General features: G+C 35.5%; 1 protein-coding gene across 1 annotated transcript; it reads right to left on the minus strand.

Moving 5' to 3' along the window:
• Nucleotides 1-24434: 24434 nt before the first annotated feature.
• LOC137234514 (putative odorant receptor 85e) lies at nt 24435-29696 on the minus strand. The gene is made up of 4 exons (XM_067758008.1): nt 29665-29696; nt 28335-28623; nt 27949-28209; nt 24435-24749 (listed from the first exon to the last, which is right to left on the minus strand). Exons 1-4 carry the CDS (start codon nt 29694-29696, stop codon nt 24684-24686), a joined length of 648 nt encoding a protein of 215 aa, XP_067614109.1. The 3' UTR covers nt 24435-24683.
• Nucleotides 29697-72089: the final 42393 nt, after the last annotated feature.

The following is a 72089-nucleotide window of genomic DNA, read 5'->3' on the forward strand; positions in this document are numbered from 1 at the left end:
CCATTTTTGCACGATTAGATTTTGCATACGCCGACAAGAGGCCAGCTCACATCATTGAACAAGAGATGAGCATTATGAGACAGAGCTCTAGTTCAATAATTGATTATTACAATAGGGTTAACGAGAAATTAACGTTGTTAATAAATAAAATGATCATGACCTACGGTACTGACAGTTCAGTCACTAGGGAACTTAATGCCAAGAATAGGCGAGATGCTTTACGCATATTTATAACCGCACTGAATGGGAATTTATCAAATAACTTGTTTTCATTGTCGCCAAGTGAGATGCCAAACGCTTTGGCAGAGGATCAGGAATTAAAGTCGAATAATATGCGAGCAAATTTTGCTTTACAGTTAGATAGGCCAACCCAGTTTTCGTCCTCAGCAAATAACGGGCAAAATAACTATAACCATAAAAGGAACTTGAATAATAATCTGAGGTTTGCACAAGCACAGCCTCAAAGAAATTTAAACCAAAGAATTGAAAGAGCGCAACCCCGACCGACCCCAATGGATGTTGATCCCAGCATCAGGGTACAAAATCGGCCGCAGCTAAAACCTGCTTATAATTATCAAAATAATAACAATCAAGGTGGTAATATAGAAAAAAGACCACATGGAAGCACGCGGCAGACCGTGCAACCGCCCAATAAAACATTACGTGTTAACAATATAAATGGGGACCCTTTTTTTAGACCGAAATTAGCTTTGCCATACATTTTCTTGTATGACGGGGCAATAGGTAAAAATTTTAAAATCTTAGTTGACACAGAAGCAACTAGCTGCTATATAAAGTCAAATATTTACAAGAATAGAAATAAATTGGCTGTACAAAAAAGAGTTAGAACAATTAATGGCTATTCAGTAATACGTTACTATCTTTTTATAACGTTGTTCTGTAAAAAGCAAATTTTGTATGAAATTGAAAATTTAGAAGCAGAATTTTTAAGTTCTTGAGAGATATAAAAGCGGTAATTAATCTTGAAAAGAAGAGGTTGATAATAAATAATGATAAAGAAGAAGAAATATTTAGCTTGGGAAGTGAATCCGAGCGACAAGAAACTTTAGAAAATGAAAATACTTTGGGAGCAAGGACTTCTAAAGTGCCAGCCGATGGTAATGCCGGCAAAATAAAGAAAGGAAAAACGGAAAACATTAGGGACAAAGAAATCCTGAGACGCCAGCCGAAGGGAATTCCGGCAAGTTATAAAGTAAAACACGTTAATAGAAATAATTTAAATACAAAAATTTCGGGAGAAGATCCTGAAATGCCAGTCGTTGAATTATCATACAAGATAAATAGTGGAAAAGGGGTGTTGAATGCAATTACTTTGGAGGAAGAATCCTTTGAAGCACCAGCCGATGTATGTTCCGGCAATACAAAAGATAACTACAAACCTTGTAGTAAGAAAGAGTCAAATAAATTTATTTTATGGAAAAGGAAATACTAGCGGAAATTAAGAAAATTCATTCTGAAATAGATATGAATTTACCGTTTAGGACAGATGTTAGAGCAGAGATTCGTACTACGACTAATACTCCGGTTTGGAGTAAGCAGGATCAACATCCGCTAGCTGCAAATAGCTTTGTTAATGAGATCAAGATGGTGTGGTTGGTACAAGTAAAAACCCATTCAATTCACCAATCGGGGTTGTACCAAAAAAAGCCATCAATGAAGATGGTACATAAAAGTTGAGGATGGTTGCGGACTTTAAAAAATTAAACGAAGTAACAATTTCGGATAAATATCCAATTCCAGACAGCAATGTCATACTGTCGAATCTGGGAGGTTCTAAATATTTTTCTACAATTGAGATTGAGTCGGGATTTCAACAAATTTTGATGAAGGATAATGATGTGGAAAAGACAGCATTTTCAGTTAATAACGGCAAGTATGAATTTCTAAGAATGCCTTTTGGACTGAAAAACGCACCCAGTATTTTTCAAAGAGCTATGGATAACGCTCTTAGGGATTACATTAGCAAATTTTGTCACGTATATATATATGATATCATTGTATTTTCCAAAACATTTACGGAGCACACGGAGCATTTAAAGACGGTTGTTGATACGTTGAAGAAAGCAAATATGAAAATTTCATTGGAAAAATCGAAATTTTACAGAAAGGAAGTAGAATTTTTGGCGTATATTGTAGCAAACAATATTATTATAACTGTTGCGTAAAAGATTCAAGCGATTTCGAGGTATCCATTACCTAAAACAGTGAGACAACTTCGTAGTTTTGTGGGGATGACAAGTTATTATAGAAAATTTATTAAAGATGATGCAGCGATAGCGAAACCATTGACGAAGCATTTATCAAGGAAAAATGGACATTTGTCACAGCACATGTCTCATAAAATTTAGGCTAGACTAGAACAAGACGCAATTATGGCTTTTGAAAGATTAAAGAAATTACTTGCAAATCATGTCGAACTAACTCAGCCGGATTTTACAAAAAAAATTTATATTGGCAACAGATGCCTCAAATGACGTATTGGGAGGAGAATTAAGTCAGGAAGGAAAGCCCATTACTTTTATAGCAAAAACATTAAACAGAAAGAAATTATGCAGCAAACGAAAATGAGCTTTATGCTATAGTTTGGGCATTAAAAACTTTAAGAAATTACCTTTATGGGGTACCATATCTGGAGATTCACACAGAACATCTGCCATTATCTTTTTCGGTACTCTAAGAAACCCTAGTGTTAAAATGAAAAGATGGCACACTATAATCAAAGAATATGCTCCGAAAATAATTTATAAGCCAGGTAAAGCGAATATAGTAGCGGTTGCTTTATCTAGGCAATATTTGAATCAGGTATATCATGACTCATCAGATCGTGCTACGCAGCATTCTGCGGAAAGCTCAGATAATGTAGAAATTGCGGAGACAAAAAAACCGCTGAATCAGTTTAAACAGCAGATATTGCTAATTAAAGGCCGTTTTACCATACATGAGTCAGTGATAAATTTTGGTAGGACAAGACATCTTATTGAATACGATACGGTGGAAAATTTGATAACAATTTTAAAAGAATTTATACAACCAAATATTGTGACTGCAATTCACTGTACACCAGAAGATCTCTTTGAGATTAAAACTAAATTAAAGGAAACGTTTACAAATACATTTTTGTATGCCAGGAATTTTTCTATAGATTTAATAAACAGGGAGGACCAAGGTGCGATAATAGAACAAACACATAACAGAGCACACAGAAGTTTTAGAGAAAATATAAAACAAATTTGTAAGATGTACTGTTGGCCTGAAATGCATAATCAATTCAGAGAATATATTAGAAACTGCGATATTTGTAATAGAAATAAATATGATAGGCACCCGAAGAAAATACCGATTGGAGAGGCTCATATACCTAACGAGGAAGGAATACAGGTTCATATGGATATATTTTAAATCCAATCTTTGAAATTTAATACATGTGTTGACGCACATTCATCGTTTTTGGTGATTAAACGAATTGAATATAAAATTGAGTTGGACGATAAAGTATTAGAGATATTACAGGGTTTCCCTAATGTAAAGATGATAACACTAGATAATGAACCAGGATTTACTACTGTGCAATTTAAAACTTTGATTCAGAGACTTCTTATTGAGGTTTATTTTTGTAACCCAAATCACAGTACACAAATTGAACAGGTTGAAAGATCTCGTTCAAAGATAATTGAGATTGCGGGATGTATGAAGCAGGAATTTGATTTGATCAGTTTTTCTGAATCAGTATATAGAGCGATTCATCAATATAATAATTGAAAATAAACTTTTGGGGTATTTTACAATAAGATTAAACATGATACTGTTCAACAAAAATTAATATTGGCGCAATAAAAGATGTTAGATAGACAAAACAAAAACAGCAAAATGAAAACTTATACATGTGGCGATGTTATATACGAGAAAATCATAGGAGAGAAATAAATTAAGACTCAAGTATAAGAAACAGATAGTAGAGGAGGATTTAGGCAATAGGGTTAAAATTAATCAAAGAAACATAATAGTGCACAAAGATAATATAAAATCTTAATTATAAATTTTTTTAGATGATACCAGTAATAATTTTATTTATCATTAATTGTTCTAGCGATATCAGCCATAGTAGTCTATACACGGGAGGATTATAAACTAATACAAGATGGCGATGTTGCCTTATACTGCAGCTTTGGAACAATTGTTCACATAACTAATTTAACTTATTTTGAAAGTCTCTTAATGGCAGATAAAAAATTGTATAATGAAAAATTCGGATATAATAATTTACAGGAAACGTCTGAAGTACCAGATATTAAGAATTCGGACTTTGAAACTGGTTTAATAGAAACCTTATTGGAGCAACTACAAAGAAAGGGTAAAAGAAATAAAAGGGATATTAATGAATTAGGGACAATATGGAAATAGATAGCGGGGTCACCAGACCATGATGATTTGGTGTTAGTAAATTACAAATTGAACGAATTAGCTGATAATAATAATAAACAGCACACTACAAACTCGGAAGTTTTTAAAGGAATTTACAGACTAACCGAAACAATAAGAAGTTTAAACGGAAATGAATAGATTAAATTACTTTTAAAACGAATAAATGAATTTTTAATGTCCGAATTATAAAATCTCGTTAATACTAAAGCAATGGCAAAAGTAGGAGTTTTAAATCCAGTAATTTTACATTTTGATGAAATAAAGAATATCTATATCAGATTTAATAACATATCTAATTTTAAAAAATTTCAAAATGAAGATGTAATAGTTATTTACATAAAATTTTAAAAAATTATATTTTATTGTAAATTTTTTGAAGTAAGGCCAATTACCCAAATAAATGGTAAGCTATTAATTGCAGAATGTAATGACAAATACGTTAATGTTGAAAATTGTAAAAAACAATTGATAAATACCTATTGTAAAATTAATAATACAAATAGTTGCTTGTCAGATAGTTTAACTGGAAATAAAGCTAAATGTAAAAAAATTTAAGAAACAAATAGATGAAATAAAACTGGGTGCTATATTAGTTTCAGGGAAGCATGTTATTGATAATCAGAAAGTGGACGGAATTTACTTAGTTAAATTTGAAAATCAAACAAATATTGATAATGTTACATATGAAAATATAGATTAAAAAAATTGGCATTATATCAGGAAAGTAAAGTAAGTAATTTTGAAATTATAGATTACATTGAGTCAAAAGACTATAGTTTGATATTTGAAAACATTAATTTGATCAACTATGTAGGAAATTACATACAATCACGCCTTGTATATTGGATTGTTAGTGTATTAACATGTATTATAATCATAGTATATATATTTTTGAAGATCAACAAAGTGGTTGAGAGATAGGAAATAAAAAGACAATCGATAAAACAAGAAGAAATTTTTAATGAATTAACCATTAAAAGTAATCAACTTACAAACAAAATTACAGAATCGGGGCGATTCTCTTAAAGAAACGGGGGAGTTAACAGTACACTTCCCACGGTGCCCTTATGACAATTATAAACAAATTAAACAAGTATTATATTTCTCAAGCCACTGGTATTTCATTAAATAAATACTCCATTTCTCACGCATCGGTTTTCATTAGCAAATCCGATGCAATGCTTTTATTGTAAATATTAAATTAAGTTATAAATAAGAGCAATTGAGGAAAATAAAGGCATTTTGGTTTCTGAGTTTGGTGTCAATGTTACATTCTGTAACTAACCATACACATTTTTTATTATTTTTTAAAAACACCTCCTGAAGTGGGAGGTCGATAATTTGTATACCTTTGATCCAGTTTCCTTTGTTCGTGTTTATGTAACAAATTTAAATCCACAAAGAGACAGCTTAGATAAGACTGTACGGAAATCTCACCTTATGGCATATGATGGAAAATCTTCAGGGATATTTTAGCGATTTTTTACGCCGCTGAAGCCTTCTGGTTTGTTAATTTTTTTACCATATTTTATCATCGCCATATGTGACAGAGACAAAGTTATCTATGCTTGTGTGAAAAAATCGCACCTAAAGTAGCAACGGCAACAAGGCTTAAGGCCTCGGGGCAGCTTGAGTGCAGGCCTTATGGCCACAGTAGTAAAGCGCCATCTAATATCGTACAAACGTAATATATGGTCCCGTGCCTTAGCTTCCAAAGAGATATTGGGGCCACAATTGAGCCGGACGGTTGTTGACGGGGGGCAGAAATGGCAGAACATTGTTTACTGTGTCGTCCCAGAAATAAGTAGATCCTACAAGCTGCCAGATTACTGCAGTGTTTTTCAAGCAGAAACTATAGCAGTGAAAAAAGCTGCAGAAATTCTGAAGAAAGCGTGCTTAAGCTGCGGTCGCGTCAATATATATATTGATAGTCAGGCTGCGATTAAGGCAATAATCTCACAGAGTACTTCATCAGGAAGTGTTCTGGAATGCAAATAAGCATTGGAAAAACTCGCTCAGGCCGGACCATACATCTTTACGGGGTTCTTGGTCATAAAGGGATAGAAAGTAACGAAAATGCCGATGAGTTGGCTGAGGAGGGTGCAACACTCGCTGAGTCGGCGATAGACGTCCCAATCCGTTTTGAGAGAAATCAAAAGGAGACAGGAGTTGCATATGATCCATCAAGCAGGAAATGCGTGGACAAAAGCGCGGGTCTACAAAATTTCTAATATCATGCGCAAAACCTAGGATATTAGTGGGTCTAATCTCTGAAGAGAGAAGACCTAAGGCTCACAATGGCCATACTGACTGGGCACTGCCTTCTGGCATCACATGCTTAGGTCGCGTCAGTAACAGCTAGTATAGGAAGTGTGAACTGCATGAAGAAACGGTTGAGTACGTTCTGTGTTCATGTCCTGCGATCTTCAGCGATATGGTGGAACATAGTACAGATAAAAAATAACGCAACCAATCATGGGATTTTTTATGCATTTCATTTCATTATTTTAACTGAAGTATATCTTCACTGTTCAGCACGTCTGAGTTAAATTTTATAAGCCCTTGAAGATTATGTGGTCCAAATTGGCATCTGGCTAAGCTGTACACACTATGGGTGACTTACAGCTTTGGTGTTGTTAGAGATATTGCTACATTTCACCCTAAGCTTTAGTCTTTTATCGGAGAAATACAAATACTCTAAGGGATTGAATGTCATTTTTTAAGTCCAATAAGCTCTGAAAAGTAAGATATGATCCGATGGATCCATAGATACCCAACGAAAGTACCGAACTCAAACGAAACATTGATGCTTTATTAGGGAAGTCGGAGGCAGATGGTTCCCTGGATTGGCACTTTGACAACTACCTGATGAAAAAAATGTCCCTGTTGTAATGCGGAGTGAAATACCTTTCGTTTGATACCCATATCGGCATATCTCACGCAATTTTTTCTTAATTTCGAAAAGATGGCAACCCTAAATGGCAACCCTGCTCAAGCATGTCCCTATTGTAATGCGGAGTGAAATACCTTTCGTTTGATACCCATATGGGCATATCTCATGCAATTTTTTTTTTTTAATTTCGAAAAGATGGCAACCCTAAATGGCAACCCTGCTCACACATGTCCCTGTTGTAATGCGGAGAGAAATACCTTTCGTTTGATACCCATATCGACATATCTCATCCATTTTTTTTTAATTTCGAATAGGTGGTAACCTTGTGAAACATTCTGAGTGGCAACACCTAGGTAGAAAGTCTTAGAAGGTGATACGTTATCTATGTGCCAAATTTGATTTAAATCGGTTGAGCCGTTCCCGAGATCGTTCGGCTATACAAACAAACAAGAATTGCTCGTTTAAAGTTATAAAATATATCTCCTTTTGTCAAAATAATTCGCAATTCTCGCCGCATCTGTTTTAAATCTAAATAAAAAACAGAATAAAGGAAAAACGGCGCCGCAGAGAACATCCCCCTGATTATGCTATTAATTTTGCGACATACGCAGATTGTTATTTTGCTGAAATTTAACACACACAGCTACAGCAGCGAACAGAAAAATTGCAGTGGCAATTTTCATATAACTTCGTAAAATCTACTTTTTGATTTTCGATATTTAAAAAAATTTTCTTTGAATTGTGTAATTAAACAATGAAAAGCTATCTCAAAATGGTTTTCGAAAAAAATCTAAAATTCGAAAAAGTTAAGTTCGAAAAAAATTAAATCTTTTGAATATGCCAGTGAAAAGTGAACATTTTTGTTTTTTTTTTTTTTTTGATATGGTAGAAAATTTTAAAAACCCTTCGAAAATGATGTCATATTGAGAGACCTACATGTGTACTTTGTTAGACTAAAATTATTGGGCTACAAAACAGCATACTGCAAAAAAATTAAAGCGCTCCAAATAAAACTTCGCGAATTCCTAATTTTTGCGAAAATGTTGTTGAGTATTTTTTGCATAGTTTGATTTGGCTGTGGTGGTAGCGTGCTCCGCCTACCAAACCAAAGATTCTGGGTTAACGCCCCGGGTAAAATAACATCAAAAATTTTAGAAACAAGTTTTTTCAGTTAGAAGAAAACTTTGCTAAGCGGAATTGCAAATCGGTGGTGTTAGGCAAGCGTTCTGAGTGTATTTCTGCCATGAAAAGCTTTCAGTTAAAACTCATCTGCTTTTCAGATGCGTTTCGTGGTCGGTATAAAACAAGTAGCCACGGTCTCGCCAATTTGTAGGAAAAATTAAAAGGAGCATGACGCAAATTCGAAAAGAAGCTCGGCCTAAATCTCTTCGAAGGTTTTAGCGACTTACATTTATTTATTTAATGATTTGGCTAAAAAACTGCATATTCAAAAAAATCCTGAGAACTCGAAATCAGAAGTTCTAATTTTCGTAAAATTTTCTCGAATTTTCGAATTGTTTCGAAAATTTTTTCGAGATTGATTAATATAATTTCAGTTACAAAATTCATAGAAATTTTTCTTAAAATATCAAAAATAACAGAAGAAGATTTGGATTGATGAAATTTGAAAAAAAAAACAATTTTCACTGCTATTTTTCTGTTCGCTTCTGTGCATATATTAACCTCGGTCGATTTGTATGGACGAAAGTTAACCTATATCGCGCCATCGATTTTTCGATAGGATTTGGGCACAGGAAAAAAAGTTCCACTACGCATACCCAAAAAAATAATTTTTGAGCCTGCAAAAAAAATCGATTTTTCGACCAAAATTCTTCTAAATCTCCATAAAAGAATTTTTTTTTTTTTTTTTCAAAAAACTGCGTTTACCAATTTTGCATTTGCCAATTGACACGAAAAAAAAATACATAAAAAATGATTTGGAGCCTTGAAAATAAAAAATGCATAAAAAATCGGAAAAAATCGTTGAAATTTTGCAGACTCAAAAATAATTTTTTTGGGTATGCGTATTGGAAGTTTTTTTCCTGAGCCCAAATCCTATCGAAAAATCGATGGCGCCATATAGGTTAATAAATCGACCCAGTCTAGCATATATACCTAATCATTAGGGCGGGTCGATTTAAAAGTCGCTCATTGCTCTGTGAAAATCGTATTCTAGGGATCAAAATAAGAAACTTTGCCGAAGGAACCATACCTCTAAAACGAATTCTGATGTCCCCCCCCCCCCCCCCCCTTTGGGTCGAACTTTTGGGTAGGGGCAATTTCAATTCTACCTGCTGTGTCTTGTTGTGGCTTAAAAAAAACAACACAAGCAATTTTACTATCTGCAATTGTGTCACAGTGATACCTTCATTTTTTAAAACGTTGAATAAAAAACCCACACAACTATGTTTACGACATGCAAATGCATCACATTGATGCCTTGGGTTTAAAAGGGGGTTGTAAAAACGCTAATTTCTAATAATTTTTTTTAATTTCTTTTCTATTACTAAGTTAAATTCATTTTTTCATTTACATATGTTCTGACTAAATAAATTTCTAAAGAGAAAAATTAACTCCAAAAAGAAAAAAACATAGGCATTTCAAAGTGGGATTTTTCAAAATTTGTCCCTACGACCCAAAGGGGGGACAACCAGAATTCGTTTTAGAGGTATGGTTCCTTCGGCAAAGTTTCTTATTTTGATACTTAGAATATGATTTTCACAGAGCAATGGGTGATTTTTTTGCCTCCTCACAAATCGACCCGGCCTACTAATCATGTATGTTTATAATTTTCACACATGCTTTGGCTTTAAATTGTTGCACGCAATCTATAACACTTGGTCTATTGAATATTATATTGCTAAAATCGGTTCCGTAAACAATTGTATGCTTGATGATTTAATTTTTGTAACTTGCAAGCTTTTAAAACAATGTTTCACTGAAATATGCGGTAAACGTAATGTGTTTGCTTATATATATATTCATAGAAAAAAATCCACTGGCCATAACGAAAGCATATTTTCATGCCATGAAACATTTCAGAAAAAATGTAAATTTTTAACAAAACCCATTAAAATAACTTAAGTATCAAAGTTTTTCAACAACCGTAATATGTACAATTGCCCAGTAACCAAAAGCGGCCAACTGTGTTTGCAACATGAACTTTTAGCTTTTTATAGTGCGGAGAAAACCAAGTGAGGAAAGTTCTTTTTCAGGTCAGGTCAAAAGAAAATTTTGATTGATTTCGATTAACTGACATGTTGTAGTACAAGGCGCTGTATGGAAAATTATCAGGAAGAAGCAATCAGCTGATGGGATAACGCCACCTGTAATGAATTCGCCTTGCTTAATGGTGACTTATCCATCACAAATCACCTACCCAGATTGCTCATTCACGAGTTCAAAATTGCTTCGTTCTGCGCATCTACGTCACACTTGAGTGCTTGAGTGAATGAAAGAAAGAGAGAAAAAAACATGAGCTAAAGGAAAATGACGTAAAAATTGCACATAAAAAACAGCTGATCTAATGTTCACATGCACAATGCGCAATCTTCCCTTGTGATTTGTGCTTATCCATAACCAGATAAAACAGCTGATCGAACCAACCTTATGGAAATCAATGTAATCGATTAATGGTGCCATACCATAACGCTAAAGCTATAACCATACCATAGCGAACTAATTTTTTTTTTGTTTTTTCGCCATATCCATAACCTAAAACTATTTGAGTGGGAGAATTTATAAACTTTTTGTAAGTTTTATTTATCGTACTGGATACGTTTTGACTAAGAGACTTAATTTTTGTGGTATACGTTTGAAGTTTTTTGCGTTTTCTTAATTTTTATGAAATTTTCACGGTTTTTAGGTTAAGGCACCAAGGATAGGTTAGGTTGAACTGGCCGGTCCATGAAGACTTCACATAGACTGATTGAGTCCGTAGTGTTACCAGAGGTTTGTTTTAACGATCAAACTGAAAACCCCTATCAAAAGCCAGGACCTATGTTATAAAATAACTCCGCCCTCTTGGCAAATACTAGAAGCTTCCTAGGACTTAAGCCACTCGCTGCTTCTAGATCTGACAGCTGTATCACTCCTATTAGCTGGAGTCTTAGCCTGGCAAGTCCAGGCCACGAGCACAGAACGTGCTCGATCGTTTCCTCATCCAACCCGCACTTCCTACATCTGCTATCACTGACCAAGCCTAATTTAAAGGCATGTGACGCCAGAAGGCAGTGTCTAATCAGAATACCCGTCATGAGTCTACAGTCCTATCTTTTTAATGATAGAAGCAACTTTGTTAGTCTAAGGTTGTAAGACCTACACATAATCTTCGACACTTTACAGCCACGCGCTTGAACCCACACCCCCGTCAATATAAACGTTAACACGGTAGTAGCTTAAGCTATTCTCTTCCAGGGTTTCTACTTCTTTGGTTACGGCTACTATTTCCGCTAGGAAAACGCTACTGTAATCCGGAAGCCTGTAGGATCTGTTTATTTCCGGGTCAGCACAGTATACCGCAGACCCTGATACTGCTTCCACTACTTTGGAACCATCTGTGTACACATGTATCGCCTCGTCCGCCATTTGAGCACTTTCCACTTATGACAACGTAAGTTTTACGGCTCCCTCATCGAATCGCCTGAGCAGTTGCCCCTGTCCACTGATTTCGTGGCCTCGTACAATCCCCGTTTAACATGCAGCCTATCCATCTCGTTAAGGCTGGATGTACTTTAATATAATTAAGACCATCCATAATCGCCCTTTTAGAAACATTATTTAAAGCCCCGGCAATGTCGAAGAAGACTCCTGGAGCATATTCCTTATACTCCAGGGCCTTCTCCATGCTTATTACTACCCTATGCAATACGGTGTCTACCGACTTGCCTTTGGTGTACGCCTGTTGTGTTGTGGAGAGCAGCTTTTCATCCACGTTGACCTTAAACTTTGACAACGTCTTTACTGCCCATTCGATCTTGGTATCGGGGATTCCTCACTATTACGTGACCATTTCCCGTTCTTCTCTTTCTTTATTAGTCCATGGACTATGGTTCCCCTTGCTAGGACTTTTCTCAACCGTGCTGTTTCGGTGGACACTCTATGTCCTTACAGAAACTTTTCCATGATATTCTCTTCGCCCTGGAGATTTCACGCTTGTAGATCCTCAGTAGATCCCTGTATTCATCCCGACACGCTTCGCTTTCCGCGGTATTTGCTAGCTTAAAGATTTCTTTTACCTGTCTTCTTAGAAGTCTCAGCTCATTGCTCCACCATGGCGGCTTTGCTTTTCTCTGAATCTTCTTAAAGGGCAAGCTTTGTTATACGCAGTCATAAGCGTCCTTGTTAGGAATTCATTAGACTCATCCAGTTTCTCCACATTGGCAACCTCTTTGGGTTGCCCCAGTTTTTTGTTTGTACCTTTTTCTGGAATTTAGTTCAGTTCGTTGACCTGGGTTTCTAAAGGTTGCTCTCTTCTCTACCCTCTTTAGGGGGATGCTAAAGCTGATATACGCATGGTCGGAGAAGAATGGTCTCTCAAGAACCATCCAATCATACCTTGATATATCACGTTCGGAGCTCAGTGTAATATCCAAAGCATTGCTGGATGTTGAACCAAAGTATGTAGGGACATTTCCCTTGTTGGCTATCTGCAAATTGGTTTGCAGGATGTAACAAAATAGAGATTCACCTCTCTCGTTCGTAGCTGCTCGTCCCCACGCATTGTGGTGCACATTTCCATACGCGCCAATGACCAACAGCCCTTTGCGCCCTTCGTCCTGTACTAGCCTCTTGCACTCCATCGGTGGAAGCTCCGCAGCATATGCCATGTAGCAGGATGCCAGGATAAATGCCTGCTTATTCCTTTGCTCAACGGCCACTACTACGATGTCCTCAGTAGTGTAATTAGGCAGCATATAACAATGCAGCTGTTTGCTTACCTTTACTACAGCTCGCACCCGTCCTTCCGCTTACGCGTTGCAAACGCCAAATCCGCGCGCTAAGTCCAGAGACCTTTCCTCCCGATGAGAGTCACGGCTCTTGGATCAGCGCCACGTCAAGCGAACCCTCCTGAAGGGTTAGGAGGAATTAGCTCGCCACTTTACTGTGTTGGAGGTTTATATGTAGGACTCGCAGCACCATTGGGCTGTTTGTCCCCCTCCAGAAACTTCATCATGACGTCGTCATCCTCCCCTTGCCCTTTTGGTTTAGAGTATTGTAGGCCCCCTTCGGCCTCTCGTAATTGTTGTGTCGGGTGTACCTCTGTGCGACTCGCAGCACCATTTGGCTGTGCGTCCTCTTCTAACACCTTCGTGGTGACGTCGGCTACCTCCCACCTGTCTTTTTTCTCTTAGACTTTTGAGATCCTTTTCGACTTCGCCCACTTCTAGCGTGTTAGGGTTTTCATCCTCGGGACTTCTTTCTCTGAGTCGCGTATAAATTGTGCCTGTACCAAAGGACATTTTTCCAATCTGCGTGTACAATATATCCTCCGTCTGCTTGTTTATTTGGAAGATGTAGAACTGACCTTCCTCTGTAGGCCGAAATACAGTAAGTACCTTCCGATTGAGACTAAGATTAACAAAGATTAAGACTAGCGTCACCAATGCTGTGGTCGCCCCTAAACCCCCGCCTTGCGGCGCTCTTCTGTTTACGGGTTTTGTTGCCTAGACCCCATTGCGACGTGATCACTCTACAGCTTAACATCGAGCCGATCCGTTTTGTAGAGGCGGGATGAACTTCAATTGAGTTAAAACTGTCCGTGTTTACTCGTTACGAGATATTTTTGAAAGCTCCAAAAAAACACATAGACCATGTTCTTGGTGTTCCAGGGCTTTCTCTATATTTATGACCACCCTATGCAATGCAGTATCGATTAGCTTGCCTTTGGTGTAAGTATGTTGTGCTGAAAAGATTAACTCTTCATTCATATTTGATGTCCGCACAGAAATGTTTCCAAGAAACTCTCATCGACCTGTTGATTTCACATTTAAAGATCCACAACTTATCTCTATATTCGTCCCAGCACTCCTTGTTTTCCGCAGCTTCTGCCAACTTAAGAATCTTTTTTACCTGCCCTGTAAGAAAAATCAACTCCTTACTCCACCATAGTGGCTTTAATTTGCTTTTGAATCTTCTCAGAGTTGTTGCACTCCACCAACTCCTCAAAGGTGGTAACCTCTTTTGGCTGCCCTAATCGTCCTGCTACACATTTCCGAAATTTGTACCAATCCGCTGCCAATGAGTTTTAAGAGAAGAGTATTCATTTTTTGTCAACTCATAATCGGTGAAATAGAAATAAATATATGAGTTTGGTTGAAGTCAGTAAAGAAAGTAACAACTTTATTTATCACACATTCGATGAATATAACCAAAGCTTTTTATTAAATCGCAATCATCAACATTTCTTTGTAATAATACCATAAAAACATCACCATTTCGACTGCTGAGTGGAATTTCAAACTATCTCGGGCACCATTTCGAAAACGCGCTACCTCCGCATAGATTTAAAATGTTTTGACGTGAGCTGGGGCATTTAGACAAAGAATTCTGTAATGGGGCTTTCAGCCCAGATAGGGCGATGTAGCACTCAGCAGTTATATATGTATGTAATACTCCGATATTGCTATAAAAATATGTGCGCTATGACTTTCACGAATGATTCACGAAGTATTTTGATTGTAGCAGTTTAGGTTTTACAATAAAAAATTATAATTTAGGTACATCTCCTCATGGAAAAGAAAAACGAAAACATTCATTTATTTATTTATTTATTTATTAACATATAAATGTTTATCCTGACACAACAATTTAAAACAAAATTATCTTCAAGTGTCAGTCACGTGTTATACAATTTAACTTCTTAGGTGTAATTATTTAAACAGAAAGAAAGGATGAAAATTGTAGCACAAGTAGAGAGAAGGAATGTGAAATATACCAATAATTAAAATTAACATATTAGAAAAAATACATATATATATATATACAGATTGAACATTTTAATAGAAATGTATCAGCACTCTGATATTTGCGAGTGTACCCTCTCTGTACTACTAATTTAGAAGCATTGCGTACTTTTATGACAGTATTTCATTTATAGCAACACTTATGGACATCTAGTACTTCGCTTTATAAATGAATGGGGGGCACTGTCAGCAGATAAATCTGTATATGTCATAAATAAAGATTTGCCACCAGATCCTGCCACAGCACAAAGAGCTCCGTCCACAACGCCAGGTGCTCCTGTTTTTGCACCATATTTGTAAAATTTTTTTGGTAGAGCAGTTTTCGAAATCTTTATTGTTATAGTTCTTAGCGAATACCCATTGACATCGTATATAAGTTCCTCCTTCCATAGTATCGATTCGGAAATAAGACAGAGATCATTCCTAAATTTACGCCATAGATTAATTTCGATAGGCATGCCCGGTTCTAATACCTTTTTGCAAAGTTCTATTGTTCCTACTGAATCTGGGGTAAAGGCAGGGTCCACTCTAATTATACTTAAATCAAATGCAGCAATAAATGTTTCAGGAAATATTGTGCGAGTTTGCCGTTTATTCTTTGGACCAGCTTTAACTTTGAGGTTTTGAAGATCTGCTCTGTTCAGGCAATCTCCAGCTGTAACTACGTGTTCCATTGTAACCAATGAGCCAACGCAAACGAATTTATTGGCTTGATATATTGCCACCACATATGATTGATCCTCTGCATTGCTAGATTCGCCAATTTTCATACGGAATTCCGCGTCCGTGTAGGTGAAACAGTAGTTAAGCGCGACCAACAGGATCGTGAAATTATTTCGCAAATTCATGTCAGATTATGACTTGTTCAGGCGCTTTTCAAATACTAAGTAAATCAAGATATGTTTTGTGAGCGCTATTTATACATTAGTGGATTGTGTGTATAAAAAATAAGTAGACATTTTTAGATTTCAGGAAATGAGCACAAAAAATTATTTGGCTGATTTCAAAAGAAAATGTTCATGCCATTTGTTTATATATTTACACAGTTTAAGTGTGCTGCACTGAAAGAAAAAGACTGGTAAATTCAATCGAAATTACGGTCAATTTTTATCCATCGCAGTAAGATGTTGATTCAACTGTGCACAAATCATTGATTCGCTTAGAAAAATATTCTTTTAATTGAAAAACCTTATTTCTAATATTTGATGTTGCTTTTCCCGGGGTGTGAACCCAGGTTCCTCGGTGTGGTAGGCGGAGCACGCTACCATCACACCACGGCGTAAATATGTGAATACTACATATACATACATATGAATATAGAAATGAAAATAGTAGTCACAAAAATGATTCTCAATTCTTTCAGTTGCAGCTCAGCTCATTCTCAATTTCTCCTCTTGCATGTAGTTGCCACACTTGATTGTTTCGAACAAAACTTGTAGTATAATATTTGATGTAACATTTTAAAAAGAGAACTTGTAAGTTATAGAAAAGTATTGAATCAAGTCGCAGGAAGGTAATTCACCACTGGAGTAACTTTATATGTAATTCGGCAAGTTTAATGTTCGTAACACTTTAAGTTGAAACGATTCCAAAACAACTCAAACTTTTATTTTGTCGGCAACATCAACATTAAAAAAGGATGTTTTTTTATTATCTTAATAGATTCGTTCGCGTGAGTGAAAATTCATAAAAAAGTGAACAAAATATTACTAACTTTGGGAAGATCCTGTTCGTTCAGACAAAACTTTTTCAACAAGAGGGCGCAACTTTGCATTTCGCTAGGTGTCCCGGTATCTCATAATTTTTTGCACAGTAAATTCAAAAAGGGGTTTTTTCGTTTTGTATTGATAACTGAAAAACTAGTTTTTTATTGTTTTCCCATTTTGTGTGTTTTTCGATCTGATGGTTATCTTATTTTGGTGTTTTTTTTAACACGTGTCGCCATCCTCATAAGCACAAAGTAGAGAGCGCAGTGAGCGTAAAATTCTATTTGAAATTTGCTCATGTATTGACAGCTGATCGCCATTGAAATGACCTGTAAGATCAGTTGTGTTAACAGACAAATCAGTTAGATTGCCCAGGAATCTCAATTTTACAGAATTTTGTTAACTTAAGGGCGACAATTCCTCTTCTGTTGAAATGACTAAACTAATTTGTTCGTTTGACAAAGAACTCGGTCGAGTTAACCATAAATCGACCAATTTCACCGAATATCAGTTAAGTCAAGAACAACAGAACCGATTTGTTGATTTTACTAGCACCATTCTTTTCAGTGCATTGAATTGAGAAAGGCTATGTGATATAATGTTTGTATTTTTAATGAATAAACACGGAAAAGTACTAAAGGCACACTAATTAGCTTTATCTGTTTGTATTTTTAATGAATAAACACGGAAAAGAACAAAGGGTACACTAATTAGTTTTATCTGTTTCCAAACTGCTAATTTGTCTATTTTATAAATGTAAGGCGCGATAACCTCCGAAGAGATCTAAGGCCGAGCTTCTCTTCCAATTTGCGTCGTGCTCCTCTTGATTTTTCCCTACAAATTGGCCGGACGGGACCTACATGTTTTATGCCGACTCCGAACTGCATCTGCAAGGCAGATGACTTTTCACTGAGAGCTTTTCATGGCAGAAATACAATCGGAGCGCTTGCCAGACACTGCCGAGGGGCGACCCCGCTTAGAAAAATTTCTTCTAATTGAAAAATCTTATTTCTAAAATTTTGATGTTGCTTTGCCCGGGAGTTGAACCCAGGGCATACGGTGTGATAGGCGGAGCACGCTACCATCACACCACGGTGGCCGCCATTTATTTTATACCTACACAAAACCAGGGTTGGAAGCAGTGCACCAAGTTTTGAGCAGCACCATTGCCCGAAGTTAAGTGGGCTGATATCATCAAGATCCTATTTTAATGAGACGTTAACTGGTTGTGGATTTAAACGTCTGTTCATTCTTCCCATATTCGTAAAATATAGTGATTTCTATCGGAAATTATCAATCATTCGGAAATTATCCCAGAAGGTTCCCAAAATGATCCCGAAATAGTACCGAAAAAGCCCCTATATGACCCCGGCGGGATTCCAAAATGGCCCCGTAAAAGTCCCGAAATGACCCTGACATAGTCCATAAAAAATACCGACAATACCCTGACGGGATGCCGAACGGATCCCAGAAACTACTCAGAAATGATCCAGGAGGAAGCCCAAAGTGATACCGAAAAAGTTCCGATAAGACCCCGAGGGGTTCACAAAACCATACAGAATCGATCAAGAAATTACCCCGACAGGATCCCGAAAATCATCCAGAAATTATCCCGGAAGGATCCCCAAGATAATTAGTTTTATCTGTTTCCAAACTGCTTATTAGTATAAAGTACTACGTGATAAACTTTGTTGACGCGATTTATACATAATTCGGTCTTGTGAATAAAAAATAAACAAAAACTTTTTGTTATAGATTTCAGTAATAGTACAAAAAAACATCTTTTTTTAAATTAGTTGAACAAACGTACTTATGCATATTTCTGCGAAATGAAATGAGCTCAGCTTTAATGAAACACTTGCTTTAGTTTTTCAACGGAAAATTTCTTAATAATGAGTTGTTTATATATGTATTCGTAGAGTTGAATTGTGTTGTTAATTAGATATGTGTACAATAGCCGTATTTTTAATGAATAAATACTGAAAAGAACAAAGGATCCACTTAATTAGTTTTATCTGTTTCTAAACTGCTTTTAAGTATAAAGTACTACGTGATAAATTTTGTTGACGCGATTTATGCGTAATTGGGTCTTGTGAATAAACAATAAACAAACACTTTTTGTTACCGATTTCAGGAATAGTACAAAAAAACATCTTGTTTTTTTTTTTTGTAATTAGTTGAACAAAGAGACTTTTAAGGAACTTATGCATATTTCTGCGAAATGGAATGAGCTCAGCTTTAATGAAACAATTGCTTTAGTTTTTCAACGGAAAATTTCTTAATAATGAGTTGTTTATATATGTATTCGTAGAGTTGAATTGTGTTGTTAATTAGATATGTGTACAATAGCCGTATTTTTAATGAATAAATACTGAAAAGAACAAAGGGTCCACTTATTTAGTTTTATCTGTTTCTAAACTGCTTTTAAGTATAAATTACTACGTGATAAATTTTGTTGACGCGATTTATACCTAATTGGGTCTTGTGAATAAAAAATAAACAAAAACTTTTTGTTACCGATTTCAGCAATAGTACAAAAAAACATCTTGTTTTTTTTTTTTTTAGTTAGTTGAACAAACAGATTTTTTAAGGAACTTATGCATATTTCAGCGAAATGGAATGAGCTCTGCTTTAACGAAACACGTGCTTTAGTTTTTCAAAAGAAAATTTCCTAGTAATGAGTTGTTTATATATGTATTCGTAGAGTTGAATTGTGTTGTTAATTAGATATGTGTACAATAGCCGTATTTTTAATGAATAAATACTGAAAAGAACAAAGGGTCCACTTAATTAGTTTTATCTGTTTCTTAACTGCTTTTAAGTATAAAGTACTACGTGATAAATTTTGTTGACGCGATTTATGCCTAATTGGGTCTTGTGAATAAACAATAAACAAAAACTTTTTGTTACCGATTTCAGGAATAGTACAAAAAAACATCTTGTTTTTTTTTTTTTTAGTTAATTGAACAAACAGATTTTTTAAGGAACTTATGCATATTTCAGCGAAATAGAATGAGCTCAGCTTTAACGAACCACTTGCTTTAGTTTTTCAAAAGAAAATTTCCTAGTAATGAGTTGTTTATATATGTATTCGTAGAGTTGAATTGTGTTGTTAATTAGATATGTGTACAATAGCCGTATTTTTAATGAATAAATACTGAAAAGAACAAAGGATCCACTTAATTAGTTTTATCTGTTTCCAAACTGCTTTTAAGTATAAAGTACTGCGTGATAAATTTTGTTGACGCGATTTATACGTAATTGGGTCTTGTGAATAAAAAATAAACAAAAACTTTTTGTTACCGATTTCAGGAATAGTACAAAAAAACATCTTGTTTTTTTTTTTTTTAGTTAATTGAACAAACAGATTTTTTAAGGAACTTATGCATATTTCAGCGAAATAGAATGAGCTCAGCTTTAACGAACCACTTGCTTTAGTTTTTCAAAAGAAAATTTCCTAGTATTGAGTTGTTTATATATGTACAAACCTTTACCCGTGACCCCGTCCGCAAGGAGAAAATCACGTTATCTGTTTAAAAATTATTTTTGTCAATGTATTTTATTTTTGTAGTAGAGTAAGAACAAAAAAAAAATAACTAAATGAGCTGATAACCTGAAAAGCACGCTTACGTGAATAGTACAATACAGTTTTTTCGAATTAAAAAATACATTTTGTTTTTAAGTTAAATTAATTGATCTGACAGGGGTGAGGAATTATTATTCATAGAACAAAGGAGTGAAACTACAATTAGCTGAAACCAAAGAGAATTTCGTAGATTAGAAGATCCGAAAATGATACAAAAATAGTCCCGAAATGCCGTCTAATATTTTCTTAACTTTGTTTATGTTTTCCAGATAATGAAGAAACTATAGTATTATCTGACAAATCCAAGGGCAACTTATATTTCAACTCTTAGAAAATGTTTATAATTGGACTGCTAGTCAGATCTGACGGTATTTAACGATTTTACGCAGTTCCATTTTCAGATCTGACGGCATTTAGTGATTGTACACCGCAAACAACTCTTATTTTTAACTAATTAAACTGTTGTTATAAAGCCATATGTTAGTGTGTAAACACTTTCTTCATTAACAAACAAAAAAAAAATGCATATCTGTAAACAAAATATATTTCCTATTACCTTCCTTACGTAGAATCTTTGTTGTTATTCAAAATTGTTAATTAAAACTCGCTAAGTTTTATTTGATTACTCAGAAGCTCTTAATTGGTCAAAAACACTTAAAGCGCCATAAATCATAAATATGATTATAGCCAACGTTTTTACAACAGTTTTTTTGCAATTTGGGGGGTGCTTTGGTCGAAAAATTTAACCTTTCGCCATTTTTTTTTTCGCAGTCTCGAAAATTATTTTTTTGGCGAAAAATCGATGGCGCGATATCGGTTAACTTTCGTCCATACAAATCGGCCCAGGTTAATATACATATATTTCGCGTGAAAACATTCATATAAATTAGAAAGTACATATCTTTATTTTTGCAAATACATACAATAGTAAAAACCAGACTCATGCAAATTCTTGATGCCCAATATACAGCTTTTGATATGTACATCTAGGAGCACTAAAACTACAATATGTTGTTGCAGAATCAAAGGTTAGGGGCGGCTTACTTGGTTCTTCCCGCATTATGTTGTGCATTAAAATTCCGCCTTTCGGTAGACATCCAATCGTTCAGTGACTGCTTCGTCCCATCACTCACCCTCTCGGGAACAGCCGCAGTCCTACATATTACCTCCCCGTTTACACCTAATCTCATTGGGTCTCCATTACCTTCACCACCCGAGTCCAAACCTTCACTTATAGCGGTTGTGTCTTCTTTGGCTTGCGACTCAGCTCTCCATTTTAACTCCTTATTATCATAAGATCTTGAGTTTTCATCTTGGTGGTACGACCTCATCCCCAACAAGGCGGGCTCAATGGTTTAATATTAAATATAAGGGGAAAAAATGTTTAAAATTGTTTTCCTTAGTGGCCAAACAAACAAACAACTGGGAGCAAAAAACCGTATTACTAACAATTTAAGGTGCGAATTTCTCGAAAACCAGAATAAACTTTAAATTTACAACAATCGGTTCAAATTCAACGTACCATAGGCCTTTAGAAAACACTTATGTATAGTCTACATTTTATGAATATGTGGTGCATTCCATGTCAACTCATCCTAACGATGTTTTCAGCATTATCGATAGCGCAGAAATTAAGAAATCTCTTTGTACCACCCTAACTGAGCTCAAATTCATTACATTTTGACATAAGCAGAGGTGTTTATAAAAAAAAATACCCTCAGATAGTACGTTCTTCAACCGAGTTCTCCAGCGTTGTAAAGTGGTTGTTCATAACACCTCTTAAGCTGAAGAAAAAATTGGAATAAGTCGAGAGACTATTTGTGAAAAGTAAAATTTTTTTAATCGTTTTAAGATTGTATGAAGACTTTTTCTATAAGATTTTGATGGTTTCGGAATCAGTTTTGAACCATTTAGGCATGGTTTTATGGAATTTTTCAGAGTTTTTTCGGGGTTATTTGAGTAGTATCTTTGGAATCATTTCGATCATTCCAGTACTATTTCGATATTATTTTTCGGAATGTTTCGTAATCTTATTGGGATCATCTCAACAACCTTTCGAGATTCGTTCGAATATATTCTTAGATGAGTGTGATATTATTTTTTGGATAGTTCCACAACTATTTTAAAATCATTTCTGCATTATTTTGGAGTATTATTGTAATGATTTCAATAATTTTTCAGGATCTATTCGAGATTGGAACAGTAGAATATAAATCTGAGGTACTGATTGATTTTCTTGCTTCAAGATTTCTCGTTTTAAAACTATGAAATTTTTATATTGGCATGTTGCATAATTTGCCATGGAAGGCCCCACGTGTGCGAGCTTTTAAATTGTCTGCTCAAGTGTTTTAAACATTTTTTAAATGACAGCCTCAGTGAGGTGGAGACTTTTTTACGATAGCACAGGTATGCGCAAAGCACAACACACATTCAAACATATTTAAATATAAGACATATGATTCAAGTTTTATCAAATTTTTTGTTGTTGAAATTACCATAAGCAGGTTTTATTTAATAACTTTTTCTACAAAAGCAGATGTGATTTTATGATTTTGTATACTAAATGCTACTTCTTTATTTATTACAAAACCGTGTCTGAGACGTTTGTAGCAATCTGTTGTATTTTGGTTTTCCTTTATTTGTGTTTTCTTACATCTTGTTTGCCTGCAATATTAATAAGAAAGTTTAACGTTTTATTCAAATTAAGTGAAAAGTTAAAATTTTTATGAAAACGAAAATATGTAGATTTTTATGTTCAGATTAAATTTTCATTTGATTATTGCTTTGTTGATTTCATTGTTGATATTTGTCTTCACCACTAAGGCTATTGGCCCCTTTAGCTCACAAAGTATAGCCCAACTCACAGTTATTATTTTATTAGGTACCACTGATGAGTCGTAATATCTTCGACCCAAATTCTTGTACCCCAACCAAGCCATCAGCATGAAATGGTTTTAAAAATATAAATCTTGAAATTTGGAAAACCTATTCGTAGAAATCTTAAAGCATATTAATACAGAAGAAAATCAATCATTACATGAGATATATGACATCACTTTTCAATTTCTCGATTAATAGAAGTGTTCTGTTATTCACTCGCTATTGTCTAGATACAATCTTGAAGTTATGAAAAATTCTGAAGTTGTGCCGAAAATAATTTCCGGCTCGTCCTCTAATATTCTACAAATGGTACCTAAAGAGTATTGAAATGATTCCAATAATAACAATCTACAAATTATACCGAACCAAACCTGTAGTTATTGAAATAATCCCGAAAATAATAACAAAGTAGACCCAAAAATCATGTAACAGTCCAAAATCAAAGCCCGAAAGGATACGAAATATTCCCGAAACTTAGGATTCGTCAACAATGTTGTTAACTATAATTTTAAAGATAAATGCAATCATAAATTCTTTCGTTATGTTTTCAAAGGAACCAAGGCAAGGGCCTTATTCTGTAAATCGATCCAATAGCAATGCTTTCCAAAAGCTGTCAAATTACGCAAATTTTTTTTTTAAATCCGAAAAAATTTATTTTGAATTGAGTTACATACCAAGGTCACAGAGCTACATATTTTCAAAAAGCAAATTTCTACAAGAATATGTGTTCTATTTAATTTCGTTTTGGTTACACTTAATGTACATGAATGTGTGTTTTATATAAAAATGGGAGGTGTCACGCCCCTTCCCCACTAAGAAACGTTTAAGTTCGCTGTATCTCGTAGTTACTTGAAGCTTCTAGAAAATATTTGGTGTAGTGATTGTACATATATACGAGAGCGTAGGATTGGGATTGGAGGTGGGGGTGAGGGTAAAAGTAAAAGTGTGTGTAAGAGTGAGAGTGCGAGCGGTAAATTGAGAGTGAGATGGATATTGAAAGGATAGTGCAATTTCAACGATGCTAGTTTTTAATCAAATAGAACAAATTTCGTTGGTTTTAGTCGGCAATTTTGGAAATTAGTCTCTACTGTTGTTCCATCGTAAGCATTTAAGTTCTTGCAAGAAGCCAAACGGACCCAAGTTATATAGTTGTGATACAGAGAATACCATACGATGTATTGTGTGGTGCCCATAGCTATACGTTTTATAACTTACTTTTTATTTTTAGCTGCGAGTTTTTGTAATAATGTGAAAAATGAGAATGCTTGAGCTATTATCTGTAATTAAGAACATATAATAAAATTGAAAAAAATACACAATTAGCATAATATATTGAAAGCGTGCATATATTCTTATGATTGGCTTTCATTTGGTCAAAATTACTGACATAAAAAACTGCCTCAAACTGACCCCGTGGTCAGTTAGGGTCAAAAGCGTTACTGTATGTCACATTACTCAATAACAGTCGATAAAGCAGTGCGTGGTCAAAACCTACGCTAACATTGTGTGTTCAGCTATTTCACAACCTGTTTTTTGTTTCCCGTTGTTTCACACCCTGTTGCATTATTAGCAAATGAAATTTGAATATCAAATTTGCCATACTTTATATTCAAAACGTACGGCAAATGCATTTGAGATTGTATGCCGTTTCCATTGATATGGCAAAGTTTGCGGTCAAATTTGACAAAGTGAAAACCAAGCATTAGACTACATGAGAGGGGGTAAATATTCGTGTACCTGTTTCGGTGACAATATCAAAAGTGTGAAACTGATTAAAATAACGTTCCAGTTTCGGTTTTCTAACCTGTTTTATTTTCATTCCTTGACAACTTGTCATAATTAATAGGTTTTCAAGGGAAGAGTGTTAAATGTTCAGATCGTTACCAAAATCATTGTATTGTGATGCGAATTAAGGTCTCTTTCATCATATATATTACTTCTAATTGCGGCTTTTATGTACAGGTCCCTTTTTCGCTCTTATTTGGAAACCAAATCGATAAATAAAATTTTGGTTGCAAAGATGCGAATTCGTGCTGTTAGCGAGCTTTGGGCATTGTGGTCGTAGTGCTTTTGTTTAGGTATATTTTATTAAAATAATTTGTTAAAAATTAACGATTATGAGCACACAAATAAATTAATTTGTACTATGGCACTATTGTGAATATTTGATTAGAACTAACACTGCATTACCGGCAGTTGCTAACATTCGCCAGATGGCAGCGCAAGCGCATGCAAGTTTGTAGATGTTTGATTGATAGAATAGATGATTTCTGTTGATATTTGATATTAAACTTTAATATTTGTCGCGCAAGATGTGCACGGGTCCGGCTCGTTTGGTTATAAAAAGAAAAAAATGAGGCGCACCAAAAACAGCTTAAGTTATATTAATATTTGAAAATTGGCAAAAGCGCCACATTGTCTATTTTTTTATGTATCTTCTAAATAAATTAATACTGCTTTGAATATTAAGTAGTCAACTAAGATACAACTTATTTACATACATCTAGCTTAAAAATGTGAAGTTTATCTTTTTCATTGAAACATTAAAATGCTCTCTTGAAAAACTATGTAAAATGACTTTGGCTATTTAGGCTCGCGGGCACAATCAGACATTTAGGGCAAAATAGCAAGTTCATGTCAATTCCCTGGTTTTAAGTAACGATTTGAACATTTGAAATGCTCTCCTGAAAAAAACTATCTACGTACTTTGGTTATTAAACCTTGTGGGCACGAAAATGGGGCCCTAACAATAATATTATGTTATTGTTAATGTGACAACTAGCAGTGGATAGTGTGAACAAGGATTTTGACCAGATTTTCTTTCTATCATTGTTCAGTCACAGTCACGAATAAAAACCGCTGTGACTGAAATTACACAAACACAGATCACGTAGTTCCACAAAAGTCATGGGATATGCCAACTCTAGACTACATATCGCATACTTGAATCAATAGGGAGCTAATTCGAAAATCCTATGAGTACCTCCAGGCTTTCTGATTCAATACCTACTGAGCTGTATAGTAAATTTACTAATACCTCAACTAATCAGCTAGAAAAGTTATTGTAAACAAGTAAGGAAGTCTAAGTTCGGGTGAAATCGAACATTACATAACCAGCTGTACACTTAAAATGCTGTTGTTTTTTGTTTTGTGTGCTTAATAGTGTTACAAGGCTGCGCAATAATACATATACATATGGTTCTATTCTGAACTCATTTTCGTTTAAAAGACGCAAAAAGGGTACAGAGGCTAACGTCAATGACCTTGAGCGGGTAATAATGCAGTTTTTCTTCAGATATGGGGATTTTCCTACTGCTTATTTTAAAATAAAGATGTAACAGAACAATAAACATAAACACACAAGTGCCATTGTACTAAAAAGCGTTATTACAAAAAAAACAGGCCAGGATTATAAACGAAATATTCCAACTTTTACTAGAAACAGCTTAATACCTGCATCTACGCACTTTTACAAAATCTTTTATATAAAATATTGCGATATAACCGATTCAAATTTTTCAAGATTTGAATTTTTTCCCATTTCTTGTTATAATGGCACAAAATACGATTGGTACAAAATTATTTTCGCTAAGATTTAACTTATTATTTTTGCCTACGACCCTTTTTAAACCGATCTCGTCATTTTTTCTAGAAATATTTCCTGCTATGGGGAAAATTTATTTATTACGATCCGTTAATTTTTCTTCGAGTTATGGCTCCCGAAACATAGAAAATTGCTTAGTCATAAAAAGGGCGGTGCCGCGCTTGTTTTTTTTTTTTTAATTTGAAGTCTTTCCTATTATTGTTAAAAAATTCACTTGGGAAATGAAATACCATTGATATAAAGCTCTTATTTGCAAAGATATAGCTTATTTTATTCGTCCACGGCCCTTTTAAAAATCTTTTATATAAAAGTGGGCGTGGTCCTTAACCGATTTCGTTAATTTTTCTTCAAAGTATTCCTTATAGTAAAGGCAACCTCTCTGCCGAATTTCGTTACGATAGGTTTAAAAATTTTTTCAAATTTTTATCAAGTCTCAATATCAGTGCACATCTCAAATTTCAACATTCTAGGTGTATTATTTACTAAATAATCAAGTTTTTTGTGTTTTCCAAAATGTTATATATATAAAAAGGGGGCGTGCTTATCATCCGATTTCGGTTTTCAATACCAATCTATTCTGGGTCCATATAAGCTCTTGTATCAAATTTGGTGAAGATATCTCAATATTTACTCAAGTTATCGTGTTAACGGACAGACGGACGGACATGGCTCAATCAAATTTTTTTTCGATACTGATGACTTTGATATATGGAAGTCTATATCTATCTCGATTACTTTATACCTGTACAACCAACCATTATCCAATCAAAGTTATAATACCCTGTGTACAAGTACAGCTGGGTATAAAAATAAAAAATTGCATAAGCGAATATTGGGGAAGCATAATGCATACTTCTAATTTAATTACTTACGCGTTGCAAAGATTTAATATCCATTTCATAAAAATTGCCTGCGGTAAATTTTATAGCACGCTTGCTGTTTTCTAAAAAAATTAGAATATCCTGTCGTATGAGCATATCATGATTAATCCATTGAGAACGCCAATATGCTTCGCCACAACGTACGCTATGACGACCCAAAATTTCAGCAAAGTAGGTATACATAAACATATCGGAAATTGTTAAAAACAAATATTGTACTGTATTGAAGGCGAGTGCCAGTGTTAGGTCATTCTGAAAAGGAAAGAAAAAGAAAAGTGTAAAATACAAATACCGAACAGAATTTTTTGAAATTGTTTAACAAGAAAAACCGAAGGAAAAAAATATCAAATTATATATAGAAATCTCAATTAACTTACGACAGCGCCACCAAAAGCTATCAAACAAGTCTGCGAAATAACTTGTAGCGATTTGAGTAGGCAGTAATAATTATAAATTTGCTCAAACTCTTTGCACGCACCCATTATAAAGATGTGCAGTTGTACACACTGCACCACACCTGAATGAAAAGCTTTCGTTAAACCCAAAGTTGGTTTTTGAGCCTTTGAATAATCTTGAAGCCTCGATAGGTCAGTTAACTCTTCCTCGCTGTACATATACTGATTTACTTCGTCTTCTGTAGGTTTTAGTAGTTTTGCTTGCTCTGCGCTGGAAATATAAATACAAAAGATTCCGGTTTAACTTACCTCTCGCAAAAACAACTTTTTTCTTTTTAATCTATATATTGTGGCGAATATTAGCATCACTATGCTGTTAGTAAATAATCACAAAAACAAAAAAACAAGCTGCCACACTTATGTGCATGTACAAATTAAAAATTTTAACGAATTTTGGGGATTTCTGATAATTATACACCTTGTGCTAATGTTAGAATCGCTGAACTGTCGAATAAATAACTCCATTATTCAGTATTGCAAAATGTTCTTTATTAAGACTACTTTGGGAATAGTACTTCACAATTATACTTCACAACTAATAGCGTGTTTAAATCAAACTGATTAGTTATTCCTCAGCTTGTGCTTTTATACCCTCTGTTGCCTCGTTCGTATATTTCTCCTAAAGTCTAGACTTTTCACGAACATGGAACAGTATTATCGCATACTTACTATATGCATGTGTATGTGTGAGTAAGAACTTCTGCTCTTAGCTGATGACTACAGTTGTGTATGTGAGATTTCTTTTCACTTCGATCTGCTGGTTATGTGCGTGGAATATTCTTCATTCCCTTGTACATAAGCGTGGCTGTTGTTTTAATGTGTACAGGTACATAAGTGTGGCTGCTTGCTGTTTTTGTTGTTGTGATTACAGTGGAACTTCCCTATAGTGAATTCCCAGGGGACCTGAAAATCACTTCATTATATAGAAACTTTAATTTTTTTTGTAATTTTATTTAAAATAACCAGTAAGTTTTGATTGAGTTACAGTTTCCATTTTTCATTTTCAATAAAAGCTTCCAAATCATGTAAAGAGTTAAAAACATTAATAATTAATAATGTCTTTTACATCTTTAGGGTGCGCAGTGCAGTTATTAAAAAAAACAACACCTTCCTGTTTTCATCACCAAATTTTTTGTAAAACTCATAATCGACAACTAAAGATTTTATTCCCTTGAAGCACCTCGGATTTTTGGCCTTGCCGATTACAAGCAATTTTAGCTGTTCCGATCCAGTCATATTGCTTCCCTCTCACCTTGCTTTGTTTTCCACCAAACCATTTCTCATTTTTGAATGCCAGTGTTTTATTTGGAAAGCATTTGAAACACAGAGCAGTCTCGTCGGCATTAAAGATATTGTTAATTGCAAAGCTAAAAATGAAAGGAAACAATCTGGAAAGTAGACTCAACTGGAGAGAGCAAAAGCAACTGGAGAACGAAATTGAGTTAGTTGGTGTACCTAACGTGGATAATGCAAATGTAGGAGAGTGTGTGCAAAGAATATTTAGAGAAGCTCTTAATCTCACTCTCTCAGCAGAAGATATTAGTAAGTGTTATGTAAATCGCATTAAATAATCAAACACTCTTGACAATATTATTTGTGCCAAACTCTCTTCGTTTGATGTTAAGAAGAAGATCATGCAGAGTAAAAAAACATGTAAAGGGAAGTTAAATGCGTCTGTTTTTGGTGGCGATAAAAAACAAAACATCTACATAAATGATCGCCTTACCAAATATACTAGGGATTTGTTTATGTCAGCAAAAAAAGTAAAAACAGAGAAAAGATTCAAGTACCTATGGATTCAAAGTTCCACTATACTTCTAAAAAAGGTTGATAATGGTGATGCCTGTGTTGTAAGGTCATTTGAGGATCTCAACAAAATAAAAAACTAAATATATTTGTTGCCTATTAGCCTTATGTTTAATAACTTAAATAATAATATTGATCTCATAACTGAAGAGCCCCCCATAACAACCATTAGAAGTATTTCTGATTTGAATAATCATCGAATTCTTATCAATTTAAATCTGCTAATACTGTACGATCTATTGGCAACAAATCTTGATGCTTTCCTGAACCTACCTAGCCTTATTTTTGTATCAGAAATCTGGATATATTCTTTTGAGATTGAGAAATAGAATTTACCTAATTAATAATTCTATGCAAGTGCTAATGATTCGTATCCAGCTGGCGGTGTGGGGGTTTTTGTTCATGATTCGTTTGACTGTAGCAAAATTGAACGACTTAGTCTCACTAGTGCTGATGCTATAAAGGTTTCGTACTGCATTTGCAAATTAAACTTTGTATTTGTCTGTATTTAAAGACTTCACTCGCAACCTGCTCAATTATTTATCGATGAGTTCAATTCATTATTAAGTAGTATATCAACGACTAATCTTGTAATTTTGGGCGATTTTAATTTGGATCTATTAAGTACAAGCCCTGTAGTTAATAATTATAACATGGTATTGTCAGATAATGGATTATATTCCCTTATAAACGAAGCTACTAGACCAGTGGCAGGTACGTGTCTTGATCACGTAATGTGCCGTTCTTTGGTTCTTCTTGGTCTGCCTGTTCCGCTATTAACGCGGACCTGGGTATCACGGATCACTGTATGTGTGGTATTCTCTTTAAAAACACAATGGTTGAGAAAGACGTTAGAAAAAGAAATAGGCATGTTGTGGAAAAAATTAATTTTGATCAACTAAATATTGAACTTCGCTTAAATACTTGGAGCAATGTATACGCCGAAGAAAATGTATCAAGGGCATAGGGCTTGTTTTTAGATAATTTAATGCAATGCATTAACTCCTCAACATACTGCGTTAATAAAAAAGCATCAGAAATCAGACTCAAACCGTGGATTAGTAAATGCTTTTTGAATAGAATTAGGTTGAAAAATTAATTAGGAAAAAAGTGCAACAAACATCCATATGACACCAATTTGAATACTCATTTTCAGCAAATATGCAAACGAATCAATGGAGAAATTCGCAAATGTCGGGACGATTATTATAATAACTTAGTCAATAAATCCAAAGGTAATTCAAAAGAAGAGTGGAAAGTAATAAATAGGATTATTGATAAAAACACAAACAGTCAAGATCCTCATTTTGTTTTACAAAAAGAAGGCGTTGATATTTCTGTTCCCAAATAAATAGCTAATGATTTTAATGAATACTTTACTTCAATTGTGAAGTCAAACTTTCCGCCAAATGTGACACCCCCTTGCGATTGTTGCTCTGATTTTGGAGCAGCTAAAGATTCTTTCAAGGGACCAGCTTCTTTTTTGAGCCAACCTCAGGATCGGAAATTTTAATTGCAATCAAATCTTTGAAAAATAGTAATTCTTCCGGTCATGATGGAATCTCTAACGTTATGTTAAAGAAAATCTCATACAATATTGTTGATGTTTTAAAACATATCTTTAACTTGAGTGTTACAACTGTCGTTTTCCCAGAACAATTAAAATTAGGAATTGTAATACCGATTTTCAAAAAAGGCAATAAAAAAGATATGGCTAACTATAGGCCGATTTTACTTTTGTCATCAGTTAATAAAATTTTGGAGAAAATTGTAAAAGTAAGGATGTTATCCTACTTTGAAAAAATAAATGTTCTTGGTACTTTGCAAATTGGTTTCAGGGATGGTCTTTCTACGGAAGATGCTGTTTTGGACTTCTGCTCAACTATATACAAGGGTATAGATTCAAAAAAAGATTGTGCTGGGCTTTTTGTGGACATTACAAAAGCATTCGACATGGTTGATCATGGCCGTCTTTTAAATAAGCTTTATAATTTGGGAATTCGTGGCTTGTTATACAATTAGTTTGTTTCTTATTTAGGAAATCGTACCCAAAGAGTGAAAATAGGCAACAGTCTTAGTGAGACCAAAGTCATAAACTCTGGTGTACCACAAGGATCGGTTCTTGGTCCCATATTATTCCTTATCTATGTGAACTCACAATTTATTCAACCTTTTAAGGGCAAAGTCGAAGCACTTGCGGATGACCTAGGAATTCCATATAACTCAAAGGATCCTTTAAATTTGATCTTAACCACGATATACACATACTTCGGTCATGGTTTGCGGAACATAAACTGGTTGTCAGCAATAAAATCAAATTAATGTGCTTTAGTCCAAAACTTCAAGAAGCACAAGATCTTAATATAACTTTTCACAGTGCAATATGCAAACGTAATACCCTATATAGTAATAAGTGCTCCAACCATCGTTATGAGTGTTCTTTTCATAATAATACAGCATGTGACTCTAACTGCTTTGAAATTGAAAAAGTGAACAGTTTCAAATACCTAGGAGTCACAATTGACTGTAATCTAAACTGGAATGAGCAAATCGCAACTCTAAGAAAATACTTACTTTCAACCAATCGTATACTTTACCGTTTCAGAAAATACGTTCCAAACCATGCACTGAAAACAGTTTATTATGGTATATTTCATTCAAAATTAGAATATGGAATAAATTGCTGGGGTGGTGCTCACTCCAATAAAATAAATCAATTAACTGTACTGCAGAAATGTGTGGTAAGAAAAATTTTTAATTGTCCACGTCGGACTCACTCCTTTGACTTATTTAGAAGATCAAATATATTCCCAGTTCGGCATTTGTTCTATTGCAAAATTTTAAAAAATTTTTACATGAGAGGTGGCTATTTGCAAAATCCAAGTCGAGGTATGTACAGCCTGCGTAGTAACCATAGCACTTTTGTTTCTTTGCCAGTTTTTCGAACAACATTGTTTAGAAATTCCTACACTGTCTTATCCTGCAAACTTTTTAATTCCCTTCCCGAAAACATACGACACATTAGATCCAGATCTGTGTTTAAAAAAAAAATAAAAACTTGGCTTCTTGAGTTTGATACCAACCAGATAGAAATTTTGATGCAGTACGTTGTATAATATAGTTTTTACTTTTATATAAGCATTGTATAGTTCTGAATTTTGTTTTTTTCTGTTTTATTATGAGGAATTCTGTAAACTTAGCCTTTATCTTCTTTCTTCAAACTGTTTCATGACTTAATTTAGTCAATTTATTTTTGAAATATTTTATTCTCATTTTAAATAATTTTTTTTATATATATCTTGTATTTTTTTTGTTCACCCCACTACTACTATTTATACAATTGAATTTGTTAAAACATGATGTGACATACAACACTATTTTTATTATATAAAATAAAGATGTCACTAACTATTCTCTAAGTAAGGATATTGTAGACATGTAAAATTAAGCTATCGAATATGTACATACACTTATGAGAATAATGAAATAAATAATAATCTAATCTAATGTATTGTAATTTTCAATCAATCTCGGTAAGACGTTCATTACACATTCATCACGACTTTCTATGTTGTCGTCAGCAATTTCCCCACATAACGTCTTTTTAATAACGCCATGCCAATTTTTGAAATAGTCTAACCAACCTGTACTTGCCTCAAACTCGTAGCGTCCTAGTGCTTCAGCAAAATCTCTGGCCTTTGGCTTCAATAATGTTCAAAATAAAGGAATATTCTTACCAAGTGCAACGGCTAACCATTTCAGGATTGCTTCGTCAATATTCTCAAAATGGCAAGGTCGAAGTTTTTTGCGTTTGGTATTTACTGCTAAATCCTCCGAATTTTTTAAAATCACTTCATTATTCTTTAAAATATTTGATAAAATGCTGGGAAGAACTTCGAATTGATTAGCAATATCCTTTTTTTGACCTCCCTTTATCAACCTTGTTTATGATTAATAACTTTTTTTCAAGCGAAATGCTGCTTCGATGCGTTATTTTAACTTCAATCAGTGATCAAAACTACAATAGCTGAGCTCTTTCTGTTTTAATTTTGGTATTCCCCTTATTACAGTTTATCCATAATTCTGGGAATACCCAGTTACATGTAATTTATTGTAATAGAAAACTTATTTGAAAAAATTCCCTATATGGAGACAAAAACGTATGACGCTTGAATTTCCAGCTGTAAAATTTGTTCATTATATAGAAAATTTTCACTATATAGAAATGCATTATAAGGAGACAAAAACACCGAAAGTAGAACGATAAAGCAGTGTCTTCGAAACCACTTCATTATAAGGAGAACTTCATTATATGGAAGTTCACTGTAGAGAAGTTCGACTGTATTTACTAACAGTATAGTATAGTATTCGCCACAATATATATAAATGAATTTGTTTGCGTTAGTACGCTCAAAGCTGAAAAATGGCTATACGGATTTTAGTAACTTTTCTCTGTTATTTTCGATCCGATTCAGGGATTGTTTACGGCAAACAATTTTTTTAAAAAACCTCATTTGTAAAATATTTTAACCAATACTTGAAACGGTTTGACCGGTTTCAATAATTTTTTCTTTTCCTTATTCAAGTGTTCCTTACTAAGTGTTCATTTAAACCAAAAAAAATTGAAAATCATCAATTTATAGATATTTTAGCTAATATAACTTATATTGCTGTTATTATTCCTGCCACTTTGGTTGCTTCTATACCTGATATTACACCACTTTCTTATATGCAACATTTCTTCATCTTATATATAACAAGTAAAAGTGTCTAAGTTCGGGTGTAACCGAACATTATATACTCAGCGTGAGCTTCAATTGTACATTTCATTTCAGATAAATTACTTTTCTACATAACACGTGGCACCGCCCGTTTAAAAAAAAAATGTCTCCCCATTTCCTCTTGCAATAAAACTTGATAGGTGAAATATCATTGATTCAAAACTATTTTTTGCTAAGTTGTAGCTTATAATTCTAGTCTACGAACCTTTTAAACTTGTTTTATATCTAAGTTGCCGTGGTCTTTAACCGATCCCGTTCATTTTTACTAGAAATATTTTCTGCTATAAGGAAAATATGTGTACATATTTTCATTACGATATGTTAATTTTTCTTCGAGGTATGTCTCCCGAAACATAGAAAATTGCTTAGTCATAAAAGGGGCGGTGCCACACGCATTTTCAAAAATTTTAGTGTTTTTCCTATTTAATTTAATAAATTTTCCAATTCAATTTATAAAGTAAAATTCTATTAATACAAAGCTTTTTTTCGCAAAGAAAAAGCTTATTATTTTCGTCTACGAGCCTTATAAAAATCTTTTATGTAAAAGTGGGGCGTGGTTTTTAAACGATCTCGTCCATTTTTTCTAGAAATATTTCCTGCTATAGGAAAATTTGTGTACCCAATTTTATTACGTTCCGTTAATTTTCTTCGAGTTATGGCTCCCGAAACATAGAAAATTGCTTAGTCTTAAAAGGGGCGGGGCCACGCCCATTTTTTTAAATTTGAAGGTTTTCCTATTTATTGTTATAAATCCACTTGGGGGAAAAAATACATTGATATAAAGCTCTTTTTTGCAAAAAAAATTTTCAAATTTTTATCAAGAGTCTCAATATCAGTCCACATCTCAAATTTCAACATTCTAGGTATATTATTTACTAAATAATCAGTTTTTTTGTGTTTTCCAAAATGTTATATATATAAAAAGTGGGCGTGGTTATCATCCGATTTCGCTCATTTTCAATACCAATCTATTCTGGGTCCAGATAAGCTCTTGTACCAAAATTCAATATTTACTCAAGTTATCGTCTTAACAGACGGACGGACGGACGGACGGACGGACATGGCTCAATCAAATTTTTTTTTCGATACTGATGATTTTGATATATGGAAGTCTATATCTATCTCGATTCCTTTATACCCGTACAACCAACCGTTATGCAATCAAAGTTAACATACTCTGTGTGCAAAGCACGCTGAGTATAAAAAGGAAGCCTGAAATGTGCGCTAGTTTGTAGCTGGTGTTTGAATATACCTCACGCGGTTGGTTGCCATCGACGCACAGGGTCTCGAGATATAAATCAAAACATGGACCTAGAATGTGTTTTTGACATTATGGGTATCAAATTGAAGCTGTTGATGTGTGCTTTAGTACAGAGTAATTTTTGCTGTAGATTTGTGCTTTAGTACAGAGTAAGTTTTACACCGCTGGGTGACTAGGGTCTCGAGATATAGGCCCCCCCCCCCCCCCCCCCCCCCCAGAATGTGTGTGCATTATGTATATCAAATGAAAGCTGTTGCTGAGAACTTTCGAATAATTTTCATTGTGTTATTCGATTTAGTTGCATCAACCTGGCAAAACTGATAAATATGCATGCGAAGCCGAAATAAAGACATGAATTAATAATACCCACATTCCTATTTACATACGTCCTATTCGATTTGCCTGAAATTTGGTATATAAATTTGCCTATATTAATATTTACGATGCTTTTTTGCGGGAAGTAGACCAGAGACGGAGTGGGACAGGGATTAGCACTAGGACTGGGACTCAGACGGAGACTGAGACTCGGAGTGGGACTGGTACTGAGACTCGGAATGGAACTGGAACAAAATACATACCACCCTCCGAGACTGGCGAGAAAGAGGTAGAATGAGACGAAAATGGAGATAGATGAAGCGAAAAAGACGGAGAGAGGAGTGAACAAAAATATTAGGAAAAAGTGTGTAGGGGGGAGGGCAGGGTTAGACGGAAAAAGCTTATTAAAATGTATGCAGATAGACCAAATTTAGGGCAGAACAACGTCTGCCGGATCTGCTAGTTTCGTACGTGTTAAGAAGTGATACAAATTCAAATTTTTGTATAAAACCAATGTTGCCGTACCGAGAAACGGGCCAAAACGCTTTTGAGAGTACCAAAATAATTGTTTCCCAGTTGTAATATTAATATATATAAATCCGCAATGTACTCCTTTGCTACTTAGCCGATTTCAATCAAATCGGCACACGGTGGGGAATTTGATCCAACTTGAAAGATAGGATAGCATTCCTTTGCAGTTACTTTCCGGGAAGTGGACCAGGGCCGGATCTATTTGAACAAATGGTTCAATTCGCCTGAAAATTGGTATATAGGTAGCACTTTGCCTAGATTAGTAATCACGATACTTTTTCCCTGGGAACAGCACCAGGGACCGACATTTTCGAACAAATTCTGCTCTTGGTTCATTTATCTTATTTTTATCATATAAGTAGCTTTGCCTAGATTAGTATTTATGCGAAAAGAAGTAAGGGACAGAGAGGAGAGAGAAAGAGACGCCGAAAACGAGAAGGAAAGAGGGAGGAGTGAATCAAATTATAAAAAAAGGCAAACATTGCTTAAAAACTATGCAAATAGACCAAATCTAGGGTAGAGCAACGCCTGCCGGGTCTGCTAGTGTTATTTAAAATTATTTATAGAAAATTTCTGAATTTAAGCAAAAAAGGAAGTTTTTATATCCAGTATGTACTTGTACACACGTGTATTATCTTTCAAGATTGGGTATATAAACCCTGAAAGGATTGGTATTGAAAATGGTCAAAATCAGATAATCACTACGCTTCCTTTTTCGATATAGAAATTTTTGAAAAATGGAAACGGAATGCATTAAGAAATACTGGTAAAGTGATCAAACTTAGCTAGAGGACTAACGTTATTACGCAAAATATAAATTTAATAAAATTTCGGAAAATATGTGTGGCACCGCCCACATTAAGTAGAAGAAAACTAAGAAGCTTTGCAAACCATAATAATATATTTAATGCTTAACGTGGGAACCTGCCATCGTATGGCTTAACCACGGCCCTAATTGCATGTTCATTGGCACAACGAAGGGTCCATTTTTTCTACCAAACACTTCAGTCAACGATAGTTGGTACCAAATTAGCTTGTATTTGGGTGTACAGTCGCAAGGTCTTACCTTGGTAAGATGCAAGATCTTTTTAAAGCCTTTTCAATTTTATGGATAGTGACATCCCGTTGCACGATAACCATTTGTTTCAGTACAATTCTAAGCGTAAATAAATAAATAATATATAAAAGATTCATGCATAACTTAGAATGGGTAAAGAGGTTGTTCAGAACTTTGCGACACAGCCTTCAAAAACGAACTTATAGCAGCCGAGGCTCTGACGTCCCCAAGTTCCTCATGAAACTAGGAGGTGTGAAGCGGGATAGCCTTAAAAGTTCAAAGAGGTTTTATGAAATCGTTGCAAAGATGGGCGGGCTTGTATTACATATACATATGAATAGAAAGCGACCTAAGTATAAATCGCAGCTAGGTGGCGCAACGATCGAGATATTCAAAAAAATCGTACTTGTGTTCCGATTTGGCTCATATTTGGAACACGTAATACATACACAAATAGAAAACCACCTATGAAAAAAATGGCCGCTAGGTGGCGCAAGTATCGAGATATTCAAAAAAATCGTAGTTGTGGTCCGATTTGGATCATATTTGGAACATGAAATACATACATGAATAGAAAGCGACCCGTGACAAAATCGCCGCTATGTGGCGCAAAAATCGAGATATGCAAAAAAATCGTATTTGTGGTCCGACTTGTCTCATATTTGGAACACGTAATACAAGTTAACACAGTCTAATGCCCTGTAAATTGTTTAGACTACATTGTTGCATTCATTTCCGGCCAAATATTAATGAAAAACGATACCCGATGTTTCCACCTGCGGAGTCAATTTATAGTAAACAATTCAAACCATGGGGATCGCTGAGCCAGCATACCCGCAGGCATATACCAACACCACCGATATCAACGAATTGCCGCGGCAGCGGACAACATCATAAGCTGCAAGCGCAACAGCAGCGACGACGACGACGACGGTGATGGCTATAGCTCAGGGAAGAAATAAGTTAGGGTAGATTATTCAGTTCTAAATTAGACTCAGCAAGTAAGGAAGGGGCTGTCTTCGGCTGTGCCGAAGACTTCATACCTTTCATAAAAGTGGACCAGGGTTGACTCTAGAATGTCTTTGTACAATATGGGTATCAAATGAAAGGTGTTAATGAGTATTTTAAAAGGGCGTGGGCCTTAGTTCTATAGGTGGACGCCTTTTCGAGATATCGCCATAAAGGTGGACCAGGGGTGACTCTAGAATTTGTTTGTACGATATGGGTATCAAACGAAAGGTGTTAATGAGTATTTTAAAAGGGCGTGGGCCTTAGTTATATGGGTGGACGCCTTTTCGGGATATCGCCATAAAGGTGGACCAGGGGTGACTGTAGAATATGTTTGTACGATACGGGTATCAAATGAAAGGTGTTAATGAGTATTTTAAAAGGGCGTGGGCCTTAGTTCTATAGGTGGACGCCTTTAAGGTGGACCAGGGGTGACTCTAGAATTTGTTTGTACGATATGGGTATCAAACGAAAGGTGTTAATAAGTGTTTTAAAAGGGAGTGGGCCTTAGTTGTATGGGTGGACGACTTTTCGGGATATCGCCATAAACGTGGACCAGGGGTGACTCTAGAATGCGTTTGTACTATATGTGTATCAAATGAAAGGTGTTAATGAATATTTTAAAAGAGCGGGGCCTTAGTTCTATAGGTGGACGCCTTTTCGAGATATCGCCATAAAGGTGGACCAGGGGTGACTCCAGAATTTGTTTGTACGATATGGGTATCAAATGAAAGGTGTTAATGAGTATTTTAAAAGGGCGTGGGCCTTAGTTCTATAAGTGGACGCCTTTCCAAGATATAGCCATAAAGGTGGACCGGGGGTGACTCTAGAATTTGTTTGTACGATATGGGTGTCAAATGAAAGGAGTTAATGAGTATTTTAAAAGGGAGTGCGCCTTAGTTCTATAGGTGGATGCCTTTTCGAGATATCGCCATAAAGGTGGGCCAGGGGTGACTATAGAATTTTTTTGTTAGATATGGGTATCAAATGAAAGGTGTTAATGGGTATTTTAAAAAGGAGTGGGCCTTAGTTCTATATGTGGACGCCTTTTCAAGATATCGCCATAAACGTGGACCAGGGGTGACTCTAGAATGTGTTTGTACGATATGGGTATCAAATTAAAGGTATTAATGAGGGTTTTAAAAGGGAGTGGCCCTTAGTTGTATATGTGAAGGCGTTTTCGAGATATCGACCAAAATGTGGACCAGGGTGACCCAGAACATCATCTGTCGGGTACGCTAATTTATTTATATATGTAATACCACGAACAGTGTTCCTTCCAAGATTCCAAGGGCTTTTGATTTCGCCCTGCAAAACTTTTTCATTTTCTTCTACTTAATATGGTAGGTGTCACACCCATTTTACCAAGTTTTTTTTTATAAGTTATATTTTGCGTCAATAGACCAATACAATTACCATGTTTCATCCCTTTTTTCGTATTTGGTATATAATTATGCCATTTTTTCGATTTTTCGAAATTTTCGATATCGAAAAAGTGGGCGTGGTTATTGTCCGATATCGTTTATTTTAAATATCGATCTGAGATGAGTGCCAAGGAATCTACATACCAAATTTCATCAAGATACCTCAAAATTTACTCAAGTAATCGTGTTAACGGACAGACGGACGGACGGACGGACGGACATGGCTCAATCGAATTTTTTTTCGATACTGGTGATTTTGATATATGGAAGTCTATATCTATTTCGATTCCTTTATACCTGTACAACCAACCGTTATCCAATCAAAGTTAATATACTCTGTAAACTCTGCTCAACTGAGTATAAAAATAGGTAGGTACTTTGTGTGAGGATTCAAAGTTTCACGTTTTTCTGGTCTGCATGTAAAAACTATGACTACGAATCACGTATTTCAAAAATTATGACGTAAACGTAAGTATTTGATGAAATTTTTTGAGGACCCCAAAGCCGAGGACTTTGTATCCTCACAACATACACATATCCATACATTTTTCTAAAGAACATACATTTTGAAATAATTTGGTGTGATGGTAGCGTGCTCCGCCTATCACACCGTATGCCCTGGGTTCGCACCCCGGTCAAAGCAACATCAAAATTTTAGAAATAAGGTTTTTCAATTAGAAGAAAATTTTTCTAAGCGGAGTCGCCCCTCGGCAGTGTTTGGCAAGCGCTCCGGTTGTATTTCTACCATGAAAAGCCCTCAGTGAAAACTCATCTGCCTCGCAGATGCCGTTCGGAGTCGGCATTAAACATGTAGGTCCCGTCCTTCAAAAGAAAAAAATAATAAATTTGTAAACACCAGCGAATTTTTAGGTAGGGAAAATGAAGAGGAGCACGACGCAAATTGGAAGAGAAGCTCGGTCTTAGATCTCTTCAGAGGTTATCGCGCCTTACATTTATTTTTTTTTTAAACCATTGCATAGATTTTATCGCGGGCTTGGCGACTAAATGAAAAAAAAACCGTAACGGATATTTGTCAAAAAAGATCCGAAAAGGCTCGAAAAGGATCGCAAAGGTTCGGTGTTAGCAACAGGCCAAATACATAAGATTGGATCTCTATCATAAACAGCGGTGGGCACCACTACATTTGCACGGCTATCAAATTGAGAATGTGTTAGTAAACACGAACGCGTAGCGAGTACGAAAGCAAAATCAATTATTTATTTAGTTTGATTTCAATGCTTGAACGGTGAATACGTGTCACACGCACTCTTTGGTACTCTGTTTTAAGCGCGCGTGCGACACTTCCTCAACGTACGGCCATCGAAATCAAACTAAAAGAGCTGTCGTTGATTTTCACGAAGTAGCCATTGTGCTATCGCTTATCGTATACATATATGGTCGCTTACAAGCCAACCTAATAAAACCGCACTGCGTTTTTTTAGCGCACGCAAACAACCGGCGTTTTTTGCCCTAACCCAAATAAGCATGCGTTGCGACAATGTAAAGCATGTGTGCAAACGTCAAATCTAAATGTCACGCAGAACAAAAATTGGAAATCGAGTCAGGTTTTGACGCAGCAAATTCAATTTGAGTTGCTCTCATACAAGTTGTATGTGCATGAGACATTTTTGACAGAAAATGACTTGCGTGTGTTTATGTTAGGTTGGCTTGTTAGCAGGTGCTAAGCTCACGCCCACCCCGGATCATACAGTTAAAGTTAAAGTTAAAGTTAAAGTTAAAGTTAAAGTGAATGTTAAAGTTAAAGCGAAAGTTATAGTTAAAAATAAAGTTAAAGTTAAAGTTAAAAATAAAGTTAAAGTTAAAGTGAAAGTTAAAGTTAAAGTTAAGGTTAAAGTTAAAGTTAAAGTTAAAGCTAAAGTTAAAGTTGAAGTTAAAGTTAAGTTAAAGTTAAAGTTAAAATTAAAGTTAAATTAAAGTTAAGGTTAAAGTTAAAGTTAAAAATAAAGTTAGAATTAAAGTTAAAGTTAAAGTTAAAGTTAAAAATAAAGTTAAAGTTAAAGTCAAAGTTAAAGTTGAAGTTAAAGTTAAAGTTAAAATTAAAGTTAAAGTTAAAGCTAAATAAAGTTAAGGTTAAAGTTATAGTTAAAAATAAAGTTAAAAGTTAAAGTTAAAAATAAAGTTAAAGTTAAGTTAAGATTAAAGTTAGAGTTAAAAATAAAGTCAAAGTTAAAGTTAAAAATAAAGTTAAAGTTAAAGTTAAGGTTAACGTTATAGTTAAAAATAAAGTTAAAGTTAAAGTTAAAAATAAAGTTAAAGTTAAAGTCAAAGTTATTAAAGTTAAAGTTAAAGTTAAAGTTTTTTTTTTTAAAAAAAAGTTAGGTTAAAGTTAAGGTTAAAATTAAAGTTAAAGTTAAAGTTAAAGTTAAAGTTAGAGTTAAGGTTAAAGTTAAAGTTGAAGTTAAAGTTAAAGTTAAAGTTAGATTTAAGGTTAAAGTTAAAGTTAAATTTTAAGTTAAAGTTACAGTTAAAGTTAAAGTTAAAGTTAAGGTTAAAGTTGCGGCCACCGTGGTGTGATGGTAGCGTGCTCCGCCTACCGCACCATATGTCCTGGGTTCGCACCCCGGGCAAAGCAAAATCAAAATTTTAGAAATAAGGTTTTTCAATTAGAAGACAATTTTTCTAAGCGGGGTCGCCCCTCGGCAGTATCTGGTAAGTGCTCCGAGAGTATTTCTGCCATGAAAAGCTCTCAGTGAAAACTCATCTGCCTCGCAGATGCCGTTCGGAGTCGGCATAAAACATGTAGGTCCCGTCCGGCCAATTTGTAGGGAAAATCAAGAGGAGCACGACGCAAATTGGAAGAGAAGTTCGGCCTTAGATCTCTTCGGAGGTTATCGCGCCTTACATTTATATTTTATTTTATATCTATCTCGATTCCTTTATACCTTTACAATAGGCCGGGTCGATTTGTGGGGAGGCAAAAAAATCGCCCATTGCTCTGTGAAAATCATATTCTAGGGATCAAAATTATAAACTTTACCGAAGGAACCATACCTCTAATATGAATTCTGATGTCCTCCCCCCCCCCTTTGGATCGAACTTGCAAATTTTGAAAAATCCCACTTTGAAATGCCTATGTTTTTTCTTTTTGGAGTTTATTTTTCTCTTTAGAAATTTATTTAGTCAGAACATATGTAAATGAAAAAATGAATTTAACTTAGTAATAGAAAAGAAATTTAAAAAAATTATTAGAAATTAGCGTTTTTACAACCCCCTTTTAAAACCAATGATGCATTTGCATGTCGTAAACATAGTTGTGTGGGTTTTTTATTCAACCGTTTTAAAAAATGAAGGTATCACTGTGACACAATTGCAGATCGTCAAATTGCTTGTGTTTTTTTTTAAGCCACCACAAGACACAGCAGGTAGAATTGAAATTGCTCCTACCCAAAAATTTACCCAAGGGGGGGGGACATCAGAATTCATTTTAGAGGTATGGTTCCTTCAGCAAAGTTTCTTAGTTTGATCCCTAGAATACGATGCGAGCAATGAGCGATTTTTAAATCGACCCGCCCTACTGTACAAGCAACCGTTATTCAATCAAAGTTAATATACTTTGTGTGCAAAGAACGCTAAATATAATGACGCCAGAAGAATGCAGAAATAGCTCCGAAACTACTTCGAAATCATCTCGAAATTGGCAAAAGATGGTATTGAAGTAATCCTAAAAAATCCGGGGTCATATAAAAATAATCCCGAAATGTTATATATATCAAAATATTTTCCCGTAAAAGGCGGGATATGATCCTTAAAGCTATCCCGAAATGCTCCCGACCTAAAGTAGAAAGCATATTACTTCTGAAATAGCTCCAAAAACTCTTAAGGGGCTTTCCTCTTCTCACTGATCGCAAAAACAGTTCCCAATAAATCCTGATATAACCCCGAAATTAACAAAATGATCCCGAAACAATCCCAGAATATTACGAAATCATCCCAAAGCAGCCTTGAAATTATCCTAAAATACTGCGTAGATAGTCTACAATTGGTATCAAAATCTATACGAACTCTAACCTCAATAGTGCAGAGACTACCCGGAAATAGTTCAGACATGATCCATAAGAGAGTTCTGAAATTATCCTAAAACACTCCCGAAATTGCCCCAAATTTGTCTTCCTAGTTGTAGACTTATCGTAAGAGGTATGCGTTCTACTATATCATACCTACGTTAATTCAGTGGTTTTTCATCTATAGGAAAATTAGCAAATTTATCTATATATTAATACGCTAACAAAATTTCCATACAATCAATTGACAGGTTGTTTCGCATACTTAGCATTTGTAGAATCATATAAAAGTTATATGAATCGATTCGTATTGATCAGCCACAGTGCATAAGCCTATTCTTGTTAACAAATATTACTCTATTTGTTTATAATTAATAGAAAAATTTTTTGTAAATTCGAACAATTCATACAAATATCGTAATTCATTATCGTGCACAAGCGCGCCATCTTTGGGAACAATCATCTAAGTTTGCTAATGCGAATTTCAAAGACCTAAACCTTTATGCACAAGCGCGCCGTCTTTGGGAACAATTATCTAAGTGTTTAATGTGAATTTCAAATGTTATGTATCCCCGCTAAATTTGAAGGCACAAATGTTTCACCTGCATACAAATATGGTTTTCCATTGTTGCCGCTTACCTATAATAGCCTCTACCAAAATCCTAAAAAATTGTTCCAAAATAATTTATAGCGTACCAAAAATCTTAAATAGAATTAATTTTTGACCGGCCAATTTTTTGTGGCAAATTTTACCTACACGTAAATATATAAGTCTTTATTTAACAAATTCTTTGTTTTTTATTTTAGTTTTTTTCAAAAAAACATGAAATCACAAATATTGAGTTAAGTTTTGTTGAAACTAACTAATTTATTTATAACAATTAATGGCAAATTTGCTCGAAAATGTTGTTGCATTTGCAGATTTAATCCTCATTTTAGATAAAGTACGTCTTCTACTGAACAAAAAAGAAAAAATTACAAAAATATAACATTACATTTTTATACTCAGTTCAGCAGAGCTCACAGAGTATATTACCTTTGATTGGATAACGGTTGGTTGTACAGGTATAAAGGAATCGAGATAGATATAGACTTCCATATATCAAAATCATCAGTATCGAAAAAAAATTTGATTGAGCCATGTCCGTCCGTCCGTCCGTCCGTCTGCCCGTTAACACGATACCTTGAGTAAATTTTGAGGTATCTTGATGAAATTTGGTATGTAGATTCCTGGGCACTCATCTAAGATCGCTATTTAAAATGAACTATATCAGACTATAACCACGCCCACTTTTTCGATATCGAAAATTTCGAAAAACAAAATAGAAAATTAGTAAGATTTTGGACAATGGGCGTGGCACCGCCCACTTTTACAAGAAGGTAATTTAAAAGTTTTGCAAGCTGTAATTTGGCAGTCGTTGAAGATATCATGATGAAATTTGGCAGGAACGTGACTACTATTACTATATATGTGCTAAATAAAAATTAACAAAATTGCGTGAAGAACACGCCCACTTTTTAAAAAAAATTTTTTTTAATTCAAATTTTAACAAAAAATTTAATATCTTTACTGTATATAAGTAAATTAAGTCAAAATTCAACTCCAGTAATGATATGATGCAACAAAATACAAAAATAGAAGAAAATTTCAAAATGGGCGTGGCTCCGCCCATTTTCATTTAGTTTGTCTAGAATACTTTTAATGCCAAAAGTCGAACAAAAATTTACCAATCCTTCTCAAATTTAGTAGAGGCATAGATTCTATGACTGTAACTGTTCTCTGTGAAAATGGGCGAAATCGGTGGAAGCCACGCTCAGGTTTATACACAGTCCACCGTCTGTCCTTCCGCTCGGCCGTTCATACAATAACTTGAGCAAAAACCGATATATCTTTACTAAACTTAGCCCACGTACTTACTTGAACTCACTTTATCTTGGTATAAAAAATGGCCGAAATCCGACCATAACCACGCCCACTTTATCGATATCGAAAATTACGAAAAATTAAAAAAAAAAAATGCCATAATTCTATACCAAATACGAAAAAAGGGATGAAACTTGGTAACTGGATTGGTTTATTGACGCAAAATATAACTTTGGAAAAAACTTTGTAAAATGGGTGTGACACCTACCATATTAAGTAGAAGAAAATGAAAAAGTTCTACCATCCGAAATCAACAGCCCTTGGAATTTTGGCAGGAATACTGTTAGTGGTATTGCATATATAAATAAATTAGCAGTACCCGACAGATGATTTTCTGGATCACCTGGTCCACATTTTGGTCGATATCTCGAAAACGCCTTCACATATACAACTAAGGGCCATTCCCTTTTAAAACCCTCATTAATACCTTTATTTTGATATCCATATCGTACAAACACATTCTAGAGTCACCCCTGGCCCATCCTAATGGCGATATCTCGAAAAGGCGTCCACCTATAGACCTAATGCTCACTCCCTCTTAAAATGCTCAGTAACACCTTTCGTTTGATACCCATATCGTACAAATATTCCAGAGTCACCCCTGGCCCACCCTAATGGCGATATCTCGAAAAGGCGTCCACCTATAGACCTAATGTCCACTCCCTCTTAAAATTCTCAGTAACACCTTTCGTTTGATACCCATATCGTACAAACATTCTAGAGTCACCCCTGGCCCACCCTAATGGCGTTATCTCGAAAAGGCGTCCACCTATAGACCTAATGCCCACTCCCCCTTAAAATGCTCAGTAACACCTTTCGTTTGATACCCATACCGTACAAACATTCTAGAGTCACCCCTGGCCCACCCTAATGGCGATATCTCGAAAAGGCGTCCACCTATAGACCTAATGCCCACTCCCTCTTAAAATACTCAGTAACACCTTTCGTTTGATACCCATATCGTACAAACATTCTAGAGTCACCCTTGGTGCACCTTTATGGCGATATCTCGAAAAGGCGTCCACCTATAGAACTAAGGATTATTCCCTTTTAAAATACTCATTACCACCTTTCATTTGATACCCATATCGTACAAACACATTCTAGAGTCACCCTGGCCCACCCTAATGGCGATATCTCGAAAAGGCGTCCACCTATAGACCTAATGCCCACTCCCTCTTAAAATGCTCAGTAACACCTTTCGTTTGATACCCATATCGTACAAACATTCTAGAGTCACCCTTGGTCCATCTTTATGGCGATATCTCAAAAAGGCGTCCACCTATAGAACTAAGGATTACTCCCTTTTAAAATACTCATTACCACCTTTCATTTGATGCCCATATCGTACAAACACATTCTAGAGTCACCCCTGGCCCACCGTAATGGCGATATCTCGAAAAGGCGTCCACCTATAGACCTAATGCCCACTCCCTCTTAAAATGCTCAGTAACACCTTTCGTTTTATACCCATATCGTACAAACATTTTACAGTCACCCCTGGCCCACCCTAATGGCGATATCTCGAAAAGGCGTCCACCTATAGACCTAATGCCAACTCCCTCTTAAAATGCTCAGTAACACCTTTCGTTTGATACCCATAGCGTACAAACACATTCTAGAGTCACCCCTGGCCCACCCTAATGACGATATCTCGAAAAGGCGTCCACCTATAGACCTCATGCCCACTCCCTCTTAAAATGCTCAGTAACACTTTTCGTTTGATACCCATATCGTACAAACATTCTAAAGTCACCCCTGGTCCACCTTTATGGCGATATCTCGAAAAGGCGAACACCTATAGAACGAAGGCCAACTCCCTTTTAAAATACTCATTAACTCCTTTCTTTTGATACCCATATTGTACAAACAAAGTCTAGAGTCAACCCTGGTCCACCTTTATTGCGATACCCCGAACAGGCGTCCACCTATAGAACTAAGGCCCACTCCCTTTTAAAATGCTCAGTAACACTTTTCGTTTGATACGCATATCGTACAAACATTCTAGAGTCACCCTTGGTCCACCTTTATGGCGATATCTCGAAACGGCATCCACCTATGGAACTAAGGATTACTCCCTTTTAAAAAACTCATTAACACCTTTCTTTTGATACCCATATTGTACAAACACATTCTAGAGTCACCCCTAGTCCACCTTTATGTCGATATTTCGAGACGGCATCCACCTATAGAACTAAGGCCCACTCCCTTTTAAAATACTCATTAACACCATTCGTTTGATGCCCATATTGTACAAACAAATTCTATGGTCACCTCCCTTTTAAAATACTCATTAACACCTTTCATTTGATACCCATATCGTAGAAACAAATTCTAGAGCCACCCCTGGCCCACCTTTATGGCGATATCTCGAAAGGCGTCCACCCATAGAACTAAGGCCCACTCGCTTTTAAAACACTCATTAACACCTTTCGTTTGACACCTATATTGTACAAACGCATTCTAGAGTCACCCCTGGTCCACCTTTATAACGATATCCCGAAAAGGCGTCCACCTATAGAGCTAAGGTCCACTCCCTTTTAAAATACTCATTAACACCTTTCATTTGATACCCATGTCGTACAAACAAATTCTAGAGTCACCCCTGGTCCACCTTTATGGCGATATCTCGAAAATGCGTCCACCTATAGAACCAAGACCCACTCCCTTTTAAAATACTCATTAACACCTTTCATTTGATACCCATATCGTACAAACAAATTCTAGTGTGACCCGTGGTCCACCTTTATGGCGATATCTCGAAAAGGCGTCCACCTATAAAACTAAGGCCCACTCCTTTTTAAAATACTCATTAACATCTTTCATTTGATACCCATATCGTACAAACAAATTCTAGAGTCACCCCTGGTCCACCTTTATATCGATATTTCGAAAAGGCGTCCACCCATAGAACTAAGGCCCACTCCCTTTTAAAATACTCATTAACACCTTTCGTTTGATACCCATATTGTATAAACGCATTCTAGAGTCATTCTGGTCCACCTTTATGGCGATATCTCGAAAAGGCGTCCACCTACAAAACTAAGGCCCACTCCCTTTCAAAATACTCATTAACACCTTTCATTTGATACCCATATCGTACAAACAAATTCTAGAGTCACCTCTGGTCCACCTTTATGGCGATATCTCGAAAAGCCGTCCGCCTATAGAACTAAGGCCCACTCTCTTTTAAAATCCTCATTAACACCTTTCATTTGATACCCATATCATACAAACAAATTCTAGAGTCCCTCTGGGCCACCTTTATGGCGATATCTCGAAAAGGCGTTCACCTATAGAACTGAGGCCAACGCCCTTTTAAAAAACTCATTAGCAACTTTCTTTTGATACCCATATCATACAAACAAATTCTAGAGTCACCCCTGTTCCACCTTTATGGCGATATCTCGAAAAGGCGTCCACCTATAGAACTAAGGCCCACGCCCTTTTAAAAAATTCATTAACACCTTTCATTTGATACCCATATCGTACAAACAACACATTTCAGGGTTACCCTAGGTTCATTTTCCTACACGGTGATTTTCCCTTATTTTGTCTCCATAGCTCTCAACTGAGTATGTAATGTTCGGTTACACCCGAACTTAGCCTTCCTTACTTGTTTTTTTATATTTTTATTTTATTTTTTATGAAGGTATCCTCTATTTTACTCGAAATTTTTGTTTTGTGTCACACTTACATATTAGATATGTATTTATACCAACTTAAACGGGTGGCGTGAATAGGCTTAGCAAGTTTCTTAATTTTTAACAAAAAGTTCGAGTTTTTTGAATTACAACACTATTGACGTAAATGGGCGATATGTGTATATGGGTGATATAGGCCTACTGGGGAACGGAGCTCCCAAAACTAACTTCGGTAGCGCGCCAACGGGGACCTTCCGGGTGGTGTGGAAAAACCTATTTTTCAATTCAATTTCAAGTAATTTCATCATAATTCAATGTCAATTTCATATGATTTTACATAATTTTTATATTTTTGTTTAAGGAGGTCCATACCAAAACGTTATAATTACATGTGAAAAGTTTGTAGAAAATTTAAGAAGATACAATCAAAAAGTACAAAGTCTTAGATCAAATTCAAAATTTTAAAGAAAAAGTTAAGTAAGTTAGACCAGTTTGCTATATTTCCAACACTTGATGCATAGACTGAGTTGAAAAAAATACACGTTGGTCGAATTTCGACCAGAGGCGATACTAGTAAACTTTAAATTGCTCTATCTTAGCGAAAAAAAAAGATATTTGAGCAAGCCCAACGCCATTCGTAAGAGAAAGACTTTTTCTTTAAGTTGCTATGTGTGCTTTTAACAAAAGCATATAACCTCAAAAATAGGCAAAAACGGTGTTTTTTGCACATTTAGGTTAGGATATCTCAAAATCCTGACGTGATAGAGCAATTCTGCGTACAGATTTGAATTCAGCGCATCGAAACTTTTAGGAAAGTATGGTCTTGTTTATGGTCAAATTTCTTGTCGGCCTGTGTAATCGGTGAAATAGAATATATATAATATATGAGTTTGGTTGAGGTCAGTAAAGAAAGTAACAACTTTATTTATCACACATTCGATGAATATAACTAAAGCTTTTTATTAAGTCGCAATCATCAACATTTCTTTGTAACAATACCATAAAAACCTCGCCATTTCGACTGCTGAGTGGAATTTCAAACTATCTCAGGCACCATTTAGAAAACGCGCTACCTCCGCATAGACGTAAAATGTTTTGACGTGAGCTGGGGCATTTATACAAAGAATTCTGTAATGGGGCTTTCAGCCGAGATAGGGCGATGTAGCACTCAGCAGTCATATATGTAATACTCCGATATTGGTATATTGCTAGACATACTGGTATGGAAGAAAACTCCATTATTTGCAGTAGCCTTAGCAAGAAAGGTGTGGATCCGAGCTCTTTGAGACACCTTAATTTCAAGTTAGGCGTTAATGCCAACTCATATGCGATGCTGTTGCGGCCTGAACTATGGCCTGCAAATATTGTTGTGCGCCCATTTAAATTCAAGCCAAAAAACAACGAAAACCAACCGATTTCCGACGGCAGTCGGTTGGGTTAGATGGAAGAAATAATCACCTAAGATTATATATGCAGAATATGGCTGGTGTTAGAACAAAATCCCAACTGGTGCGGCTATTTAGCTCCCATGAAGAATATGATGTTTTTGTCTTCATTGAGACGTGGCTAAATGAAAACTTTTTCAGCGAGGAATATTTTGATCCTATGTTATACAATGTTTTTCGCAAAGACAGAAATTCAAACCTTACTGGTTGTGCACGAGGTGGTGGAGTTCTCATTGCGGTACATTCCAAACATCATGCTTCTGAAATCATACTGGAAAATAATAGTGCGCTACTTGACCGGCTATGTATATGCATTCGAGGCTAATCAGACACTGTTTTTGTTTGTGCTTCATATATTCCGCCCAATAGTAGCTACGACTTATACACTGCACATGTCGATAATATTACGTCACTGGCATTGAACAAAGTTGGTGGTGATCATCTCTGCGTGCTGGGTGATTTTAATCTGGGTAATGTTAAATGGTCACAGACTCTATCAAACTCAGCTTTAATAGCATGTGAGGTCATTGGCTCCAGTGAAATATATTTAATAGATAGTTTTTAAGTATTGATATTAAACAAATTAATCGTTTTTCAAACAGACTAGGTCGTACTTTGGATTTGATATTTTTATCTAATAATCTAAATTTTTCACTTTTTGAATGTATTTCTCCTATTAAAAAATCCGATTTGCATCATGTTCCATTAGTTCTTGATCTTGAGTTTTATAAATTTGCCGAAGCGAGTACTACCAGCTCTAATGTTTCTTTTAATTTTAAGAGATGTGATTTTTCGAACTTGAACAATCTTTTGCTGGAAATAAATTGGGATAATTTGTTTTGCAGTCTTGATACCACTAAAAGGTTTGAGATATTTAAGTCTACTGTTCTGCAAATTTGTAGAAATGTCATTCCCTTGGCTTCCAAAAGGAAGTACAAGGTGCCCTGGCATAATAGAGCCTTGATGAAACTCCGGAATTTGAAAAATAAATTTTTCCGTAAATTTAAAAGAACTCAAAATCCAACGTTTTTCAACTTGTATAAAGAGTATGATAAGAAATTCGCATGTCTGGATAAATTCTTACACAGAAATTATATTTTAAATTTTGAGGAAAATCTTAAATCTAACCCAAAATCATTTTGGAACTTTGTCAACTCGAAGAAATCAGTTTCGAATATTCCGTCCTCTCTTTTTCTTGCTGAAGAAGCTGCCGATACTCCGGAGGATGCTGCAAATCTTTTTGCTGAATACTTTATGAACAATTTCACTTCTGACTCTGTCAATAATGATAACATTACTTTTAATATTCAGGCTTCGATTGACTTCGGTAATGTAGTATTGTCTAAAGAAGATGTTCTTAATGGGCTTATTCGGCTTAAGACGTCGACGATTACCGATATCGATGGGTCCTCTGCAATTCTGTTTAAACAATGTGATTCCCTAGTCTATCCACTGTTGTTAATTTTTAATAATTCGTTATCTACAGGTACTTTTATTGATGCGTGGAAAGTAGCATTCATTACACCTATTTTCAAGAGCGGCAATAAAAATGATATTACTAATTATAGGCCTATTTCAAAACTGTCCACCATTGCGAAGCTCTTTGAATGTATCATCCAAGATAAATTACGTTTCTGTGTAAAGAATTTTGTGTGTCCTGAGCAGCATGGATTTTTTCCAGGACGTTCAACTGTGTCTAATCTGACTATTTTCTCGGATGACTGCCTTGCAGCTTTTCAGGCAGGATATCAGGTTGACGCTGTGTATACTGACTTTTCCAAGGCATTCGATCGGGTTTCCCATGTTATTTTGATAAAAAAGTTAGCCTGTTTGGGCTTTCACTCAGTATTTTTGAGTTGGATTGAATCCTACTTATTTAAGCGTCGTTGCATGGTTGTAGTTGATGGTGTTAGGTCTCGTCCATTAGTTGCTTCCTCCGGTGTTCCACAAGGTAGTATCCTGGGTCCACTGTTTTTTGCCATGTTTATTAATGATATTCGCTCTTGCTTCTCTAAAGTAAGATTCTTGCTGTATGCAGATGACCTGAAGATATACTTGCCTATTCATAGCCTTCATGATGCGGTATTGTTGCAAGAAGCTTTGGATAAACTTAGTAACTGGTGTAATAATAATCGGTTATCACTTAACCTAAAAAAGTGCTTTCAAATAACTTTCTCGAAGCGTGTCAACTTGATTGATACCGTGTATTAAATATCAAACTCGCCCCTGTTGCGGATTAGTGAAATTAAGGACTTGGGTGTAATATTTGACACGAAGTTTTCGTTTTCAAGTCATATTAATGTGTGCATTGCTAAGTCGTATGCCATGCTAGCTTTTGTTAGGCGTCATAGCTTGGATTTCAGTGACCCGTATACGCTAAAGCTTTTATATTCTGCGTTTGTGCGATCCAAACTTGAATACGCTTGTTTCATCTGGTCTCCGTATTATTCCTGCCATGTTGCAAGAATTGAACGAATCCAAAAAGTATTCGTACGCTTTGCATTACGCAGTCTGCGCTTCTCGGATCCTATCCCGACTTATAAAGCTCGTTGCTTATTGATCAACTTAAAATCATTGCAGGACAGGAGGACAATTTTATCGTTGTCGTTCGTTTTCGATTTGTTACGTGGGGTTGTTGATTGCCCTGTGCTCTTGGAGAGGATTTTCATTAATATACCGGCTAGAGCTCTTCGTGCTTCTGAGTTTTTTCATATTGGTGTTCTCAGGGCTCTTTATGCGCGGAATGCTCCAATTACTAGAGCCATAATTGAGTTCAATAGAATTTCTAAATTTTGTGAGATAGATTTTTCCTGTTCGGAAGATTGCTTTCTGAGTATTTTAAATACTTTTTATAAGTAAGGTAATTTATATTATTATACATTATTAACTACTTTACACTTTTATAATTAGCCTATAAGATTCTTTTTTAATTGGCTTAAATAAATAAATAAATAAATAAATAAATATGTGCGCTATGACTTTCACGAATGATTCACGAAGTATTTTGATTGTAGCAGTTTAGGATTTACAATAACAAATAATAATTTAGGTACATCTCCTCATGGAAAAGAAAAACGAAAACATTCATTTATTTATTTATTAACATATAAATGTTTATCCTGACACAACAATTTAAAACAAAATTATCTTAAAGTGTCAGTCAAGTGTTATACAATTTAACTTCTTAGGTGTAATTATTTAAACAGAAAGAAAGGATGAAAGTTGTAGCAAAAGTAGAGAGAAGGAATGTGAAATATACCAATAATTAAAATTAACATATTAGAAAAAATACATATATATATACAGATTGAACATTTTAATAGAAATGTATCAGCACCTCTCTGTACTATTAATTTAGAAGCATTGCGTACTTTTATGACAGTATTTCGTTTATAACAACACTTATGGACATCCAGTATTTCGCTTTATAAATGAATGGGGGGCACTGTCAGCAGATAAATCTGTATATGTCATAAATAAAGAATTGCCACCAGATCCTGCCACAGCACAAAGAGCTCCGTCCACAATGCCAGGTGCTCCTGTTTTTGCACCATATTTGTAAAATTTGTTTGGTAGAGCAGTTTGCGAAATCTCTATTGTTATAGTTCTTAGCAAAACCTCATTGACATCGTATCTAAGTTCCTCCTTTGATAGTATCTTTTCGGAAATAAGATAGAGATCGTTCCTAAATTCGCGCCATAGATTAATTTCGATAGGCATGCCCGGTTCTAATACCTTTTTGCAAAGTCCTATTGTTCTTACGGAATCTGGGATAAAGGCAGGGTTCACTCTAATTATACTTAAATCAAATGCAGCAGTAAATGTTTGAAGAAAATATGTGCGAGTTTGCCGTCTATTCTTTGGACCAGCTTTAACTTTGAGGTATTGCAGCTCTTCTGTGTTCAGGCATTCTCTAGCTGTAACTACGTGCTCCATTGTAACCAATGAGCCAACACAAACAAATGAATTGGCTTGATATATTGCCACCACATATGATTGATCTTCTGCATTGCTAGATTCGCCAATTTTCATGCGGAATTCTGCATCCGTGTAGGTGAAACAGAAGTTAAGCGCGACCAACAGGATCTTAAAATTATTTCGCAAATTCATGTCAGACTATGACTTGTTCACACGCTTGTCAAATACTAAGTAAATCAAGATATGTTTTGTGAGCGCTATTTATACATTAGTGGATTGTGTGCATAAAAAATAAGTAGAAATTTCTAGACTTCAGGAAATGAGCACAAAAAAATTATTTGGCTGATTTCAAAAGAAAATGTTCATGCCATTTGTTTATATATTTACACAGTTTAAGTGTGCTGCACTGAAAGAAAAAGACTGGTGAAATCAACCGAAATACGGGTAAATTCAATCGAAATCTCTGTCAATTTTTATCCATCGCAATAAGATGTTGAATCAACTGCGCACAAATCGTTGATTCGCTTAGAAAAATATTCCTCTAATTGAAAAACCTTATTTATAATATTTGATGTTGCTTTTCCCGGGGTGTGAACCCAGGTTCTTCGGTGTGCTAGGCGGAGCACGCTACCATCACACCACCGCGTAAATATGTGAATACATAAATACGCATGCTTACTACATATACATACATATGAATATAGAAATGAAAATAGTAGTCACAAAACTTATTCTCAATTCTTTCAGTTGCAGCTCAGCTCATTCTCAATTTCTTTTCTCGCATGTAGTTGCCACACTTGATTGTTTCGAACAAAACTTGTAGTATAAATTTTTTACGTAACATTTTAAAAAGAGAACTTGTAAGTTAAAGAAAAGTAATGAATCAAATCGCAGGAAGGTAATTCACCACTGGAGTAACTTTACATGTAATTCGGCATGTTTAATGTTCTTAACACTTTAAGTTGAAACGATTCCAAAACAACTCAAACTTTTATTTTGTCGGCAACATCAACATTAAAAAGTATGTTTTTTTGTTATCTTAATAAATTCGTTCGCGTGAGTGAAAATTCATAAAAACTTGAACAAAATGTTACTAACTTTGGAAAGATCCTGTTCGTTCAGGCAAAACTTGTTCAACAAGAGGGCGCTATTTTGCATTTCGCTAGGTGTCCCGGTATCTCATAATTTTTTGCACAGTAAATTCAGAAAAGGGTTTTTTCGTTTTATATTGATAACTGAAAAACTAGTTTTTTATTGTTTTCCCATTTTGTGTGTTTTTCGTTTTGATGGTTTTCTTATTTTGGTGTTTTTTTTAACAAGTGGCACCATCCTCATAAGTACAAAGTAGAGAGCAAAGTGAGCGTAAAATTCTAATTGAAATTTGCTCATGTATTGGCAGCTGATCGCCGTTGAAATGACCTGTAAGATAAGTTGTGTTAACAGAAAAATCAGTTAGACTGACCAGGAATCTGTCAATTTTACAGAATTTTGTTAACTTAAGGGCGACAATTCCTCTTCTGTTGAAATGACTAAACTAATTTGTTCGTTTGACAAAGAACTCGGTCGAATTAACCATAAATCGATCAATTTCACCGAATATCCATTAAGTCAAGAACAATAGAACCGATTTGTTGATTTTACTAGCACCATTTTTTTCAGTGCATTGAATTGAGAAAGGCTATGTGATATAATGTATGTATTTTTAATGAATAAACACGGAAAAGTACTAAAGGCACACTAATTAGTTTTATCTGTTTGTATTTTTAATGAATAAACACTGAAAAGAACAAAGGGTACACTAATTAGTTTTATCTGTTTCCAAACTGCTAATTTGTCTATTTTATACCTACACAAAACCAGGGTTGGAAGCAGTGCACCAAGTTTTGAGCAGCACCAATGCCCGAAGTTAAGTGGGCTGACATCATCAAGATCCTGTTTTAATTAGATGTTAACTGGTTGTGGATTTAAACGTCTGTTTATTCTTCCCATATTCGTAAAATGTAGTGACTTCTATAGCAATTTAACGCAGAGGGCTAAAGAAATAATTAGCCAAGTTTTTTACACTAAAGCCCTTAATAAACCCAATGTTCCATACAAAATACAAAATCTCAATTATCTCTCAAATGACCATGAAGGCATCCCAAAGGTCATCCAGAAATGATACCGGCAGGATCCCCAATTGATCCCGGAATAGTCCCGAAAAAGTTCCGAGATAACTCCGACGGGATCCCGTCTCAATTATCTCTCATTTTTGCTTTATTGAGAGCCTAATGGAGTCAAAAATCTAGACGGTTTAGTGGCTTTATTTATACATTAGTGGATTGTGTGAATAAAAAATAAGTAGAAACTTCTAGATTTCAGGGAATGAGCACAAAGAAAATATTTGGCTGTTTGCAAAAGAAAATTTCCATGTCATTTTGTTTATAAATTTGCACAGTTCAATTGTGCTATTGATTTGAGAAAGCCTATGTGATATTGTGTTTGTATTTTTAATGAATAAAAACAGAAAATTACAAAAGGTACACTAATTAGTTTTATGCCTGAAAGGTCTTGCACAAGAGATCTGCACAAAAGTCGCAGTGCTTCCAAACCTATTAATAATAACAATAATTCCGGAATAGTCCCAAAATTACCCTGTTGCGATCACGCGGGATCACGAAAATGATCAAAAAAATTATGCCAGAAGGGTCCCAAAATAATCCCGAAATAGTCCCGAAAATGTTCCGAATTTACCCTAACGGGATCCCGAAAACCATCCCAAAATTATCCCGGAAGGATCCTCAAATGATCCCGAAATAGTCCCTAAAGTACCCTGACTGCATCCCGAAAGTCATCCAGAAATGATACCGGCAGGATCCCCAAATGATCCCGGAATAGTCCCGAAATAACTCCGACGGGATCCCGTCTCAATTATTGCTTTATTGAGTGCCTAATGGAGTCAAGAATCTAGAGGGTTTTGTGGGCTTTATTTATACATTAGTAGATTGTGTGAATAAAAAAATAAGTAGAAACTTCTAGATTTCAGGAAATTAGCACAAAGGAAATACTTGGCTGTTTGCAAAAGAAAATTTCCATGTCATTTCATTTATATATTTGCACAGTTTAATTGTGATATTGAACTGAGAGAGTTGTTGACCTAAACGCCTGTTCATCCTTCCCGTATTCGTAAAATGTAGTGATTTCTATAGCAATCATTCGGAAATTATCCCAGAAGGGCCCCGTAAAAGTCCCAAAATGACCCTGACATAGTCCAAAAAAAATCCCGACAATACCCTGACGGGATGCCGGACGGATCCCTGAAATTACTCAGAAATTATCCAGGAGGAGGCCCAAAGTGATAAAGAAAAATTCCCGATAAGACCCCGAGCGGTTCACAAAACCATACAGAATCGATCAAGAAATTACCCCGACGGGATCCCGAAAACCATCCAGAAATTATCCCGGAAGGATCCCCAAGATAATTAGTTTTATCTGTTTCCAAACTTCTTATTAGTATAAAGCACTACGTGATACATTTTGTTGACGCGATTTATACATAACTGGGTCTTGTGAATAAAAAATAAACAAAAACTTTTTGTTATAGATTTCAGTAATAGTACAAAAAAACATATTTTTTTTATTAGTTGAACAAACGTACTTATGCATATTTCTGCGAAATGAAATGAGCTCAGCTTTAACAAAACACTTGCTTTAGTTTTTCAAAAGAAAATTTCTTAGTAATGAGTTGTTTATATATATGTTAATTGAGTTGAATTGTTATTAATTTGATATGTGTACAATAGCTTTTGCCGCTAAATACAAATATGTTTTCAGTTAGTACGCATTATTACTTCCTTGTAATTTATCTTTAACATTGATACATATTGTATATAGCAATTGAGCTACTTGTATACATACATATGTTTGCATGTATGTAATATATTACAGTTCGCTTATGGAAATTTTACTTACTTACTTACTTACTTACTTAATTGGCGCTTAACCGTCTAAACGGTTATGGCCGTCCAACAAGGCGCGCCAGTCGCTTCTTCGCTCCGCCAACCGGACTATGTTGATGTCTGCGTATAGCTCGTACAGCTCATCATTAAATCTTCTTCGGTATTCGCCATCGCCAACGCGTAGAGGTCCATAAATCTTTCGAAGAACTTTTCTCTCGAACACTGCCAAAGCCGCTTCATCTGCTGTTGTCATGGTCCATGATTATGTCCCATATAGCAGGACGGGTACGATAAGTGACTTGTAGAGTATGATTTTCGTTCGCCGATAGAGGACTTTACTTTTCAATTGCCTACCTAGTCCAAAGTAGCATTTATTGGCAAGATTGATTCTTCGCTGGATTTCAGTGCTGATGTTGTTGCTAGTGTTGATGCTGGTTCCCAAATAAACGAAGTCTTTTACTATTTCAAAATTATGGCTGCCAACAGTAGCGTGGTTGCCAAGGCGCGTATGCGCTGACTCTTTGCTCGATGACAGCAGGTACTTCGTTTTGTCCTCATTCACCATCTAACCCATCTTTACCGCTTCTTGTTCCAGTTTGGAGTAAGCAGAACTAACAGCGCGGGTGTTTAGGCCGATGATATCAATGTCATCAGCATATGCCAGTAATTGCACGCTTTTATAGTATATTGTTCCAGTGCGGTTAAGTTCTGCAGCTAGTATAATTTTCTCCAACATCAAATTAAAGAAAGCGCACGATAGGGGGTCACCCTGTCTGAAACCTCATTTAGTTTCGAACGGCTCGGAGAGGTCTTTCCCAATTCTAAATGAGCTGATGGTGTTGGTCAACGTCATTTTGCACAGCCGTATAAGTTTTGCTGGGAAACCAAATTCAGGCATAGCGGCATATAGGCAGCTCCTTTTCATGCTGTCGAAGGCGGCTTTAATGTCGACGAAGAGGTGATGTGTGTCGATTCTCCTTTCACGGGTTTTTTCCAAGATTTGGCGCATTGTGAAAATCTGGTCGATGAGATTTACCAGGTCTGAAGCCGCACTGATAAGGTCCAATCAGCCGGTTCACGGTGGGCTTCAATCTTTCGCACAATACACTTGAAAGGACCATATATGCGATATTAAGAAGGCTGATTTCACGATAGTTGGTGCATCTTGCAGTATCCCCCTTCTTGTGGACTGGGCAAAGAACACTTAGATTCCAATCGTCGGGCAAGCACTCGTCCTCCCATATTTTGCTAAGAAGCTGTTGCATGCGCCTTACCAACTCCTCGCCGCCGTACTTGAATAGCTCCGCAGGCAATCCATCAGCGCCCACGGCCTTGTTGTTTTTCAATCTGGTTATTGCTATTCTAACTTCGTCATAATCGGGCGGGGGGACATATATTCCATCATCATCGATTGCGGGATCGGGTTCGTCATCTCTGCGCGGTGAATCGCTGCTTCCATTTAGGAGAGCAGAGAAGTGTTCCCTCCATAATCTAAGCACTCTCTGGACATCAGTTACAAGGTCGCCATTTTCGTCTCTACAGGAGTTTGCCCCGGTCTTAAAACCTTCCGTCTGTCGCCGTATTGTTTAGTAAAATTTTCGGGTGTTATTCCTGGTGGCTAGCAGCTCAAGCTCCTCCTTTTCTTCCTGAAAATTCGTATCGCTTCCCTTTTCAACTCACGATAGTGTTCACACACTCCTCTTGTTGCGCTCGCTTTTAACGTAGCCCTGTAGACAGCGTCTTTTCTTTCGGTTGCAACGCGGCATTCTTCCTCGTACCAGTTGTTTTTCCGTGGTCGCCGGTAACCAGTTTTTTCCTCGGCGGCAGTACGAAGTGCTTTGGAGATATGCTCCAACTGCTCCTGCATTCCTTTAGGATGAGTTGTGCTCTCAGAGAGCAGGTGTGAGAGTCGAGTTGCGAAATCATTGGCAGTCTGTTGTGATTGAAGCTTTTCGACGTCTAGCTTTCCTTGTGTTTTTTGTTTCTTGGTTTTAGCCGTGCTGAGGCGGGTGCGTATTTTAGCTGCAACGAGATAATGGTCCGAGTCGATGTTAGGTCCTCGGATCGTGCGCACATGTAAAACACTGGAGGCATGCCGTCCGTCTATCACAACGTGATCGATCTGATTGCGAGTATTTCGATCAGGAGACAGCCATGTAGCTTGATGTATCTTTTTATGCATGAAACCCGTGCTGGATATGACCATGTTTTGAGCACCGGCAAAGTCATTCAGCCTCAGTCTGTTAGGAGAAGTTTCATTGTGTAGGCTGAACTTGCCGACTGTAGGACCAAAAACACCTTCTTTGCCCACCCTGGCGTTAAAGTCGCCAAGCACGACTTTTATATCATGACGGGGGCAGCGCTCGTATGTGCGTTCTAATTGTTCATAAAAAGTGTCTTTCACCTCATCGTCTTTCTCCTCTGTCGGCGCATGGGCGCAGATGAATGATATATTAAAAAATTTTGCTTTTATTCGGATAGCGGCGAGACGCTCGTCCACAGGCGTGAACGCCAGAACTTGGCGACGCAGTCTCTCTCCCACCACGAATCCGACGCCGAAACTGCGCTTATTCGTATGTCGACTCCAGTAGATGTCACAATTTTTGATCTTCTTTCTAACTCGCTTCGTCCAACGCATTTCTTTGATGGCGGTGATGTCAGATTTTGCTTTGACGAGGACACCAACCAGCCGGGCATCTGCACCAATCCCATTCAGGGAGCGGACGTTCCAGATGCATGCCCTCAATTCATTGTCCTTCAAACGTTTGCCATGGTCGTCATCAATAGAGAGTGTATTTATCCGAGGCTTGTTTGTATATTTCATTGGAGTATTGTTTTACGTGACGGGTGCCAAGCCCAGCGCACAACCCGCTCAGCGGGTTATTATATTTCTCAAGCCACTGGCATTTCATTAAATAAATACTCCATTTCTCACGCATCGGTTTTCATTAGCAAATCCGATGCAATGCTTATATTGTAAATATTAAATTAAGTAATAAATAAGAGCAATGGAGGAAAATAAGGGCAGCTTGGTTTCTGAGTTTGGTGTCAATGTTACATTCTGTAACTAACCATATAAGTTTTTTATTATTTTTTAGAAACACCTCATAAAGTAGGAGGTCGATAATTGGCGCCCAGCGTGTGGGGCACGCGTTATAAAAATAAGTATCGTCACAGGACGAGAAAGAACAAAAAAACACAAAAGTAAAAACAGAAATTTTTAAAAAAAGTCGTCGGTCCAATGCCAAAGCCACGAATATGCATATTTGATGTGTTGAGGAAAACGCGTAAGACATTGTTAAAAATAGAGATTTAATTAATAGAGATTTAATTTTGTTTTTTTCAACCACTGTTTGAAGGTTTACTTTTGTAAACCACTAAGTAATGTTAATTGAAAATTTTCATTTTAAATTTTTTTTTTTTTTCAAAAAAATGCACATTCGTTTTGGCTTTGCAAAATTTGACGTATATAATATTTCGTTTAAACAAAAATGGCACATTCGTCTCTTTGGCATTGTACAAGTGGTTAAAAAAAAACGTTCTCAATAGTAAACAGCCTCAATCACCTGTTGAATCGCTGTTCGACTACTTAAATCATTTAATGTGAAGTTGCGTGAGAAAGAAAAAAATCGAAAACATATACATTATTTAGAGAATGTAGTTAGAGAGAGCAAAAAACAAAGAAAAATTGCAAGTGAACAGCTGACAGCAAAATAAGTTTATGGAGAAATAAATTTAATAAAGTGTGTAAAAACAAAAAGAAATTTAAACACCTAATTCTTAAACTACTCGTATCAGAACAAAAACAAAGCAAACATACAACCATAACGTTAAATAAGAAGAAGTAAATGAGAGGAGAAGAGCAGGTCAAAAAAAGCAGAGGAAAAAAGGGAGCTGTATATAAATATGATGTTACGGGACCAGTGAGAGCAGCAGTACGGCAGTAAAGTAAGATTAATTTTTATGCTATGTTTAGTGCCACCGTGGTGTGATCGTAGCGTGCTCCGCCTATCACACCGTATGCCCTGGGTTCGCACCCCGGGCAAAGCAACATCAAAATTTTAGAAATAAGGTTTTTCAATTAGAAGAAAATTTTTCTAAGCGGAGTCGCCACTCGGCAGTGTTTGGCAAGCGCTCCGGTTGTATTTCTACCATGAAAAGCTTTCAGTGAAAACTCATCTGCCTCGCAGATGGCGTTCGGAGTCGGCATTAAACATGTAGGTCCCGTCCTTCAAAAGAAAAAAATAATAAATTTGTAAACACCAGCGAATTTTTAGGTAGGGAAAATCAAGTGGAGCACGACGCAAATTGGAAGAGAAACTCGGCCTTAGATCTCTTCGGAGGTCATCGCACCTTACATAATTTTTTTTTTTATGTTTAGTGACTAAGAATTAATTCCTGTACTTACGCTCTATAAAAACAATTACTAAAAATATTTAAGTGTGGATTCATTAATACAAGTATTAGAGTTGCGCATGCAAATCGAGGGATTGGCTCAGGCAGCTACCATTGCGGAGTACAAGCCTGAGACTATCAACCATCAAATAAAATGCGAGGAGTCTTTAGAAACAATAAAGTCGTTGCCCAAATTCACGGGAAAACAAAGCAAATATATTAGTTGGAGGGGATCCGCAAATACCACGATGAGTTTATATGTTAGAGGCAGCCGTAGGTATTTTGCTGCACTAACGATATTGAGCAATAAGATCAACCAGGAAGCCAATGATTTGTTACCAAATCATGATACAGTGCTTAATTTTGATCCCATACGCCGACAAGAGGCCAGCTCACATCATTGAAAAAGAGATGAGCATTATGAGACAGGGCTCTAGTTCAATAATTGATTATTACAATAGGGTTAACGAGAAATTAACGTTGTTAATAAATAAAACGATCATGACCTACGGTACTGACAGTTCAGTCACTAGGGAACTTAATGCCAAGAATAGGCGAGATGCTTTACGCATATTTATAACCGCACTGAATGGGAATTTATCAAACAACCTGTTTTCATTGTCGCCAAGTGATTTGCCGAACGCTTTGGCAGAGGCCCAGGAATTAAAGTCGAATAATATGCGAGCAAATTTTGCTTTACAGTTAGATAGGCCAACCCATTTTTCGTCCTCAGCAAATAACGGTACAAAATAACTATAACCGTAAAAGGAACTTGAATAATAATCTGAGGTTTGCACAAGCACAGCCTCAAAGAAATTTAAACCAAAGAATTGAAAGAGCGCAACCCCGACCGACCCCAATGGATGTTGATCCCAGCGTCAGGGTACAAAATCGGCCGCAGCTAAAACCTGCTTATAATTACCAAAATAATAACAATCAAGGTGGTAATATAGAAAAAAGACCACATGGAAGCACGCGGCAAACCGTGCAACCGCCCAATAAAACATTACGTGTTAACAGTATAAATGGGGACCTATTTTTAGACCAAAATTAGCTTTGCCATACATTTTCTTGTATGACAGGGCAATAGGTAAAAATTTTAAAATCTTAGTTGACACAGGAGCAACTAGCTGCTATATAAAGTCAAGTATTTACAAGAATAGAAATGAATTGGCTATACAAAAAAGAGTTAGAACAATTAATGGCTATTCAGTAATACGTTACTATCTTTTTATAACGTTTTTCGGTAAAAAGCAAATTTTTTATGAAATTGAAAATTTAGAAGCAGAATTTTTAAGTTCTTGAGAGATACAAAAGCGGTAATTAATCTTGAAAAGAAGAGGTTGATAATAAATAATGATAAAGAAGAAGAAATATTTAGCTTGGGAAGTGAATCCGAGCGACAAGAAACTTTAGAAAATGAAAATACTTTGGGAGAAAGGACTTCTAAAGTGCCAGCCGATGGTAATGCCGACAAATTAAAGAAAGGAAAAAAGGAAAACATTCGGGACAAAGAACTCCTGAGACGCCAGCCGAAGGGAATTCCGGCAAGTTATAAAGTAAAACACGTTAATAGAAATAATATAAATACAAAAATTTCGGGAGAAGATCCTGAAATGCCCGTCGTTGAATTATCATACAAGATAAATAGTGGAAAAGGGGTGTTGAATGCAATTACTTTGGAGGAAGAATCCTTTGAAGCACCAGCCCATGTATGTTCCGGCAATACAAAAGATAACTACAAACCTTGTAGTAAGAAAGAGTCAAATAAATTTATTGTTATGGAAAAGGAAATACTAGCGGAAATTAAGAAAATTCATTCTGAAATAGATATGAATTTAACGTTTAGGACAGATGTTAGAGCAGAGATTCGTACTACGACTAATACTCCGGTTTGGAGTAAGCAGGATCAACATCCGGTAGCTGCAAATAGCTTTGTTAATGAGATCAGGGTTTTGTTACAAGATGGTGTGGTTGGTCCAAGTAAAAGCCCATTCAATTCACCCATCGGGGTTGTACCAAAAAAAGCCATCAATGAAGATGGTACATAAAAGTTGATTTCGGATAAATATCCAATTCCAGACAGCAATGTCATACTGTCGAATCTGGGAGGTTCTAAATATTTTTCCACAATTGAGATTGAGTCGGGATTTCATCAAATTTTTATGAAGGATAATGATGTGGAAAAGACAGCATTTTCAGTTAATAACGGCAAGTATGAATTTCTAAGAATGCCTTTTGGACTGAAAAATGCACCTAGTATTTTTCAAAGAGCTATGGATAACGTTCTTAGGGATTACATTAGCAAATTTTGTCACGTATATATAGATGCTATCATTGTGTTTTCCAAAATATTTACGGAGCACACGGAGCATTTAAAGACGGTTGTTGATACGTTGAAGAAAGCAAATATGAAAATTTCATTGGAAAAATCGAACTTTTACAGAAAGGAAGTAGAATTTTTGGCGTATATTGTAGCAAACAATATTATTAAAACTGAAGCGGAAAATATTCAAGCGATTTCGAGGTATCCATTACCTAAAACAGTGAGACAACTTCGTAGTTTTGTGGGGATGACAAGTTATTATAGAAAATTTATTAAAGATTATGCAGCTATAGCGAAACCATTGACGAAGCATTTATCAAGGAAAAATGGACATTTTTCACAGCACATGTCTCATAAAATTTAGGCTAGACTAGAACAAAACGCAATTATGGCTTTTGAAAGATTAAAGAAATTACTTGCAAACCATGTCGAACTAACTCAGCCGGATTTTACAAAAAAAATTTATATTGGCAACAGATGCCTCAAATGACGTATTGGGAGGAGAATTAAGTCAGGAAGGAAAGCCCATTACTTTTATAGCAAAAACATTAAACAGAAAAAATTATGCAGCAAACGAAAATGAGCTTTATGCTATAGTTTGGGCATTAAAAACTTTAAGAAATTACCTTTATGGGGTACCATATCTGGAGATTCACACAGAACATCTGCCATTATCTTTTTCGGTACTCTAAGAAACCCTATTGTTAAAATGAAAAGATGGCACACTATAATCAAAGAATATGCTCCGAAAATAATTTATAAGCCAGGTAAAGCGAATATAGTAGCGGTTGCTTTATCTAGGCAATATTTGAATCAGGTATCTCATGACTCATCAGATCGTGCTACGCAGCATTCTGCGGAAAGCTCAGATAATGTAGAAATTGCGGAGACAAAAAACCGCTGAATCAGTTTAAACAGCAGATATTGCTAATTAAAGGCCGTTTTACCATACATGAGTCAGTGATAAATTTTGGTAGGACAAGACATCTTATTGAATACGATACGGTGGAAAATTTGATAACAATTTTAAAAGAATTTATACAACCAAATATTGTGACTGCAATTCACTGTACACCAGAAGATCTCTTTGAGATTAAAACTAAATTAAAGGAAACGTTTACAAATGCATTTTTGTATGCCAGGAATTTTTCTATAGATTTAATAAACAGGGAGGACCAAGGTGCGATAATAGAACAAACACATAACAGAGCACACAGAAGTTTTAGAGAAAATATAAAACAAATTTGTAAGATGTACTGTTGGCCTGAAATGCATAATCAATTCAGAGAATATATTAGAAACTGCGATATTTGTAATAGAAATAAATATGATAGGCACCCGAAGAAAATACCGATTGGAGAGGCTCATATACCTAACGAGGAAGGAATACAGGTTCATATGGATATATTTTAAATCCAATCTTTGAAATTTAATACATGTGTTGACGCACATTCATAGTTTTTGGTGATTAAACGAATTGAATATAAAATTGAGTTGGACGATAAAGTATTAGAGATATTACAGGGTTTCCCTAATGTAAAGATGATAACACTAGATAATGAACCAGGATTTACTACTGTGCAATTTAAAACTTTGATTCAGAGACTTCTTATTGAGGTTTATTTTTGTAACCCAAATCACAGTACACAAATTGAACAGGTTGAAAGATCTCGTTCAAAGATAATTGAGATTGCGGGATGTATGAAGCAGGAATTTGATTTGATCAGTTTTTCTGAATCAGTATATAGAGCGATTCATCAATATAATAAAACAATACACCATTTAATTGAAAATAAACTTTTGGGGTATTTTACAATAAGATTAAACATGATACTGTTCAACAAAAATTAATATTGGCGCAATAAAAGATTTTAGATAGACAAAGCAAAAACAGCAAAATGAAAACTTATACATGTGGCGATGTTATATACGAGAAAATCATAGGAGAGAAATAAATTAAGACTCAGGTATAAGAAACAGATAGTAGAGGAGGATTTAGGCAATAGGGTTAAAATAAATCAAAGAAACAGAATAGTGCACAAAGATAATATAAAATCTTAATTATAAATTTTTTTAGATGATACCAGTATAATTTTATTTATCATTAATTGTTCTAGCGATATCAGCCATAGTAGTCTATACACGGGAGGATTATAAACTAATACAAGATGGCGATGTTGCCTTATACTGCAGCATTGGAACAATTGTTCACATAACTAATTTAACTTATTTTGAAAGTCTCTTAATGGCAGATAAAAAATTGTATAATGAAAAATTCGGATATAATAATTTACAGGAAACATCTGAAGTACCAGATATTAAGAATTCGGACTTTGAAACTGGTTTAATAGAAACCTTATTGGAGCAACTACAAAGAAAGGGTAGAAGAAATAAAAGGGATATTAATGAATTAGGGACAATATGGAAATGGATAGCGGGGTCACCAGACCATGATGATTTGGTGTTAGTAAATTACAAATTGAACGAATTAGCTGATAATAATAATAAACAGCACACTACAAACTCGGAAGTTTTTAAAGGAATTTACAGACTAACCGAAACAATAAGAAGTTTAAACGGAAATGAATAGATTATATTACTTTTAAAACGAATAAATGAATTTTTAATGTCCGAATTATAAAATCTCGTTAATACTAAAGCAATGGCAAAAGTAGGAGTCCAGGAATCCAGGTATTTTACATTTTAATGAAATAAAGAATATCTATATCAGATTTAATAACATATCTAATTTTAAAAAATTTCAAAATGAAGATGTAATAGTTATTTACATAAAATATTAAAAAATTATATTTTATTGTAAATTTTTTGAAGTAAGGCCAATTACCCAAATAAATGGTAAGCTATTAATTGCAGAATGTAATGACAAATACGTTAATGTTGAAAATTGTAAAAAAGAATTGATAAATACCTATTGTAAAATTAATAATACAAATAGTTGCTTGTCAGATAGTTTAACTGGAAATAAAGCTAAATGTAAAAAAATTTAAGAAACAAATAGATGAAATAAAACAAGGTGCTATATTAGTTTCAGGGAAGCATGTTATTGATAATCAGAAAGTGGACGGAATTTACTTAGTTAAATTTGAAAATCAAACAAATATTGATAATGTTACATATGAAAATATAGATTCAAAAAATTGGCATTATATCAGGAATAGTAAAGTAAGTAATTTTGTAATTATAGATTACATTGAGTCAAAAGACTATAGTTTGATATTTGAAAACATTAATTTGATCAACTATGTAGGAAATTACATACAATCACACCTTGTATATTGGATTGTTAGTGTATTAACATGTATTATAATCATAGTATATATATTTTTGAAGATCAACAAAGTGGTTGAGAGATAGGAAATAAATAGACAATCGATAAAACAAGAAGAAATTTTTAATGAATTAACCATTAAAAGTAATCAACTTACAAACAAAATTACAGAATCGGGGCGATTCTCTTAAAGAAAGGGGGGAGTTAACAGTACACTTCCCACGGTACCCTTATGACAATTATAAACAAATTAAACAAGTATTATATTTCTCAAGCCACTGGTATTTCATTAAATAAATACTCCATTTCTCACGCATCGGTTTTCATTAGCAAATCCGATGCAATGCTTATATTGTAAATATTAAATTAAGTTATAAATAAGAGCAATTGAGGAAGATAAAGGCATTTTGGTTTCTGAGTTTGGTGTCAATGTTACATTCTGTAACTAACCATACAAATTTTTTATTATTTTTTAAAAACACCTCCTGAAGTAGGAGGTCGATAATTTGTATACCTTTGATCCAGTTTCCTTTGTTCGTGTTTATGTAACAAATTTAAATCCACAAAGAGACAGCTTAGATAAGACTGTACGGAAATCTCACCTTATGGCATATGATGGAAAATCTTCAGGGATATTTTAGCGATTTTTTACGCCGGTGAAGCCTTCTGGTTTGTTAATTTTTTTACCATATTTTATCATCGCCATATGTGACAGAGACAAAGTTATCTATGCTTGTGTGAAAAAATCGCACCTAAAGTAGCAACGGCAACAAGGCTTAAGGCCTCGGGGCGGCTTGAGTGCAGGCCTTATGGCCATCTAATATCGGACAAACGTAACATATGGCTCCGTGCCTTAGCTTCCAAAGAGATATTGGGGCGGCCACAATTGAGCCGGACGGTTGTTGACGGGGGGCAGAAATGGCAGAACATTGTTTACTGTGTCGACCCAGAAATAAGTAGATCCTACAAGCTGCCAGCTTACTGCAGTGTTTTTCAAGCAGAAACTATAGCAGTGAAAAAAGTAGCAGAAATTCTGAAGAAAGCGTGCTTAAGCTGCGGTCGCGTCAATATATATATTGATAGTCAGGCTGCGATTAAGGCAATAATCTCACAGAGTACTTCATCAGGAAGTGTTCTGGAATGCAAATAAGCATTGGGAAAACTCGCTAAGGCCTCACCATACATCTTTACGGGGTTCTTGGTCATAAAGGGAAGAAACGGTTGAGTACCTTCTGTGTTCATGTCCTGCGATCTTCAGCGATATCGTGGAACATAGTACAGATATAAAGTAACGCAACCAATCATGGGATTTTTTATGCTTTTCATTTCATTATTTTAACTGAAGATATATACTGTTCAGCACGTCTGAGTTAAATTTTATAAGCTCTTGAAGATTATGTAGTCCAAATTGGCATCTGGCTAAGCTGTACATACTATGGGTGACTTACAGCTTTGGTGTTGTTAGAGATATTGCTACATTTCACCCTAACCTTTAGTCTTTTATCAGAGAAATACAAATACTCTAAGGGATTGAATGTCATTTTTTAAGTCCAATAAGCTCTGAAAAGTAAGATTTGATCCGATGGATCCATGGATACCCAACGAAACCGAACTCAAACGAAACACTGATGTTTTATTAGGGAAGTCGGAGGCAGATGGTTCCCTGGATTGGCACTTTGACAACTACCTGATGAAAAATTGAGCGACGTTTCGGTACCGCAACCTTTTCACTCAACTCTGGCTAGCAGCACATACCGCTGTGAGTTCAGGATGCACTTCCCCCAATGAAGCAAAAGTTTTGCTCACGGTCTAAAACTATCACGGCGGTGCTCTTGATTTATCACAGTTCAAATTACCAAATTCATCTAAAAGTGTTGTGTATTGACTGATCTAAAAGTAAATTAATTGATTATTTTTCTTTTTGATCAATCACGGTTTAAATAAATTTTTTTTATCAAATTTCTTGACCTTTCTATATTTTAAGCTTTTCTCCTATTATGTTTTTCAAATTTTAATAATGAAAGTTTTAGTTAATTAATCAAATATTCTATTAATTATTCTACTTAGTAAATAAAGGCATAGACCATGGAAAATACATAACCAAAACACTAAGCGAGAATGGTAGGGTGACATATGATCAACATGCCACATACTATTTCTACGGAACCCGTATTCTAAAATCTGACAACTGAAATACTCAAATAATTCGCACAACTTACGTCATTAGGGTGGGCCAGGGGTCACTCTAGAATGTGTTTGTACGATATGGGTATCAAACGAAAGGTTTTACTGAGCATTTTAAGAGGGAGTGGGCATTAGGTCTATAGGTGGACGCCTTTTCGAGATATTGCCGTTAGGGTGGGCCAGGGGTGACTCTAGAATGTTTGTACGATATGGGTATCAAACGAAAGGTGTTACTGAGCATTTTAAGAGGGAGTGGGCATTAGGTGTATAGGTGGACGCCTTTTCGAGATATCGTCATTAGGGTGGGCCAGGGGTGACCCTAGAATGTGTTTGTACGATATGGGTATCAAATGAAAGGTGGTAATGAGTATTTTAAAAGGGAGTAATCCTTAGTTCTATAGGTGGTCGC

Source organism: Eurosta solidaginis, chromosome 1 (genome assembly GCF_040869045.1).
Source record: "Eurosta solidaginis isolate ZX-2024a chromosome 1, ASM4086904v1, whole genome shotgun sequence".
NCBI lineage: Eukaryota > Metazoa > Arthropoda > Insecta > Diptera > Tephritidae > Eurosta > Eurosta solidaginis.

Excerpts from the sequence above, each read along its gene's own strand:
- LOC137234514 (XM_067758008.1), bottom strand. The coding sequence starts at position 29,696 with ATGAGAAATGGTTTGGTGGAAAACAAAGCAAG. Across the intron at positions 28,624-29,664 it reads TTGGTGGAAAACAAAGCAAG|CGCAGAGCAAGCAAAACTAC; the intron begins GTGAGAGGGAAG and ends TTATATTTCCAG. Across the intron at positions 28,210-28,334 it reads TAGCTTTTGGTGGCGCTGTC|AATGACCTAACACTGGCACT; the intron begins GTAAGTTAATTG and ends TTTCCTTTTCAG.